This window comes from Centruroides sculpturatus, unplaced genomic scaffold, assembly GCF_000671375.1.
Source record: "Centruroides sculpturatus isolate CEXI.00-Female unplaced genomic scaffold, Cexi_2.0 scaffold404, whole genome shotgun sequence".
Taxonomy (NCBI): domain Eukaryota; kingdom Metazoa; phylum Arthropoda; class Arachnida; order Scorpiones; family Buthidae; genus Centruroides; species Centruroides sculpturatus.
The window spans coordinates 171,247-240,760 of record NW_019384604.1 but is presented as its reverse complement, the minus strand read 5'-3'; the positions used below and the strand labels follow the sequence as shown (position 1 = coordinate 240,760).

At 34.8% G+C, this 69,514-nt stretch overlaps 4 protein-coding genes across 5 annotated transcripts; all 4 read right to left on the bottom strand.

Annotated features, from left to right (window-relative positions):
• Nucleotides 1-1,753: 1,753 nt before the first annotated feature.
• Nucleotides 1,754-8,401, bottom strand: LOC111625129 (dual oxidase-like). Its single transcript, XM_023368170.1, has 6 exons — nucleotides 8,123-8,401; nucleotides 5,808-5,968; nucleotides 5,621-5,741; nucleotides 3,980-4,209; nucleotides 3,721-3,885; nucleotides 1,754-1,780 (listed from the first exon to the last, which is right to left on the bottom strand). The coding sequence occupies exons 2-6, from the start codon at nucleotides 5,928-5,930 to the stop codon at nucleotides 1,754-1,756; spliced, it is 666 nt and encodes a 221-aa protein (XP_023223938.1). The 5' UTR covers nucleotides 5,931-5,968; nucleotides 8,123-8,401.
• Nucleotides 8,402-10,316: 1,915 nt separating this feature from the next.
• LOC111625119 (dual oxidase-like) lies at nucleotides 10,317-29,711 on the bottom strand. Its single transcript, XM_023368156.1, has 22 exons — nucleotides 29,557-29,711; nucleotides 27,900-27,986; nucleotides 27,384-27,545; nucleotides 27,129-27,316; nucleotides 23,591-23,795; nucleotides 23,357-23,523; nucleotides 23,225-23,285; nucleotides 23,051-23,147; nucleotides 22,909-22,987; nucleotides 22,734-22,830; nucleotides 22,489-22,661; nucleotides 22,242-22,423; nucleotides 21,683-21,801; nucleotides 21,487-21,624; nucleotides 21,317-21,418; nucleotides 21,044-21,249; nucleotides 19,589-19,774; nucleotides 19,294-19,516; nucleotides 17,504-17,776; nucleotides 13,824-13,866; nucleotides 10,649-10,812; nucleotides 10,317-10,573 (listed from the first exon to the last, which is right to left on the bottom strand). The coding sequence occupies exons 1-22, from the start codon at nucleotides 29,609-29,611 to the stop codon at nucleotides 10,335-10,337; spliced, it is 3,246 nt and encodes a 1,081-aa protein (XP_023223924.1). The 5' UTR covers nucleotides 29,612-29,711; the 3' UTR covers nucleotides 10,317-10,334.
• A 4,358-nt stretch (nucleotides 29,712-34,069) lies between these two features.
• LOC111625118 (alpha-2 adrenergic receptor-like) lies at nucleotides 34,070-52,730 on the bottom strand. 2 transcript variants are annotated; one of them, XM_023368155.1, is made up of 5 exons: nucleotides 52,709-52,730; nucleotides 46,985-47,921; nucleotides 44,738-44,855; nucleotides 34,721-34,798; nucleotides 34,070-34,653 (listed from the first exon to the last, which is right to left on the bottom strand). In XM_023368155.1, exons 2-5 carry the CDS (start codon nucleotides 47,792-47,794, stop codon nucleotides 34,094-34,096), a joined length of 1,566 nt encoding a protein of 521 aa, XP_023223923.1. In that variant the 5' UTR covers nucleotides 47,795-47,921; nucleotides 52,709-52,730; the 3' UTR covers nucleotides 34,070-34,093. The 2 variants fall into 2 exon arrangements, with proteins under 2 accessions (XP_023223923.1, XP_023223922.1); XM_023368154.1 differs by lacking the exon at nucleotides 52,709-52,730 and adding an exon at nucleotides 48,379-48,489.
• Nucleotides 52,731-63,530: 10,800 nt separating this feature from the next.
• LOC111625132 (formimidoyltransferase-cyclodeaminase-like) lies at nucleotides 63,531-67,309 on the bottom strand. The gene is made up of 3 exons (XM_023368174.1): nucleotides 67,153-67,309; nucleotides 65,905-66,000; nucleotides 63,531-63,911 (listed from the first exon to the last, which is right to left on the bottom strand). Exons 1-3 carry the CDS (start codon nucleotides 67,276-67,278, stop codon nucleotides 63,825-63,827), a joined length of 309 nt encoding a protein of 102 aa, XP_023223942.1. The 5' UTR covers nucleotides 67,279-67,309; the 3' UTR covers nucleotides 63,531-63,824.
• Nucleotides 67,310-69,514: the final 2,205 nt, after the last annotated feature.

Here is a 69,514-nt window from a genome sequence, read left to right as displayed (position 1 = left end):
TGTAAAAAAAAAAATAAGAATTAATTATTAAATATTCACTATTAAATATATTAAAATGTTAATTTCATGCTATAATGCATTCCTTAGCAGAAATAAATAAATAAATTTTATATTAATGTAGTTTATAAGTTTAATGAAATACTTAATATCCTTTTAAGTAAATAAAAGTAATTAAATATTTCAATGAATAATATTTAAGTAAAAAGAATAATTATTATTAATTCACAAAATTAATAAAATAAACTTATTTTTTAGTTTATTAAAACTATTAAATGCTGAAATAATTCTAAATAAATTGAAGTCTCAATTCATATAAAATAGAACAGCAATAAAACAAAAACATATTAAATATACACACGATAAAAGATAAAATGAATTAAATAAGTCTTCAGTTAATAATATAATAAATATTATATGTCGATTTTGTGAAATTTTATAAAAACTAATCTTAGTTTATTTAACATGAAAGATAAAAGAATTCACTTTTTGAGCTTTAAATTTATTAACTTTCTTTATTGAATTTTCTATAATATTTCAAGTTATTTATGTAAAATTAGACTAGAAAATAATTTTATCATTAAATTAGAAAAAAAAAATCAAATATAAATAATAAAAGTGTAACGTACAGTTAAGTTTACACTTAATCTTACAATATAAAAAATTCAATTAAATTCATTAAACTTCCTAAATTAATTTTAAATAACATTACGATATCTGAATGCATTATCTAGTTTTTAGTTAGCCTTATTTATTAGACGAAGTTTCTTATTTAAGAGATATCACATAATTAAATTAAATTTAATTAGTATTTCGGGCGTATTATATAATAGCTGATAATAAAGTAGAATAGAATATTGTCTACACTAAATTTATCTGTCAAAACATTTTTAAGTCAAAATACGAATAAGCATTCCAAGAGAATAAAATTCAGAGTATTTTAAAAAACACGGAATTATATAAAAGCGAAGTCAGACATCGCTTTCTTACCTGTCTGTGTCGATCGCTGCTGGATGCAACAATTGATTCTCAACCAAATAAAATATCATGGGAGAGAAAGTAACTTTACTGGCAATTTTTCAAATGATCAGGCATTTAGACATGATGTTTCCATAGCAACGATGACGCTAGAGGAGAAAAAGTTACTTGGACTCATCATAAAAACCAACAGTTTATATTGAATAACACTACAATATTTAATAAATAGTAATGTTTATTATCGAGTTTGTTACTGTTAATAAATGTAATGAATTCATTTAAATTAAAAAAAAAAATTTACAGTTAACATTTTCTCCTCTTAATTTAGACACAATATCACATAATTTTAATATATTTAGATATATTTATATGAGAACAATAATTTTGATTAATCGGATTCACTAAACATAAATTACTTTTTTACTTTATTTCCTACTGATTTATACAGAGTAATTTTACGTATTCTTGTCTCGGCACAAAATAAATTTAAATTTATATATAAATTTTAGTTTGTTTCTTTAAAACTTTATATATATATATATATTTATATTTATTATACTTTTAAAGCAATATTTAACTTATTCTTTATATTTTATGAAATATTTATATTTCCTATTTTTTTTTTTAACAAAACCGTTTAAAAGCACAAGAAAATTTAAAATATTTTATGTTAAAATTACAGAATGCTCTTCAAAAAATTTACAATAAAAATGGCAGGCAGTGAAGAGAGTTAGAAGAGCAACTCTACTTAGATATAATGATTGACTATAATAGCCCATTATGTTATTTCCATTTGCCATCCGATCTGTCGGTAGAATAGATGGCAATAAACTCATTTAACTCTGTTTACTATGTAGTTTCTTCCTTCCCCTTAAACTTTTCTGATGAAAGAAATAGATATTACTTTATAAAATACTGTCTGATTGAAATTATATAATTTGCTTTAGTATTAAAATAACATAATTGAATTCATAATTTTCAATAAAAAATTTTTTTTATTGATGTTCTAAACTGTTTTATTACCTTTGTTAATTTTCAATGTATTATATAATGTAACATAACATAATTCAATATAATTGTAATTCTAATTTATGAAATTTTATATATTTTTCTGTTTGTAAATTAAAAAAGAAAACAGAATTTTAACTGTTTTTTTTTCTAAAATCTTTACAATTTCTGGTATTATTAATACATTAATATTATTTGGTTGACTCTAATACATAAAAATAATACAATAGAATTTTATTTTAATGCGTAAAATACATGGAAAATATTAGGATTGAAGATTTTAAAACATTCAGAAATAGATTTAGAATTATTATTAGACACAAATAAAGTAATTTTAAAAAATTTATAACGCGAAGAAAGAAAAGAAAGATCCATTATATGTAATCACTGATTATTCATCATACAGGCTTATACACTATTCAACTAGTGTAATATATGTTAGGTGTTTTTTTCCTATAGAATATCTGTTGTACAAAGAAAATATTTTATTAAATCTATTATGTTTTTTGTATGGTTAAATTATTAATTAATGAATAATCGATTATCAAATTAGAAAAATGAACTAAATTAAATTCAAACGTAATCTAATAAAAATAAAGACTTATAATTTAAGATTATACGGATAACTATCAACAAATGTATTTACTTAATATATAATTTTGTTTTATTAGGATTATCGATCAGAAGAATACTCATTTCAAAACACAATTTTATCAGAATATCAAAATTATAACAATGATAAAAAAGAAATAAAAATAGAAAAAAATAGCTTCTAAATGTAATTGAGAATATTAGAAGAAATTTATCGTTTCATTAATGAAAATCTATTAAAAAAAACGAGCAATTGTTTATTATGACATCGTCACAATGCCAGGCTGCAATTTTATAATCATATTTTTAATTTATTTCATTAAAAATATATGCTCTCCACCTCAAATTAGTAGTGGTTTGTCCCTTTACAGTACATCATTAATAATAGAGTCGTGTCGGTCATCTATCTAACTCCTTTCGGGAGAAATTTTTGAATTGAGAAATAACGTAGCTTCCAGTTTTCATAGGAAGTTCATATATAGTTATCTTGTGATACATTGGAATTAAATGTAGATTACTATTACTCTCCCGGCTTTTCTAAGAGAAAGTGATAACGATTTGGAGAAACGAAATTTGTCATGATAATTTGTATATAAGGACTATTAAATTGCTATTATATAGTATTAAATTTTGGTGGTTAAAGGGTGAAGGGATGAAGAGATAGTGGGTTTCACGTATGATATCTCGAGAGGGATGGGACTTAATTAAGATTTTACTCGTTATTAGCATCACAATTTTTTTATAAAGTTCATTTCTACTCTCAAAACTAAACGTTTTACCGTTTTATAATAATAAATTAATAATCAAAAAGTAAATTTTTAAATAAAATCTTTTAACAGCCGAGAAAGTTACGCAACTCTTTGCCGGATTTTTTTCATTAGAATAAGTGCTAGTTTACTTCGTGGTCATTTAAATAAAATCTTTTAACATCCGGAAAAGTTACGCAACTCTTTGCCGGATTTTTTTCATTAGAATAAGTGCTAGTTTACTTCGTGGTCAGATAGATAATGAATTTAGCGTAAATTAGAATGTTTAAAACTTAAATGTGTAAAAATTATGTACAAATTTATTTTCTACAATTATAAAATTGATACAGCCAATTTATCAATAAAATTAGCGCTTTAAAATAATTATATCAATATTTACCTTTTTACAAGCCACGCCTGAATATTTATTAGTCGAGGTACCGAAAACTAAATCGTTTAATATGGAAGCGTATGGAGTCACTCCAATTCCTCCACCGATCATTATCGCAACTTCGAATTTGTACCAGTCTTGGTTGCCTCCTCCGTAAGGACCTTCCAAACGTAGCTGTAATTAATTCGATACGACATAAGATTAAATGTAAGCCACTTTGTGAAAATATAAATTACTGCACGTTCGTGACGCTCATGTTTATACAAACCTTTGGAAGAGGCGCATCGCTTAAATTGCTGGGATCTAGATAATTCCTAAGCTTCCAAGTCCAAGGTCCTTGAGCTTTTACGTGGACGGACAAATAATTTTCGTGTGGAGCAGAAGTCAAAGTTAAGGAATGATATTCATTCGGACTGAAAGAAGTACAGCAAAGCCTCACCCACTGACCCGATAAATAACGAAAGTTGGGTGGTCTTGCGAACTTTAATCTGGTTACATCTGAAATATATTTTCGTTTAGATATTCATACAAGATTCTTTGCTCTGCCCTGTTAAGAGTGAGTCAAATTTTTTTCAACACATTATATAAAATACAGTATATATTTATCATCATCATTATTATTATTATTAACTACTCAATCATTGTTTGTGTAGGGAAAAAAATGTGGGTTTAAATAAGATTAAGAACTAATCTTATTTAAACCCATTTATTTCCTAATGGTTGATAATTAAGAAAAATTCTTAATTATCAACCATTAGGAAATTCTTAATTACGATCGTATTAATAACTTATACTACTAAACTCACCTGATTATATTTGCCGAGTTTTTTTCTTTATTCCAAACATTTTCAGCCTATTTGGATAGGCCATCTTCAGGCTTTCACATTCATCGTTCTAATGGAACAATTTGTTCGAATTTCATTTGAATTTGAACTTTTAACAACTTATGTATATACAGGAGTAAATAAATAGCTAACAATAATATCAAAACGTGTTGTAACTGAACAAAAACACGAAAAACATAAATTAAAAATAAACGAAAATAAAAAATACACTCTCAAATCGCGTTGCAATTTAACAATGAAATAAAAACAGAAATTATATCAACTTTAAATGAGTCTAAACTACAAATTCCTATAAACTCCACATAAAAAAAAATAATCGACGACCAAAACCAAGAAAATGGAAAAAATAGAAATTCAAAAAAGTAAAAAAAGCAACAGAAGCCTAAACACAAAAGAAAAAAACCCACAACCAACGACTGGAAAACACAAAATTGAAAAAAGCAAGCGCGATAAAAAGCCAGAAGATTTTTTTATCTGGAGTTTATAGGAATTTGTAGTTTAGACTCATTTAAAGTTGATATAATTTCTGTTTTTATTTCATTGTTAAATTGCAACGCGATTTGAGAGTGTATTTTTTATTTTCATTTATTTTTAATTTATGTTTTTCGTGTTTTTGTTAAGTTACAACACGTTTTGATATTATTGTTAGCTATTTATTTACTCCTGTATATACATAAGTTGTTAAAAGTTCAAATTCAAATGAAATTCGAACAAAATGTTCCATTAGAACGATGAATGTGAAAGCCTGAAGATGGCTTATCCAAATAAGCTGAAAACGTTTGGAATAAAGAAAAAACTCGGCAAATATAATCGGGTATGTTTAGTAGTATAAGTAACTAATATTGATGAGAAGAAGATAGTAGATCGTATTAAAAAATACATGTGTTCCCTTCCCAATAAGTTCCATTTTCAAACAGCTATTTGTTTACAGCATATCTGTTCAAAAATAGTTTATTTTTGTATTTGCTATAAAGAGAGGATAATGAATTTCAATAGAAATCTAATAACACGTCGATTACTTTAACGATAAGTTAATAATTTCATTAATATTTATAACGAGTTACCTGAAGGCAGCAGTTCTGTCTCTAAGATGTCCAATTCCATGTATTTTGTATACAAACTTACGATTTTATCAATAGTGAAGATTATCGCCGGTCCAATTACAAACATCCAAAAACGTGGCGACTGAAAAATGTGTAAATAAGATACATTTATAAAATAATTAAATTTTTTTCGAATAATAATACTCACGCCAGTGATCCTCGCCAATCCGTGAATTAAACATAGGACGAAGAAAATAATGTACAGACTGTGGGTTGACCAAAAATAAGAATATGCTTTTTGCCTGATGTAAGGATGCGAGAAAACAAACATTATACATACAATAGCGAACAAAAGAATGCCGGTTATACCTGTAATTTATATTTTAAAAGATGTTAAATGAAATTCTCTTAGAATGCTACCGTCTAAATAATAATACACTCGACCCTTAGTATTTGTGGAATTCCGAGCGCGGTTCCCTCCACCCACAGCAGCTAACCAAAAAAGCATTAAAAAGTAAACAATAAAATAGTAAATTTTTAAATAATTTCTGTATTTTAAAAATAATTTTCCGTAAAAATAATTAACTAAACTGTAATATTTTTATTTCATATTTTAAATATAGGCTTAAAAAAAAAACTCTTTTTGCTCTGTGGGCACTAAGAAGGTCTCTTTAGCAAGCCCATTATGGGTTTGGCCAGGCCCACAATGGAGAGGCTGAGTAGTGAAGGACAGGGCTAGACATATCCGGAAAGACCACTAAGTGAAAAATTACGTGTGTGTGTGTGTGTGTGTTGGGGTCTATTTCGTTTACTATCTCAGGATGGGATAATGATTAAAAAACAAAATTTGGCATGGTAAATTTCGTATAAGGGGCATTGATGCTAATAAATTTTGGTGATTAAAGGTTAAGGGAGCTAGAAGAGGTCACGTGTCGTAGGTCCAGTGGGTCGACTTAATGAAGATTTTACTCGTTATTAGAATTTAAAATTTTTATAAGCTTATGTCTACCGCAAAATTAAGTTTTTTGCCATTTTATAATAATTAATATTATAAAAGTTTTTTTAAAAAAATCTCATAACAGATGATGCCACAGAAAATTTTAATTTTGGCAAGTAATTCCTAATGTTTTTCGCGGAGGAAGTTACACAAGTCGTTGCAGCACTTTTAATTATCTTCTGGAAAAACCACAGATACAAAGAGTTGAGTGTAATTGTAATTACTATTAATTATCCTATTCAATTCAAACACTATAAATGATATTGACTATGGCGAAATTAGTCTAAGCCTTAACTGTTTTTTGTAATGTGCAAACGAAAGGATAAGTAGCAAATTATATTCGTGAAGACCAGAATTACTTTTGTAATTTTATATGTTTAACTTTATATCACGATGTCCTTTAATGTTAGGCCCACCAGTGGCCTAATGGATAAAACCATTAAACACTAGTAGTTGGTCACGGATTCACGCCTCACCAAAGGGCTGGCCATACGGAATTTTTTGGGTTTTCTTTATGTATATAACACCTAAATAGGGGCTATTTTCCCTTAGAAAGTCCTCCCGGGAGGCATCCTCCTCGGCAGATCGCCCATGTCGTAAATAAACCAAACCAAACTTTTAATTTTAAATAAATATTTTTGTATTAAGATTAACTTGATAAATACATTTGAAATATATATATAGCTAGGCCTAAAATTTAGGCTAGTAAAGCGAAACAAATATTTACTCAAAAATATCTAATTACGGAATATGTTTCAAAAATCAAAAGAAAATTCTTCTTTCAGAAATAGCTAATCAGTTCCTGTACGGTCCTATACGGGATGACTTCTGGCTCAGAATGCATGCCATTCACGGATGGTCCTGCGAATGGCACACACCCTAAATCAGGAACCATCGGACGAGAGTTCAGAATAAAAAAAAACCGCAAAAAATAAAAGAACGGTTCCATGAGATTGGGCGTAAGTGAAACACAAAAATCATAGTGAAGATTAAGAAAAATAAACGACAGTAAAACGGAGAAAAGAGTGCCAATTGGAACACCAAACAAAAGATGCGGCAGACCGATCTATGACGCAGCGCCAGGTCATATAATAACTTTCTATCTTGATTCAGTGATAATTTACCCAAGTGAAATTCCATTTTACTAACCAATAAAGAATCAAAAGAACAATCTAATGCAAAACATTGCTAATGGTTTTAGCAACTTTCATTCGGGCAGTTATTTATACAATCGAATATTTAAGTTAATCACATTAATTCTTAGTTGTCATATGTATCGTTTCTGTCTGATGGAAGCGCTGAATCGCTTGTCGCTGACTTTATGACGGAGTGTCCGGTAGTCTTTTAAAGTACTGTACTGTATTTAAAAAAACAAAAGGTGTGAAATCACTTCCAAATAACTAGCTTTAACGAAAACTTTCGATTTACGATTTCGTCCGTTCCCAACGTGCAGATCAGAATGAAACCCGTACTAATCTGGTCTTAAGTTTCACGACAGATAAAAAAAAAATCAGATTAAAAATTACCGAACGTTTACCAAACCGGAAAGTGGTGACGGAAAAGTCAACGAAAGATGTATTTATAAATTCGGATGTAACCAATTTTTCATCCGCATACAGTAATAAGGAATTTAACGTCACAGGTTTAGAAATTCTCTCGTGTGTTTTCGGCAACGACCTGCTAGTCACGCTGATATCACGCACAACACGCGAATCACTTCCGTGGTATCAGTCGTTCCCGGCCACGATGGGTAATTGGCTTTAGACGAGATTCACCAAAGTCCAAAGATTTTCGAACAATCATGGATAATTATTAGTTGTACCAAGAATAAAGATCTTACCTGTTATTGTTTGAAACAACCAAAAGGCGATGGTCGGTTTAAAGTCGGAACTGAAATCGAACAAAAAAGTTAATTGTCTGGATGGAAACCAAAAATTAGAAGATAACAATTTTTCGTAGGAAAGAAAAGTCGCTAAAATATTAATAGAACTAAATCGCGTTACATTTTTTTTCTCTTTCCACACTGCGGGCACTAAGATAGTCTCTTTTAGCAAGCCCATTATGGATTCGCCCAGACCCACAATGGGGCGGCCGGGTGTTGAGGGACGGGGCCTGACATATCCGGACGGACCACCCCCTCGAAAAATTTCTGGAAATTTTTCGACCCGTCAAAAATTTAGAAAATTCTTTAAATGCTACAATATAAATGTGACTGTACAGTATATCTGTATATAAATAAATAAATAGTAGTATAAAATATTGCTGTTTAGTTTTAGTTTACATTTTTCTAAAACAGAACTTTGCTTTTAGTCACCACATATGCATACCGGCATATGTGGTGACTAAAAGCAAAGTTTTTGCTTTAGAAAAAGAACGTTGTTTAAATCGTTTGGTTCTCAGGAAGAAACTGGATTTCGCCATTATTTCGATCACCGACAATGAATTAATGTTACAGATAATTTCAATATAATAAATACGATGGACACTTACTGGAAATGCATTTCCTTGGTGAGACATTTCAAATGCTCCAACGGCTGCGTAGACACGTGGTAAAAATTAATGCAATGTCCGACGGTGTGAGCCACTGCAATACAGAATTCTTGTTACAAACGTATTTTAATTGCCATTCGAAACAATATTGAAATTCGACAGTTTGTTTTTGTTTAAGGAGACAAGCGAATGATGGTCGAAAGGGAAAATTATCGCAGCTACCGAAAAAGTGAAATTTCAATTACAGGAATTCCTAAACTGCAGTTTTGAAATAACGCGATATCTACCGAGAATTGGGTTATTACAATATTGTAAAACTCTTTTGTAATATTTTGTTACACATAGGCCTACATATATATAGTGTTTTAAATCAGATCAAAAATTAATGCTTTCTTTATATAGCCTAAATAAAAATATTTGTAATTAAATGCCATTTTTCTTTCCTTAGGAACGCTGGAACAAAGATTGGAAACAAGGAGTTTGATATAGGGAAAATACTCTTTCTAATGGTTCCAAACAGAAAATCTTCGTAAATGACACATTTGGAGATTTGCCCTTCAAGATTGGTACAAATCAACCATGAGGCATTTTTATCTAAGGATATCTATACAAATCGAAAAGATCAAGACTTCTTACTTTACACAGGTGATAATAAACACGAATAATTAACAGCCACACCAATAGATAATAACTGCTTATTTTGTGCACACGGGAATTTAGGCACTTCTAATATTTGGGAACTTATATTTATTTTGTACCTGTTCAGTTCCTCCTTAGTATTGTTTTAGAGTATATCTACAGTATATCGTAAAAAATTAATAAACTACGTTATGAAAGAATATTTTATTTTTAAAACTCCATCCTTTTAAAAATCCCGAGCACGGATATGGCTTCTCACATAGTTTCCGCTTTTTAATCGCCTTTGTTATGTGACCCTCAATCGATTTATCTATAATTAGTAGCGATCATTAGATAAATATTTTAAACATATTTTAAAATATAATGAGTCATATAAAAAGGAATAAGCCAACAAAATCTTATTTTGAAAAGTAGTCAACGAGCAAAATTGTCGGAAATTCCTGTTGTAGAGTAACTTCGGATGACATAACTGCTATTTATAGTAATGTCTTAATGGGCAGTGTGTTCGAAGTATGTACAGACTTATATTTACGAACACGAATCCCACATATAAATTTAATTTAATTTAAAATACAACTATTTATTCCTAGATATTAAGCAGCAAAAATGTTACTCACCGGTGAAAACGAATCCAGTGACGGCGATTATCTTGTGAGCCCGAACATGAGAGTCTAGCGGAACATATTGATGAATGGCCAATTCTCTGAGTTTTGTAATTAAGTTTCTACTCATGGTTAACGGCAGCAGAGAGTAACAGAAGGACAGAGCAGCAGCAGATCCGCGTGTAAACGCTATTCCGACTCCCATGACGTGCCTCAAATCCGTGTGTTCGGCCAAATAAGTGTAATCTGCGAAGAAAAAAACGTTGGCACAATATACCTGGGAGAAAGAAAAACAGGAAGAAAGGAAAACGGGTTACTTACGAGCGAATCTTTCCAGGAAAAGGACAAGAGTGACCACATAGAATAGAAAGAGGTAAAACAGGTGTTGTCGATATTCTTCCAGAAAGGTCGCCAAGTCGTTCCATTTTCTTCTCAACCAACCGTATTTGGGTTCCGGCGATCGAGTCACTCGGAAGCTCGTTGTTCTTCACAGTCATATACAAAAATCAAATTTGCAAAGCTCGATCATATATTACAGTATAATCTTCGCGCATTTAATATTTTGTCGAAAAATAGGCGCGACCGATAAGCAATATCTTTCGTGGATTAACCAGGTACTCAAGTGCAGAAATTCTGTCATAGACTGGCAATTTACGTCATAAAAATGACATTAGAAAACTGCGAAACATCAAGTTATCAAAGAAAAATAGGACCTAAACCGATGTTACCAAAAATAAATTTTTATTTAAAAATTTGCGAAAATTTTCGTTTGTTCTTTACCAAACTTCTTCGGGCAGTTAAAATATCCTTGGAGCTCTCCAACAAATCTTTATATTAAGTTATAATTTTCTGTCTTTTGCAATAGCGCGAATCCTTTTAATTGTACGATTTCATTTTGAATAAATATTAATATAGCCTATTATTAAAATAAGTAACATAATTTTTTACATAAGAAAGTTTACAGATAGACACGAAAAAATCCTCCACATAAGCACTTAGATCGTTAGTTTTCCGATTGCGGTGTCTCATGGTTTTTGTTTCAAGATATCCAGTGACTACCTTATAGAGCACAGGTTCTCAAACTTATTTCGACCAAAGCCCACTTTGAGATTAAAAAAAAATCTAGTGCCTCCATACTTTTTAACTTATTTTTTTACATTACCATCTGTTGCGTATCTTAAAAACAGTTATTGCAAATATAATGTTTAAGCATGCATTACAGTAGAACCTCGATTATCCGACCTAATTGGGGACTGGGGTTGGTCGGATAATTGAAAAGTCGGATAACCGAAAAGTATGAAAAAATCCATTACAGTAGAGCCTCGATTATCCGACCCAATTGGGGACTGGGGTTGGTCGGATAATTGAAAAGTCGGATAACCGAAAAGTATGAAAAAATCCATTATTAGCGTAGTATATTATTATATCCCATGTAATTAGAATATTAGTATATTAGTATATCATTATTAACCTACTTCGCGTTGAAATTTTCATCGATGTTAAGTCTAACAAAAATTTTTTAAAATAATAATCGTCGCTATTGTATCGTTAAAAATTAGAAAATTAAGCTTCGTTTAAATACTGGCTCCCTTTCATGGTCGAATGAGTGTTGCCAGCTAAAACACGTAAAAATAATATTAAAGTAGCCAAGACATAGCCAAATATTGTAGCGCCACATCACTAGCGGACATTTGAAATTTGCCGACTAGGACGGTCGGTTAACCGAGGGGTCGGTTGATCGGGGGTCGGATAATCGAGGCTCTACTGTATTATATGGATAGGATTGATAGGGTATGACCCATATTCTATTTCTGAAATCAAAGAATGTTTCAATGAGAAGAAATAAAAGTCATATTTAATCACCGAGCCTTCTACTGCCCCCTGAAAGCCTCTAGCGCCCACAAGGGGGCGTTATCGCCCACTTTGAGAAAGGTTGTTATAGAGTTTAATGCATTATCGAGATATCCACAATTCAAGCTTCAAAATACCAACTCTAGAAGTTGAGAAGTTGTAGTGAAGTTGTTTATAACTCTTGTTTGTAAAGTTGATAAGTTGTTTTACGGCATATTTTTGTTTCTATTTCATTTCTGCAAGTAGCCTTGAATTATGACCGAGTTCCATTCCGAATCCCCCATCGTATGCCGAGCATAAAAATAATGCTAACGAGCAATTATTTATTGTGACATGGTCTCAATGCCGGGCTGCAAATTTTAATCATATTTTTAATTTATTTAATTTAAAATATATTTTCTCCATCTTAAGTATTAGTAGTAGCTTGCCCCTGTACATCATACTTTTCCTTTAACAATAGAGCCGTGCAGGTCATCCATTAACTGTTTTCAGGGGAAAAGTTTTGAATTGAAACAACATGACTTCCGTTGCAAATGGAAGTTCAAATTTAGTTAATCGGCCCTCCTGTCCCTAAGGTTTCTACATCTGTTCTCTGATTTTATTTATCTAACTCCGTTCTCGAGATTAAGGAAAGACAGACGGATGGACGACTATCTACAGAAATTTATACGTCTACGATGTTTTCAAATTGCAGCCCAAAAAAAGGGTACGATAATGAAGGCCTTGTGTAAGCAGATACGTATAATACAGCTTGTCTTGTAATCAGAAGCTAACTCAATTTTATACGTACTGTACTATTAAGTAACTATACAAAATTAAATTATTAATACAGACTGTGTTTTACTTAATTAACACAAAAATTCTAGGAAAGATATAAGGCAGCCGTCTCGTTTAAACTACTAAAATCCGAGATATTATCACGATTTTTATAAGCTTTACGTATCGTGGATATGACATCAAATTGACGTCATTTTTCTGCACGCTAGACGCTAACAAAAAATAAACATCGATTCCTTAATCGATACGTAAAGCTTTGGATAGAGTAGTAGTAAGGCGCTAGATAACCCAGGTATGCTCATTCGCCATGTTGGTCCTTAGAAAGCAGACGACTCTCGTAGAAGTTCAATAGAAGAGACACGAAAATAATCATAAATTCAACTGTATCTTAAGATTTTGCAAGGTCGAAATGATAAACTTTGCCAAAATTTAGTGCAACTAGTTATAAAATACAGCTAAATTTAAAAATCTTGGAATATGACGTCAAAAGGACCAATATGGCTGCACACGTGACGGAAGAGTATGAGCATACCTGGGTAATCTAGCGCCTTAAGTAGTAGGAAGTCAAATTGACGTCATTTTGTTGCACGCAAGACGCACCACGCAAGAACTTAAATCAAGCTTTATATTCAACGCCCCATTTCTAATTCTTGTTGGTAGAATTCGTTTTGCCAGATAAAAAGAGAAGAATTTTAAAATTTTCGACTCAATTCTTTCGCGGATTCCGTCGACTTCGACAGAAAAAAAAGCGTCGCTCTCTACTTCCACAAGTAAGTACTCGGTTAAATTTTAGTTTGTTGGAAACTGTTAGAAATTAAGAAACTTTCAGCGCAAGAAGAGAATCGTCAGCGTAAAAAACGGAACTTACCTGTCCAAGTTCCTCGTCGTAGTTAAAAAGTTCTGTTTCGCTCCTGACAAATAAATAAATAAATAAATAAATCTGAAGACATTAATATAAAGAAAAATAGATCTACGTCACTCCAAAAGAGTTTACCGTGTTCCACTCCCTTTCCCTACTCCGACTTTTTATACTCTACGTAAGGAATGACCCCCCACCCAAAGGTCATTTGCGGCCAAAGTTCCCACGTCTATCGCCCGCCGAGGATGGGAGAATTTCTAAAGTATTCTGTCGATAGGCTACTGTTGATTTTCGCTTTCCATAATCGACCGAAAAGATATGGAACGTGAAAATATACTTCTAAAGCGTTGTCTTACTTGCGGAAACAGCAGAATTTTTTTAAAAGCAAAAAAGTCCAAAAAAAAACGAGTTGAAAGGAACGAAAGTCTACTGTCGATAGAAAATGGTAGTAATATTCGCAGTTACACACACCATGAATCTGTAGGCTGCATGGCGTGAACCAAACTCCAGTGTTATCTACATTGGAAAGCTTTTAAATATCCACGAATATTTATCTTTCAAAACGAGAAGGAATAAAACGCGAAATGTTTTCGGATCTTCAAACAATTTGCTCTCGAACTGCACTCGGGTGTAGATTAACAAGGCAGTAAGTAAGGGCACTACTGAACCATAAAAACTATAGCTCTAGTGTAACTAAAGAAAATACAAATCTAACTAGAAAATGCTTATCAATGGAAAGCATTAACACCTACTCAGAAACTATCAAATCATTATTATTTACAAAGAAAACGTTTCTTGCTTCTCAGTCTACAAATGCATCGATAAAACAATCATGAGAAAGCCTGTGACATATTTTATGTTCGATCGAATCAGGTCAAACATGCAGCCATAAGATTGTTTTAAACAAATAAATTTTACAATTTTTAATTTTGAAAGCTTCTTTTTGCGGTTGCAGCTTATTAACAGGAAGTGTCAATAACAACATGAGCGCATACAAATTTGGAAATACATCTTGTAGGTTATTCAAATGCAGCATCTCCGATAGGTTCTGGAAACCGCTATTGTTAAGCGAAACGACGTATAACGAAACCAATTTTACCATAAGCTAAATGATATAAACAGAGTTAAGTTCCTGTGGTATTTTTCAAATCACAAAATTATCACTAAATTTCAAAATAAAGACCCAAACCTCCTCTAAGATGAAAGAACTATACAAATTACACTTAAGAACAATTAATGAAAAAAATAAAATAATTATTTATCCAATTTTGGGAGTCAATGAATGATGGCAGTTGTAGTGATGGTGGGTGGTATGGTTAAATCCTCATCAGTAGAGATGGGTAAAGACGAATGATAAATATTTGCAAAGGGAAAATTGTAGGAAAACCTACCAACAAACACGCTAAAAAACAAATAATTAGCAATTGCAACGAATTATAAAGACGACGCTGTATAAATTCAAAATGGATAAAACAAAGTTCGTCTACTGTTTAAATTGACATTAAATGATGTCTGAAGTGTTGTTAACGTGGATATAACCCGTTATTTGAAAAAAGTGAAAGTATAATGAATGCAAATATTAATCAGATTTCAAGAAAAGAGTTCGATCAATATTCTTATTGAATCGCATTTGCAACCCCCAGCATTTATTTTCCATCTCGTAGAATTAATTTGAGGAATGTTCGTGTTTATAAAGAAAATTAAACAACAATAATTTATTGTAAATGACTACAAATGTATTGTAAACAACAATCCAAAAAGTGCAACTCCTGCATCAAATGTGACAGAAGAATTTCGATGCAGTGCTCACGTTGTTTGCTTAAAAATAGCACATCATGCCATGTGCATATCATTACAACAAAATGAAATGTTTTTATGGATTTTAGCAATATGCTATCTGTATCACTGCAGATCACATTGTCATTACTTTTGGAGTAAAGTTCTTCTAAAGCGTTAATACTTTTTCAAGCTGAAATTTTACTACTTTTATGCATTTTGTTTGTACTACCCGTTTTATATCACTAAACTGTCTTCTCAGTTTAGTGATATAACGTGTTTTGATAACATTGCTAGTATGCTATGATGCTCAAGCAATTCGTATAGTCTCTGAGCCTCTGATAATTCCAAAAAATACTCAAAAAATTATCTGAAATATATAAATTTGTAAGCATGTGCAGTAGAACATACTACTAAGATGGCACGCACGGGAAACATACAGTATACTGCAGAAGGATTATTATTCAAAACACCAGACACACTCTTCATAATTCTGTCGTTGTTATAGCCTATACAGTATTGTAGGGGTATGTTATATTTTTGTTTTTCATTTGTTAAAATATTTTAAACGCAAATCATTTTCATTACTGAATTGTGGGCGTTAGTAAAGGATTGAAATGTAAATTAATTAAATGGACTTGAGGCAATTAAAAATAAAATATCCTTTGAATAAACTTTAGCGTGGGGGAGGGACTCGTTAATACAGTACTGATTGTAAGCTCTTTGGTTATGTACGCGATTTCCAGAAGATGACGTTAAAAATTTAATGCATATTCTATTAGAAAATTCTTTTCCAAAAATTCTCGAAAATGGAAACAGATAAGACCAAATCGAATTCTTTAACTTTCTGTGAGTCGTAGAAAATTTGCGGAAAGTTTCCGTTTCCGAGAATTTTTGTGAAAAAAATTTTCCCGTAGAAAAAGCATTAAATTTTTAACTCCATCTGCTGGAGATCGTGGACATTACCAAAGGTTACAATCAGCCTTAAGAAGAAAAAGAAAGAACAAAAGAAAGAATTAGGAAAGAATTAAACACACACAAAAAATATTAAACAATAACAGAATCAATACGCTTTTCAACAAAAGCCTTTTTGTTTCTTATATTATTTGCTTGCTATCCAACAAACTTTTACAATAGCAGACGAAAGAAGTGCGAAACAGTGACCTGGATAACAATTAACATTGCTTGAAAACATCGAAAATCCTATTTTATTACACAGCAGTTTTTTTAATTCGACTGTTAATAATTTTGTGTAATCTTATGGCCCCTTTTACAATAAGGTCCGCCTGCTTAGAAGACATTGCATCCTCTAAAGTTGCCCCTGACTGTACTAGCTTCCGTCTGGAAATTCCGACGACTCCAAACCGAACAGAAATTCGGAATAATATTAGCATTCTTCCGAATTTCTGCCCACCACAAAACCAACATTCTAAATTCTTCGAAAACAGGATCGACAATTTTTCTGTTTTCCTCAGATAGGAAGTAGATTTTTAAGACGGGAATTTTTCAGAAACCATCAATAATCGAACCTAAAGTCTAGTTAACATCATAGGTATCTGTGTCTTCCTAAATTCATTCATGAAACAACCATCGGTGAAGTCACAATTAATTAAAATTCCGATCTCGATTTACTGAGAATGGAATTTTGACAATGAAAGTGCCGAATAAACATGACCGACCTTACACAACGCACACTTATGGTATCTTTTTTTTACTTTTAAGTAATGTTTGTAACGTTATATTTAATATTTTTCCGACATCTCCAGAAAAAATCACGCATCACGAAGAATATGATAGGAGCGTTGTCTTTCTACTAATCAGTTCAGTTAACGTAACTTACGTTAACAACTGATTAGCTCGTCTAGTCATAATTGCAAAAGAAGCGAGTGGTTTTCTTGATCGTTATTAATTACCTTTAAAATCCAAGCCGATATCCACTAGATGCGCCGTGTGCTCTTTCATTATGTTAGAAAAGTCTTCGTAACTAAGTTCTTCCTTGTCTCTCAAGCCGGCCGCAGCAAAGACGCAGTCGATGGCGTCTGTCACCGGCCTCTCGGTCAAAGACGAGGTCTTGGCCATGTCCACCAAAGACCTCAGCATCTTGCTCAGCTCATCTCTTCCTACAACCCCTACGCCATCGTTGTCACACATGTCGAAGATTATCCGCAGTTTATCTTCGGTCTTTCCTGAAAATAATCCAAAGGTGAGCTACTATCCAGGTCTCCCAGAAAAATTTTTATCGAAACTAGAAAGAAGCGTGCAAATGTTGCCGATCTGAAGCTGGCAAAGCGAGAAGTAAACACCTCTCCCAATAAGCCTCCGATAGAAGCCAGAAAACAGAGTTAACTTATATAAAAATTTTAATTTCTGCTTTAAATCGGTAGCCAAGAGAAAGCGTGAAGGTTGTGCGGGGACAGATAAACAGGGAAGACTCGATAAAACCACGCAAATGATTGGCAGATCATGTACTGTACGTAAAAGGTAAACGTATCACTATATTAGAAAACTTAATTATCCATCGCTTTTTAAATTAAGGGCTAAAAGGAGGAAAGAATCGAGCACGAGATAAGCCAAAGTGATAGACAAATAACTATCTTGGAATTTTGACGCCATTCCGATGGTATCAATACTGTCCGATAGTACCAATTCGTCTGTCGAACGAAGAACGATCACTTTTAATGAGCAGTTAGTCTCCTAAGACACGTAACTCAAAAATTGTTATGTTAACATCGTTATTAAGTGAATTTTGATGCAATTAAAATAATTATATTATTTATTATATACATTTAAAACGATACTTTCTGTGGCTTGATGGTGCAATTTGTATGCACACGATACTATTAGCTTGCTATTTCCGCAAAGAGAATCTAGGTTTAATGTACTATGTACTATGAATTAGAGATTTCTCGAAATATTTTATCAAGTTAGTTCAACAACATTTTGAAATTACAATCATGACGGAGAGTTACACGACTTTTTCAGAAACAAAATATTTTACAGAAAATATATGTACTGTACGTGCAAAGAGATTATAAAATTAAAGGAAACGAAAAGGAAGGAAGTCTTTTAAAAAAATTTCCGGAAGTTAATACATGATAAATAAAAAATTTCAAACCCTTATGGATAAAGATAAAGCAAACATCATTTATCTTTCCACAATGTTTATCCACCAGTATTTGAATGTGATATAATTTTTTTAAAAGATTCCTCAAAGCTATAATTTAAAAGACGGTTTTAATTATCCTAACTACACTTGATTTTCATGATTAACTCAGGTCTACCATTTTATTATAAGCTTTCAGTTGAATAGAAACTTAAACTAGTTAGTAACTACAATAAGTAGAGGTGATATAAGTTGCTTTCTTTTTGTGTTATATGATGACATGAAGTATTTCCTGTTCCTCTAAAATCTTAATAGAGTTAGATCAGTCACGAATTAATCGTTGCGGAATTCTAAAGTAATTTTCTATTATTTCGTTCAAATATACTGTACTTGTAAAGGAAGGAAAATCTTCCACCATGTTTGCCGAGATCAGTGCACTAATCGCCCGAAGTAACACTAATGCCAGATTACGTGTGATCTTAAAGTGGTGGGTGTTTCTGGTGGTTAGAGATCGGAAAGATTCGAATGAGAAGCGAAAAACGAATAACACCTGGATTTTTAAACACAAAATTTCGGCAGGGAACGAGAAACTCTACTCACCTCTAGAAAAGGAGGCGACGGTGTCCAGAAATTCGCGGAAACTGATTCTCCCGTCTTTGTTTTTGTCGACGCAGTTGAACATGCGTCTGACGAAAAGCGAGTCGTGTCTCATTCCCAGGGCTTCGGCGAATTCCCTCTTGGACAGGGATGTGGTCATTCCGGCCGCCGCGTCTTCGTCCAAACCGTCAAAATCGGTGGTATCATCGGATTTTATTCCGAAGGTCTGAAGATAAACATTCCATTATAAATTCGGGGACGAAAGAAAAAGAAGACGACGGGAGGCTGCTTTCCTCACCAGAGCATAGGCCTCTCTGAAGAAACGCTCCAGGCGACTCTGCCTCTTCTCTTTCGTCTCCGAGTTTTTCAGCATGGTTTCTCTGTTAGTGGGGATCAGTTCCAACGTCTTCTTCCGATCGGTCAGAAAGTTCTCCAGTTTATCCAGAAACTTTCTTCTAGTCTGCGCCTTGTCGAACTGCAGAACCTGTCCCAAATAACAAGACCATTTAAACCTTTCTCCTTCCATTTTTTTTTTTCGCGAATAAATCTTTCTTATTTTATAGGTGATGTTTTTCGAAAATCCGCCTATTTCTTTTACTTTCGGGCAGTCAAGTTCGCACTCTCCCGGCCAGAAATTAGATTATTAAGGCCAGATAGGAGATCTAGAAGAGAATTCTACGAACAAAAAGACGACGCCAATTCTATTATAGAACTGAACAGCTTTCTTCAGAGGCGGGTCACTTTCAGTATGCCGACCTATACAATAAATTAGCGACCTACAACATCTATAGAAATCGATGAACGACCCATCCTATCGAAAGGACTCAACTACGTCTTTTCATTTCCGGAAGATATTTCTTTCTCTTCCGACGGTAGGTCGAGTCCTTCCTCCAAGAGGGAACGTTTAGTTGCGGAAGACCTAATTTTTCGTCACTTGAATTATCTATTTGAAAATCGTGCATTGTGAAGGGAGGGAGAGAAAAAAAGAATGTTTTATTCCCTCACGTTTTATCACAATAATTATCCGAAAAGCATGTGTTTATTTATTTATTTTGTAGTTTATTATATGCCAGTTCTATTTAGCCTACGGTAGTAAGTATCTTCAATACATACTTAAACTCAAATCTCTACAAATAATATCTTGCTGCAGTCTAAAGAAAACATTTTCTGGTGATTATATTTATCTCCGCGTTTTCACCTATCTGACCGACACACAAGGAAACGAAACTTTCTATCAAATATCGCTAACTTCTTTATTATTTTTTTACCAGGCGGTAATTTCCTGTCGGGTAAGGAATTTTCCAATAAAAAAAATCTTATCGATATGAATATCAATCAGAAGGGTCGTTATTATCGTTTCGCATCAGGTGTTACCGCGACTAGACTTTGGTGGAGACGATTTGCACCAGTTGCCGGTCCGACTTTGTATACAACTCTGGACCTTTTTGTAATTTGAGCCAAGGGTTTAGCGGTAGGTGACTCCGGCAAAGCTTTCCGGCTCGTCCGAGTTGGAGCCGGGCTTGTCTTAGCTAAGAGCATTTGGTTTCGACCATAAACAGGAAGTTGTACAGAACGATGGAAGAGTCATTGGCCGTCGTTTCCGAATGGAATGACACTAAGCGTTTTGACGCGAAAAGAAAATTTCTTTTATATTAACGATAGAGCAGATCCCGTCGGAGATTATTTCATCGAAGGCAAATGCCTTAGACCGACGCATCAGTCGGACAATACCGAAAGCGATGAGTGGAGTTACCAAGTCGTGGTCCGCGGGCGATCTGATCAGTACGGTGGGCTTCTTTCGGGCGTCTTTGCTGACTTCGACCACTACCGATCCGACCGAGGCCAGGCCGATTCTCCTGAGAATCTCTCCCTTGCGATCGACTGTGGAAACGGAATCGTCGGGACCGAGCTTGACCTTGACGTAGCGCTTATGGTTGCGGTGTAGCCACTCCTTTACCTCTGAAAGGCAAAGAACTCATCGATTATCGTCCATTACTCGATTCCGGTATGATAGAGAAGTACTCACGCAATTTGTCACAAGTTTTGCCCGCCTCGTCCCTCTTCAGCTTTATCTTCCTTCTCCTCTTGTTCTGTAGTTTGATTACGCCGTAACCCAGACCAGCGCAGACTGAAACCATCGTTAATCAAATTAAAATAATAAAAAGCCAGAGAACGAGGCATGAGAGAAAGACTTACTGATAGGAACGAAGGTAAGTGCCAAGCACGAGTATATGTAAGCCACTTCATTTCCGTGGAAGTAATCGTATCCTTCGATTGCCGAACAGGGCTCCAGCATCGACCCGTTCAGTTGAACCTTCTGAGGACACGGATCGCCTGAGACAGAAAAAAAGTGTTATGGCTCGGCCTTTGTCGACAGATGACAGTTTCTCACCTTCTTTCCACGAAAACATGTTCTTCTGAACGTGACCGGCACCGATGGAAGTCGATTCGATGACCACATCGTAAATTGTAGTTTTCTTGATTCGCTTTATTTCTTCTTTGGTGAAAAAACTGGAAAGAAGAATCTCTATATTACTAAGAACTCCCGTCGTCGACAAATCTAATTAAACTAACTGTTTCGGAAATCCTTATCCTATGCTTTTGACATTCTGTTAAGAATGTGTTTTTCTTAAGTGGTGGAATGAGACTATAAGAACCGATTATATTTGCTAATTCGATACACAGTATCAAGAGTTTTCCTACAGATAAGTAGATAGTAGTTTGCAATTCTATAGGACTATATTAAAATCGAATGAAATAAAATATTCGAGACTAAAAATGTCTCTCTCTAGTGGTTAACAAAACGCTACGCGATTAGTCGGCCAATTTCTTACTTTCAACGTTTTGTGAAGAAGAAATTATTTTCCAAAACTAGAAAAATCACCGAAATTCGAACATCTTTCGATGGAATCTCGTATTTTGAGGGTGGAAAGGGAATTAAAAAGTCTTACCCGTTGCCAGTATTCTCGAACCAGAAACGATCCGAGTCTCGCAAACGTCGAAACTGTTCTTTGATGATGGTGCGAAAGAGAATCCCGGGTCTTCCGTCCACTTCAGTTTCCAACATCCCTCCGACATACAGATCCAAGTCGTCGGGACTTTCGCCGTATTTATCCTTCAGGATTTTCACCATCTGAAAAAAAAACTCTTTCTAGTCCGAATCCGGCTATCCATTAAGATTCCCACCAAAATAATTACCTCGGGCTTTTTCGAAAAGAGTTGAGGGTTAATGTCTGACCAGTTCGTTATTCGAGGCAAGTGGAAACTGGAACGGACCGTGTTGTAGTCGGGCAGACCGTTGTCTCGACCTCTCATAATGTTAAGTGCAGCCAGATCCCTACGAGAGAATTCCATGGGCCCGAAGAGTTGATCTGTAAAGAGAATAAAACTGATCAACTTGCGCGGAAAAAACAGCAAAACACAGTTTTTGGGGGGACTTTTACCTCTGACATCGTCACAGAGAACGTTATCTTCTCTTTCTGCTATCTGAGAAGCTAAACCCATTATTAGTTCTTCGATTCCCGATTCCAGTAGCACTTCCTATGCGTTCAAACAAAAGATATTAATTAAAAACTAGAAAAATATACGATAAAGAATAGTTGAAAAAAAATGACTTACTTCCGAATTCCACCAAGTAGCGCATAGTCTCACGGCCGGGTATCCGTTGGCAGTTGATTTGAAATTGCAGGCTTTATCTCTGTGCGAATTAAATATATGAGCGATATGACATGTGACCGATATTTGACGTAATATATCTTACCTGCGATATATTCCGGGGGGTATCATAGTGTGGCCGAAGCGGAAGGCGGCGGACTGGAACACGTGGTTTACTCCGGGATGAATATCCGGGTTGTATCCTGAGTTTAAAAAATTCAAATGATTGTTTTTGCGGTTTGGTTTAAAACGTTCGTTCAGACAATAAAACGATAAATACCTGAATACGCTTCCATCTCTTCTCCTAGCAACATGGGTAGATATTCGTACATAATTATGTTCTGAAAAATTCGGATATTTTACAAATAGGAATGAAATAATTTAACTTAACAAGGAAGAACACAACTAAAACCTGAAGGGTTGCGACGACCCAGCTTCTAGACTTCTGGAAAACCTCTTCGTCCGACCAGCGTGGATTCTGACGTTGGAAACGACGAGCCAAAACGTTGTGCCAACGAAAAAAGAGAACGGCGAATGCCAAGAGAGACGGATTCTGATTGGTCCTGGGATCGCCCAACACTTAAAACGGTGGTTTGAATGAGAAAGATGTGTCGCGTATAGGATAAAAGAGAAAGCGTTTGCTTACCGAACATTCTTTCGGGATCGAGCATTCCCAGATACCGAGAGGTGGGATAGTTGATCAGAGGAACCCTATCTTTATTCCTAGCGGGAAAGAGACCCGAAGAATCCGTTCGCAGAGTCCCGTTACGAAAACTTCTCATGTGATCGACCCAAGCTTCACTGGTACTATACACGAAACTTCCATCTATCCAACTAGTCACCAGATTCATCTGCAAATTAGGCCGCAATTATTTCTTACACCGAGAATCGAGTAAGAATTTTAAGCCTAGTTCATAATGACAAAAATTCCAGCTGAAAACTCGAAGGAAAATCGAGTGGAGTATTATTTAATGGATAAAAATCGAGAGCAGGCTGAAACAGAGTCGATATCTGACACAAAATGAGTTTAAAGGAATTTCATTCTCGGGAAATATCGCGACGTCAACAAGTCGATAAATTAATATACTGTACTGTACTGTACTGTACTGTACTGTACTGTACATGGATGTTCATATATTAAATTTCCGAAAAGCTCGCTAAAAAAGAAATCAAACAGTACTAGGACTGATTAAAAATTATTCGACCTAAGGTCAGGAAAAAAACACCTACGTATCCGTTAGATTCAAACACTAATCCCCTTAATCCCCTCTGAATCCTGATATCTCTTCCTTGTAAGTGGAATCTTGAGTTGGGAAAGAGCCAAAAGTCGGCCGGAGCCATGTCTGGAGAGTAAGGAAGCTGCTGAGCAATACAGTGTTCGCAAGGAATGTCTGGATGAGATAGGATATGTGGGCCGGAACATTGACATGATAATGAACCAGTCACCAGACTACCAGAGCTGTGGTCTCTTGCACCTTACCCTTACAGCATCTTATACGTAACATAAAACAGTCTGTCAGTACTCTTTTGTCACAGTCTGTAAATGAGGGGCGTACTCATAAACTAGGCCCTGATGTCGAAAAAAACGATCAACGTGACCTTCACATTACTGCGTGACTGACGTACAGTACCTGCTTCGGCCTGGAGATCACGGCATTTTCCACCGAGGTGATTGTGCTTTTGTCTCAGGTACCTGCAGACCCAGGTCTCACTTCTGGTTACAATTTTTATGATCAGGATCCATCACGTTTTGCCATTTTCACTTAATCACTAATGCGACGATAACAACGTAAACACGCACTTATCAGGCTGCCTGACAGTGGCTGCAGGGTAGGACCGGCTCGCCAAAATTCACAAACACGCAGTAGGGTCCAAGGTCACATGACGACATAGTCTCCTTAGCTTGTAAATACTGTACTTACAAAGAAAAAAATGAAGGTCGGATACTTTTTGATCAGACCTTGTATATGTAATATATAGCCCTAAATACATGTAGCAAAATTCCATAAAATAAGACTTGAATCGGCTAATATAGAATTAATTTATAGTTTATCAATTTTTTATATAATTTTTCACCGAGCTATTTAACGCACATGGCAAAATTTAAAGCTTGAGGATTACGTTTAAAATAGATAGGGCATTCTGTATTGTTATATTTCAGGAAATATTAAATTTTTTTCATTTACATAAAAGTACGAAAGTAACGTTTTCTCACGAATACAAGACAAATGATATTTTAACAACAATTTTAATAAATTTACATTCGCCTATATTATATTCATTTCGACAATCATATAATATATAAATATCACCGGCAAATGCAGTTAAATAACCCTCGAATTTTTCTCCCATTAAGCTATTAATATAAATAAAAAAACAAGGAAGGGTCCAAAAGTAATCTCGGGCAAAAATTTCTATCGGTAACATTTCACTTAATTTATCATACCGGTATATAATAATCAAAATAAGATCTAAAGGAAGTTCAACTGTTTTTCATCGGTACTTGTCGTTGCTAATTTATTTATCATTCATTACATTATGATTAATTAAATAATTAAATCAAAAACCTTCACAATAAGCTTATCATTTAATTAAAAGAATGGTCGTAAATAAAATCTATAACGTTGACCAATGCTTACATTCCTTTATATTTTAAAAATCCTATGGTATTCAAATAATTAACTAATCTTACTTTCATTAGCTTCTCCAAGATCACAATTACTGTACTAACTTTTTTTTCCAGATTTGTGGAAATAGTGTTGTAGTCACCTCGCGAGGATGGGAAACGAACGAATTTAAAGCAAAGTGTATAACCTAAGTTTCAACAACATCAGACTACAGAGGAGACCAAGGAAGAGATGAAGAGATCAGATCAAGGAAGACATAATAAAAAGGGAAGAGGACTGGGAATGGGTTTTGTTAGAGGAGACCGAAGAATGATAGGAAGGAATGGAGATGATTTGCCGTTTTGACCCAGTAAAAGTATGTTGGTACAGGCAAAGCATGATGATGATGCCGTAGTCACTACCTGCATCATTTCGCATTTCGCAACATCTATTAATTCTATAATATCGACAGAAAACAAATCAGATAATAACGCGGAACCTCGGATAATCGAAGTTTTACTGTTTTTCCAAATCCTCCATCCATGAAAATTCGAATCTTATTTACATATAACATTACAGTCAGATTCGTTTAACTCTTGAATTGAAAAAATGTTGAAATCAGGCACAATGTACTGTACAGTACATACAACTTTTATTTTCCGATATCCAGTTCTTCCAATAATAAGATTACCTTGAAAATTTAAGATTCGAATCTTAATCTTGGAGCAAGCCAGTCTGTTTGACCTCTATGAGTAAGTCAAATTATCTCGTTGTAGCCAGAGCAATGTGTAAAAGCAATTCATTTTCTAGAAAATTCAACCAACTCTCAAAAGAAACGACAGTATTAATTATCATTATAGACAATTCGGACGGAGATGGTTTAAGTAATATACGTAAGAAATAGATACGATGTACTGTACTGTACGTCAACGAAGTATTAACTTATTTTTAACACGTAGAACAATATACAGGGTGAACTTTAGAAAAGAGTAACTAAAGGATACTTCAGTTAAATTTCAATTAAATAACTTATCAGAATAAATATGAAGTCGTCAGGCAGAAAATTAATCCAGATCACTTTCGTCTATTGTAACGGTTGTTCTTAATTAAATACAGCAATTAGTTGGAAGACATCGAAGTCCATTATATTTCGAAATTTTAAGTTTTCATTTACGTTTAACACCAAACGAATGAAATACTTTTAAAAAATGCGAAGCGTTACGAAGATTCGAAGTAAAATGTATAACGAAAGTTCATTATTTTTGAACAGAATGTGGCTATATCCAATCTAGGCTTTCCTCTTCCTGAAATGACTACTATAAATCATTGGGCTCGATTTCGCGTCGACTTTCCTCCTCACCTGACCGGTTACGTTAGGCAACGTACTTGAGACTGCCGGAGGACACCATTCGACCTTCACAGGACGACGACCGTCTCCTAAAGAAAACTTTCGCCCGGCCGTCCTTCAAACGTAGAAAGTTTATCACGGCATTAAAGAGGCACAGGGACATCGATCCGGGTAAAAGTCTATTAATTAAGATGGGGGAGTTCAGAAGGAATTGGAAAAAAAATACGCACCTGTTGTCGAGGATTGTTAGGAGACTGTCCAGTCTCGGGGTCATACAAGGACCTATAGAAAGGCATGGCTCGGTCGCCCGAACACTTCCTGTCGTAGGTCCTGTCGCACTTCTCTACCGGAACCGAGTGCATCTCTATAGGACATCCGGGTTCGCTGGCCATCAAGATTTCCGACGACACCACCTGACCTACATCACACACACACCAATTACCAGTGCCGGGACCGGAGAAGAAGTAAAAGGCTAAGGCGCTTACCGAAAAAGGCAAAGAAGGCTGTCAGATTGCGGACCGAGGGCAAACCGTCCTCTCCTTTCATCAGGCGTCCGCTGATCCAACGAGGATTAGGTCTGTTTCTTCCTGCCATCTGATATACTCCGTCGGCGTAGGAGGGTGGCGTCCTTCTGCTCAGCCGACTCTCTTCAACCCATACAAATAATAAATTGACCTCTCATTACCATCACGGATCATCACGCGCCACGCGCCGCTCGTTCCCGCCGGTAGCGTTACGCCCGTAGTCCCGTCTGTAGACGGCCACTCGATGGCATCCGAGTGGAGCGTTAATCTCGTTGTCGACGAAAGATCAGGAAAGGCGAGGATATTCTCTCGACCAACGGAAACGAAAGAACAAAGGTCGAAAGGTCCAGGCCACTTCCGGAAACGGAAATCATACCGTTTCTTCCCACAGACCGAGACGGGTGAAAAGGGCAATCATGCGCGTCCGAGGATTCCGGCAAGTAATCAGCGGCAGCAGCAGCGCCAAATCCAACCTACCTGCAGTTCCCCAGTCGGGATGGGCCAGGTTGTTGTACCACCCGTCATATCTGCGCTTCTCCCAGTTCGCATGGGTAGAGCTCCGACCTGCAAGAACGCCTTCTTTAAGATCCGTCGAACACACATTAAATTTAAAAAGGGCATTTCTACCTGCGACACCTGTGACATCTTTCGGAGTATATTTCTACCTTCGTCCTGGCATCGAAGGTAGAAATATACTCCGAAATTTTCCTAGATCATAAAAAATGGGAGAATTAGGGGAATACACGAAGAACCCGAAGCACGGCTAAAATTCGATTGCAAGCGCATCGAACGAACCAAAAGATTTTCGAGAGGATTTCTCCGAAAAGAGGAGGAAGAGGAGGAAACAGTTAGACAATCTTTAAGCGTTCGATTTTTCCGGACGTCCTTTCCATCTCGGTGTCTCGATAAAACCATTTTTAAAATATTTATATAAGTTATTTTTAAACGGGTCCTAATCGTTTCGATGTAAAATGACATTCCCAAGTTACGGGAAATGTCATCCCCTTGCCATGTCAACAACGATTTGTGTGTGTAGTAGAAAGTGTCCATCTCGGTGGCTCCCACACACATTTTTTTACCATAATTTTCAAAGTAACTTGGCTTTTTCCGTCAGGAATTGAAGTTTCGCGACATCGAAGTCTGCGTTTTTAGTCGATCTGTTGCACATTTAACAAATTGTTCGTGTGATTCAGTTTATGGGTCAACTTTTCTTATGGTTATTGGCTTTCATAAAATGCACGTTTTAATAGGTAGAAGCTTTTTTATCAATTTGCTTATATCGTTTTTTCCTCTTCCATTTTTCTGGCTTCCTAAACTTTGCTCCTCCTGCGTCTTTTCCTCACACCATTAGATCCACTACCACTTATTTCGCGTGCAAAATTGACAAAACTCTGCCAGTTTTGCAATTTAATTTTCTAGATTTTCCCGGCGTTTTTAATAGAAATTTCGCCATAAAGTGCAGTTAAGTTCCGAGGGATTAGTCGCCACGCGTTCCTGAGGTCCATTTCGCGTTACCACGTAACGCGAAATGGGAGCGTTTAAAGAGACGTGTATTTCGTAAATTTAAATTTAAATCTCGGGATGAAGTCCGTCCGTACGAACTCAGCCGAAGAATTTGGAAACTTTACGGTCGGCGCCCCGTTCACCCCCTCCAGAAACGGGTGTGCGGGTGGTTGGGACCGGTATGGACGCGACCTTCGTTCCTACAAAGTGGTCGACCTCTTTTCCGAGAGTCGGACCTCGGCGACCGGCGTCGACCAAAGAGGTTAAAAGACCGGTCGCGTCGGTGCGTCGCTCGCTGCGAAACGACGGCGCGCCGCCCGCCGTTGCACTAAAAAATCGGTAATTTTCTTTTCGCCCCGAGCCCCGGCCCAGTTGACCGAAATGGCTTTGGCCGCCGACCGATCTCAGCCGATCTCGACAGCAGCGCCGTACCGTCCCCCTGCATTTTTCCAGCCGCGCTGCTTCGGCGTCGCGCCGAGAACGGGAAGAGTAGGAAGAGAGAAGTTCGACGAACCGGACCCGGGGTCGGTCGATCGCCGTGTTCATCGAACCCGGGAAACGGCACGGCGGAGAATCGGCGCGAATCATCAGCGGCGCGTCGGGGGCGTGGGCGCGGAGGAAAAAGGCTTACCCGTCGACAGGCAGACCAAACACAACACCATAATGGTCCAAGCGTCTGTCTTCATTCCGATCGTCTTCGTCAGGCGTCGAGCTTCGCTCCTGGTCTTGCGGTTCCCGGCTGGCCCGACCGGGCTTTGGCGGCCGTCGAATCCGGTCGCGACGCCCGACCGCGTGACGTCGCAGTCACGCGCCGACCGGGTAAACTTTTAATTGGCGAATGAGATTTGCTGGCGGAGCGCCGTCGATCGACGCTCGAATGCGCGGCGGCATCTCCGTTCTTTACGGTTTTTCCGTCGTTTTCCAAGCATTTGCCTCTCCATATGTCAATTCTTCCCTCGCAAATGAGCGTCGAAGGTGAAATCCGACTCCCTCTCATTATATCGTGATTTTTAATCGAATCGGAACTTTTCTCTTTCGGTCCCGAGCTTTAAAACAGAGTTTTCCAGTTTCGACGTCGAGTGGCGCCAAAATCGTCATCTTTTGTCGATGTGTCTATCGTCGTAGAACGAAGGAATTCAATAAAAAGCTTTTCATTAAGAAACGGAAGAATTGAGATGGTTTTAAATTTCAATATTTCACTTTGAGAATTGAGATGGTTTTAAGTTTCAATTTTTACAAGAGCTTTGCAATTAATCGCGAATTAATTTCAAAACTCAAAGTAAACGTTGTCAGAATTACTTCAGAAATTGCACGAACAAAAAGTGAAATCGTAGAAACGATCGAACCGCTGCAATAATGAATGTCAAGATTACATCAACGACTTATAACTACTAGACTCCGAATCGGATAAAAGTTAACGTAGAAACTAACGCTGCCGTCTGAAGCCAAAGAAACTAGGCGCTGCCTTAGGCTGTCATGGAGGTCCAAAAAGCTAACATATCGTGTACAGAATGTTGTGCTGACTTATGGTAATTATTTCTGGCGCATTTGTTATTTATTTAGTCTCGAGGATGCGGGAATTGCGACAGGAGTGCCACTGAGTTGCCGTGCAGTTAATTGTACAGCAAGATATAGCCTAAAAAGAGATCCGGTATCACGTTTCACCTGTATGTGATATATATATATATAGCCTATATATGCCTAGTTGCTCTGATAGGCTACTATATCGTCGGTTGGCGATCAAAATCTCGTGTAACTCCTGAAGGAAGTCATTTTCTGGAGAAGCATTAAACTTTTTTCAGGAGTCCTTTATTACCTTATGTTGATTATTTTTATTTATTTATGTATTTAAGTAAGTTTAACTAGGAACCTGCGAGAGTTTTATAGTTAACAGGGAAACGTGTTTCGTTATCCAATAATTCTGTAATTTAAATATGAGCAAATATTGGAGTTACGAGGTTTTGATCGCCGACTTATGATATGGAATCTTTTTTTTTTTGTACGTAAAACGATGACACGACGGGTGTTTCCTAAAAGCACTACTTCGTTCGGTAGTTGAGAGCGATACGCCGCCGTGACAAATGGAAATCGAACAATAGTAGTGTTCTTTGTAACGACACTTTAAACCTGACTGTTTCTACACACAGAACGGATACACCTATTTTCATAAAACATCGGAGTCGTTATTCTCGATGGCAATTTATAATCACGTTTTGTTCCGAATTATGGATTTTATCATTATAATTAACCAGAAACTTATAAATATATTTTATACATTATCACAATTTTTACATACACATCTTAGAAATGATTAATGAACATGGGTTAAACGCTCTTAACGAAAGCGTGACAATATTTGTCTTATTTTATTTAAATGTTTATAATAGTTTGGGCAAACTTATCTTTTCTATCTTGCATAATATCTCGTATTTGTGAAAACTTATCATTTTAATTTACATTTAAAATCAAGTACGACAGTTAATAATAGCTCGATAAAAATAACGAAACGATACCGCCAGATTTTTAATTTGGCTGTAATGTGGCAATTAAGTATAAAGATATTACATAATTTGGACTAAAGGTAAGCAATTATGTTGCTATCTTTTTGTACTAAATATAATACAGTAATTAAAAATAAATTAATTAATTTAGAATATTCTACAAGAATAAATCGATCCGTATTTTCACGATAAACAGAATTGAAGGTTCGAGTACCGTTTCGGATCGACTTTTTCTTCCAGAATATTCCAAATTAATTAATTTATTTTTATATATTTTTAAATTTAATAAAAGATGGCAATTTAACCGCTTATCTTTAGTTCAAATTACATTATATGTTTATCATTAATTAACCATATTATAATCCAATCAAAAATCCAGTGATATTGTTGATTGGCAATCTTATTTTTGGAGTTTGTAGACGTGATAATTCCTAGAAAATAACGGTGTTTGAACCGGTTAAATATTGAAATTTATCCAGTGATAAGTTATTGTTTAATTGTTGTGATTTTATTATGAAATCGTTTCACTCATTATTGCAATGTTTTTCAACCTTTTTCTAATAGTGGCACCCTAACTTGGTATTTTTTTCGTATGGCATACGTACTTCTTCATTTACTTTAATACATATTATAAATAATAAGATTAAATTGTGTAGCCTACAGTATTTTCAATAAAACGATTACAAAGGTATTAAATAATTTAGAGTTGTATTTACATATCAATATAAAATAACTTTTAAAAAGACATGTACAGCTTTCTGGTGGTTGCTCATCATCATATTTCGCAGAATCTTGCACTTCTGAAGTGTCATTCGGCACTCTAATGGCCGCTTCATTCCGGTTAAAAATCTCTCCCTTTCTACGATTTCGCTTCTCAACGTGCAACTTTTGCAAAAATATTTCACTGCCATCGCTGTATGTCTTTTGAAATTTGTTTATTTCCCATGTGAGATGGAGAGTTTTTTACATCTCATCTTTTTACGAATATAATTTAAAGATCATTATATTACAAAATAATTTTTGATGGCCATCTTCAGTATATCAATAATTAGCATAAACGCAAAATTAAAGTAACGATTTTTCTAACAAGTAAGCACACAATTATTTATAATTATTATAAATTCCATAGTTTGCAAATGCAGTATAGTCCTTTTATTAGACCTTAACGTAAAATACTGCAACGAAGTGTAAATATTTCCACTTCTGTCACCAATTGAGAAAAGTGATAATATTCCACGAGATACCAAAGGAGAGTTCGTCGTCGCTATTTATAAAACGAAAAAGACGGCAAATCGAAGGAAGGTTCACCAGTGGCCAAACGGTTCCGTTTCCTAAACACTAGGAATTCGGTTGGGGATTCACGCCTCGCTAGGGAGGGCTGGCCACGTGGAATTTTCCGGATTTTTTCCACGCCTCTAACGCCCGAATAGGGGTCAGTTACCCTTAAAAGACTCCCAGAAGACATTATTTTCTGCTCCCGGCGGATACCCAAGCAGTAAGCTTTGGAAGCTTCGGCTGGCTCATCGGATATTAATGTCGCTCTATCGGAGGAATAAAGCCGAAAAGATTAATACCCACTGCCGGCCCGAGCAAATTCAACGCCCTAGGCAAATGACTTTGACGTCGCCCCATTTAAAAAAAATTCGCAACGATATAAAACATCAATGTAAAATAGAGTACTTGATTTTTATTCAATATGAGCACACAATATCGCAATCGTGAGACTACGGCGCTACTTTCAAAAAGGCGACTCGCGGGTCAACACGTGAGAAAGGATTGTGATAAAAAACATTTATTTTTTCATTATTTATTGTAATTTATGCATGTACTTTTGCCATGCCGCTCCCGAATTCAAGCGCCCTAGGCCATCGCCTAGTTCGACTATATGAACGGGCCGGCGCTGCTAATTCCCCATATGAGGTGAGAAAGACGAAGAAGAATGGAAGGAAGAGATTCCGACCGAACCTTTTTAATATTAGATGCAACGACAATTTTCAGAACACGGAAAAAGGTTTCATGGGAAAACGATGATGTCAAAGAAATGAGGATATTCCATTCGTGAGACTTCAAGCTCGGCTCCCGTGTTTGTTGACAGATAGAAGCGTGGTTAGGCGGAAACGATCGTCTAGATTCGATTCCGTCGTTGGTCTGTTCGAATACGATTTTTTAACAGATGGAGGCGTTCTGGCGGAAAGCCTTCACAGGGAGTGGCTTGCCATCAATTGGCTTGAAGCTTTCTGGAGAGGATGGAAAACTTTTGCGTCATCTACAAAAAGGAAAATTCCGCGCCGAAACGAAGAAGACTTCGAAAGGTCGATCCGAAAATCGGAAACGACCTTGCCACTTTTTTTCATTTAAAGGCCCTAACCCGGAATCGCGCGCAATTTTCAACGCTCTTTTGACTTTCCATCCTCTCCTTACTCGGCTTGGCGCCTGCTTTTAACATTAATGTTTTTCTCTCATCACCTTGGGGTTTTAATACTGTTCATTAGATAACACTATGGGAAAGCACTAACTTTACGTTCACACGTGAAGCGGAAGCTGGAACACGGTCTAATCCGATAAAGGGAATACTCCGACGCGAACGAGTGAAAGAAATCTGTCTATAAAAATCCCATTTCAGAAAAGAAGAGATTACGAGTATACTGTGGATAAAAGACAATTTTATTATTCTTTGATCCGGTTATTTTTTCCATCCGAATTGTCGGAGTTTTTTGCGGAAATTCCTTCGTCAGAGTTCCGAGAAAGAGCCTCTTGTAGGACGTTTTCTTTTTTGGGGATGGGATAAGCAGTCCATCTCCTCTTCTTTCGGCGAAGACTGATTCTCGACGTCCAGATTCCGGCCTTCTCGGGAAATAAAACGTCCAATCGGTCCACCGATGCGAACTTTTGGGTCACCGTCGGAGAAGCTCGGTGTGCACGGTAGCGGGAGCGAAACTGAGTCCGTCGGAAACACCCGGGGGACCCGGAAGGTGTGGCGGCGGCCGAAGACCTCTCGCTGGAACTCCGCTCCTCGCCGCTTCGAAGTTCTTCTACACGATCGCTCGTCGGATTTCCGGAAATCCCGACTGGGACGACGGCTTTAGTCTCGAGTGAAGTAGGAGGATGAGGCATACCTCCTGAAGAATCCGGATGACAGGGCCTGACCGATAGAAGAGGCAGACTTGCCCAGGCGGTGTCGGACAGAAGCGTTTTTTTGGCAGCGGGAACAGCCAATCTTGTTCTCCCTGTTGAAATAGTAGTCGAAATTTAAAATCGACTCTAAAAAAAGAAAAAAAGAAGAAAGCACTTTACCTGTAGCCGGAGTACATGGGGCAGAAAAAGCTGTTCCGGAACGTCCCGCTCTGCCGGAAATGCCACCACCCGCTCGCCCTGTCCAACCAAAGTAAAAAAAAAAAAAATTAGAAAAATTTTACTTTTCGTGTTGTCATCGTCGTCCATCCAACATAGAAATTTACGATCTCGGACTCTCGGAGGAACTTGAGAGTCAATTATCTATCGCTATTACAATGCTTCGGGAGACAGTTTAGCTAGTGTTAATGAGCGCGTTTTCATGTCGCCAATGACACTGTTCGTTTCATATAAAACGAACTGCCATTGGCTTGCTTACTTAGCTGCAACCCAACATACTACATTTTTGAAAGGGATACCATAACTTACAACGCATCGATCTTTCTTGAGACTAACGGATTAATCCAATACTAAAATGAAAAGTTTCATGTGATTATCGGAGAATTTAAATATTGAAAGAAACGATTTTGGAAAGAAAGTCCTTAAAAATTTTTTTAAATGTTCGGGTAATGAAAGATAATTTGTTATTTATTCCAAGCTTGCAATAGCTTTCTAAAATAGTTTCATAACGAAATGGGAGAATATTGTGTTAATAAAAATGTTTTTCTTAAATATATTCGTTAAAACTGTTAATAAATACTTTATTGTTATTTTTTCAGCTAATCGTATAACTAATTTTTCGTTTCTTTAAAATTATTAGTTTTCTTAATAGAGAGTCACGGCAGTGACTCCTCGCCAAGGAAAAAAGTCACGGACTGACTATATAACATAGGAATCACGGTTGTCGTTTTCGGGGTTCGATTTCTTTGCCCCCCAAACACCTAACGTATTTCTGAATATCTCGTTCGAAAGATAATTGTTTTCTTAAGTAGTATGCAAAATTTAATAATTTTCTATAAAGGGGTTAATATAAACAATTAAACAAATATAAGCAATTGAAAAGTGAAAAAATCGCGAAAAAAAGCTGTATTTTCTTTTCTTGATCCGGCACTGCATACGCTCTTAGAGGGGGGAAAGAAACTATTAGGATCAGAAAGCTCAAATTTTAAATTAAAATTTTTCCAGCTATCAGTGAAGTGCTGACAAAACTTCCGAACGATAGGTCAAAGTTCACGAGGGTTTCTATAGAGCTATTTTACTTTTATTGCTTGATTTTATGCTTGTAAAAAAATTGCACTCAAAATGTTATCCAGGATAACAGGAGCTCAAATTTATGGAAATGAAAACTTTTTATAACGATTTTACTAAAGGTGTATTGAAAGCATTCGGTCGGTGCTGTTGCTGAGCGCCGACCGAAGTACTGTACGTCATCGTCTTAGATCTCGATATATTAATAATAATACAATCATTAACCAAAAACAATTGATATCCAAACAATAATATTCAAGATATAAAAATTACATCAAGTAAAACAGATGACAATCAAATTTTTCCAAGAGTTTTTTCTTTGGTAAAGATAAGTTTGGCGTTGAGAAGCTGTACCTACTAGATTTTTACATATATTAATATTCCTTTATGTTTTAATTTCGCTTTGAAGCGTCAAGCTTTATGATATAAAAGTCCTCTTAGTGCCCACAGGGTATAATTAAAAAGTTAGAGCTACAAGTTTATACATCTGTCTACATTGGTAATTGATAATTTGAATTTCATATATTTCAAGTAAGATGATTAAAAGCTTCATAAACTGTGATTTTCAGTTTTAAGGAATGTTTAAATACTTTTTCATTAATATTCTAGTCTATTAAAAGATATTTACAATAGACTTTAACAATGACACTTTATTATTGTAAACTAAACAAAGATTTTAATTGTGAAGCAAAAGTCAGCATCCATAGAACACGACAATGAATCGCAAGAAGATCTTCATAACTGTGATTTTATCATTCCTTATAACAGCAAGCATTTTATGGATGTTCCGTAAAAATTTGAAAATCCGAGGATTTCGTGCCTGCTTCAAGCATAAATTATCCTCTACTGTCTACAAATCTTGTTTGAAGGTAACAAATGGCCAACACAAATGTGAAAAATGGTATCATTTTGGTAAATGCGATCTTCTGGAAGAAACGATGAAATCACTGAATAAAGCCATGGCTTTCGAGTGGATGATGATGAATTTTTCACGGATGAAATCTTTTCTTCGAGAACTATTCCTGAAAGCTAAGAGTTATTGGCATCGAGAAGTTGCTCCCTACGACATTGTTATCAAGTTCTATATATTATTATATTCATTTGATTACGATTTAATATTACAACAAAGAATTTTCATGTTTTTATTGATACGGAGTATGATTTCCGTGTATAATATCTTACAACTATTTATTGTTTAATCAACAATTCACAAGCTTTCGAAATGGCCAAGACATCAATAAAAATCGCCAATATTAAATATACAATATCGGATTTTAATATTTAAAATTTTGTGAACTAATTTGTCTTTATACAAAATTCTGCAACAAATAAAGCAATTGTTTTCTTACGTCAACAAAATAGAAAGTGTTATTTTATTCGTTAGCTCCCTGGAGCAAGTAGAGTCGGTGCACCTCCTTGTTCCTCGGAAGAGGTCTCGCGAAATTTATTTTGAACATTTAATTTAAAAACATATATCTAATTATTTCGATTTAAAACCTTACTTAATAGCAGTTTATTTGAGATTCAACGTATTTCAACAATAAGATAGTCAATTTAATAAATACAAGTATAATAATAAAACAAAATATAATTCTTTAAGTACGGAGTACCTAATAATATTTACTACATATTATATAAACTGTATTGACAAAATGTATGCAAGTTTAGTTTCATAAAAAAAAAACTTTAAAATTGTTATTTTTTTTTTTCGCTTTTTCGTTTGCAAATCAGTCAATCACTCACCAGATCAAGTTGACAAGATATTGCTTTCTCAATTGATATATTAGCCAGAGCTAAGACGATGTTGTGGCATGCTGCTTCTTAAATATTAAATAAGTTTTGATTAATTTTAATTTTGAAAAGCTTCGTTCTGCTATCGCTGTCGTCGCAGGTAAAGTTAAATAAAAAAAAAAGGCATGCTGCAATAATGTCGGAGAAGCAACTTGAGGCTACGGTGTGAATTAAAAGTAGTCCAGAAACTTTGCTATGGAAGTAATTCTTTTTACCTGAATATTAAAACACATTTTAAATCGAAGCACTTGAGGTCCAAAACTAAGCGAAATGTCGGAGGGATATGCCGATTGTAACAATTCTGATCCTTCCAGCATATTTTTATCAGATGACGCGACAAGATATGCAGGTGATAAGCGCTTAAAAAGTGTACATAATTGTCGAACGGATTGAAATCTAATAGTTAATTGATTAATTATTAAATCCAAACATTTTTTTATAAATGTTTTTTTCGCCGTTTCCGACTTGGCGCCCTCATGATTCGCGCGCCAGGAGCAGTTTGTTTCAACTGCTCCATGATAGCTACGCCTCTGATCAAGACCCAAGACGATGACATAGTGTACAGTTCGGTCGGCACTCGGAGACACCACTGCCGCCGACCGAACGCTTTCGATACGCCACTAGTAAAATCGTTATAAATGTTTAATTTGCATAAATTTGAACTTTTGTTATTCTTGATACCATTTTGAATGCAATTGTATTATTACAAGAATAAAATTAAGCGATAAAAGTAAAATAGCGCTATGTAAAACCCTCGTGAACTTTGGCCTAGCGACCTCTTTTCATTTCTTTTCCGGAAGTTTCGCCAGCACCAATCGACCCAAACTATGGTGAAACCCCTTTATTGCGACCGAGAAAAAGCTCTCTTTTAGAGAGAGTTTTACTGCATATAATTATATATATATATGTATATTAACTCTCTGCATAATATGCCTGGAAAGAAATCTGGTTTTAAGCTCTAATTTCAATAAATGATGTAAAATGTCCGTCTATTAATTGTTATAATTTTGCACCGATTAGAAAATATTCGATAAATAAATAAAATATAACAAATTAATATAAAATAAAGACAAAGACAATTGGTCTTAAGCAATTATATGGGCTATTTTATTTTAGATTTATTTTTTCAAATAATTTTCAAAAATGTTTTAAATCGAACAAACAAGAGATTAAAAATTTCTCTTAGAAATTTGTTGTTAGAAAAAAATCCATTAACAAATTACGTATCTTTCACGGCTGCTCTGAGAGTTTATTTAAAAAGCTACTTTTATATTAATCACAATAAATAAATAAAACTGTGTGTGACACCATCTGTTATGATATTTTATTTAAAAAATAAAAAATATTTTTTATTTTTTATTATTACAAAATGGCAAAAAGCTTAATTTTGAGGGTAGGGATGGGTTCTATAAAATATTGTAAATGCTAATAACGAGTAAAATCGTTATTAAGTCCGACCCCACTCTAGATATGACACACGACTCTTCCTTGGCAGATAGTTTGGCGTAAGAGTGCGACTATTGCAGACGCGAGCGAGCGAGAATATGTGGCGAGAAGAGTTGGTGACGTTTCTCGTTCTCGTTAGGTACTACAGTACGACTACACCACCACCAGTGAACGGGAGAAAGTAGCGTGTTGATGATGAAGTCACATGTTTAAGTCGAACTAGTCGTGAATTATTGCACTATATATGAGTAAAAATCAAAATGGTTGGACTACGACACTTACTACTAGCAAAGAAAAATTTTTGTTATTGGGATTATTTCTTAATGAATGCATAAAAAAAAAACAAAATTACGTTGTTCCTCCTCTGGAAACAGCGAAAGAATAAAGAACTTTATTATAATTTGTTAATAAAACAGAATTTATATGGCTTTATGAATATCTATAGTTTAAAAAAATTCTTTTTATAGCTTATATACAGTAGACGATAAATATGAGAAGCCATCTTCTACTCGTGCCAAGGCCTATGCGCAATATTCAGCGAGAAGAGGCGAGACGCAATAAATATCAAACCCTGTCAAATATTTATGAGAACCAGAAATTCGTTCTCGCCGACGAGATTTCTCGCTTCTCGCTTGTGCATAATTTTCCTTGGCGAGAACTATATCGCTCGCTACTATATTTGCGTCTGCATAGTCACACCCTAAGGTGAATGTTCGGCATTCAAAGAATAGCGAATATTCACTGTAGTATCGACAATTGAGGTAAAAAAGGAACTTATCACGAAGCACGAAAGCGGTACACATGCGATGGATCTGTTTAAGATGTCGAATTCGACTGTGCGTGACCAGTAAATGCAATTTTTATTTTATTATACAGTATTTAAGTACTTTATTTATTGTTTTTGTTTTAATTTATTATTTAGGGCATTTTATATGTTAAATTACGCGTATTTGCTGTTTTGAGTTTATGGCAATGGGTATTATTTAGGATCGAGTAATGGATTAATTCACTTTCCACTATTTTTAATAGGGGATATTGTTGCTCCTCCTGTTTTTTCGCTTTAGATAATCATGTTTCTGGTTTTGTTTCCTTGTTTTCACAATATCTTAGACGAAGTTAAAGAAAAAGCTAGTTATATTTCGTCTTATATTGTATGATTGTATACTGTACTGTACAGTACAGTACGGTACTTGGAATTACTGATACAGTCAATTAAAAAAAAGGGCGAACAAATAAACGAGCACTTATTTATTGTGGCATCGTCACAATGCCGGGTTGCAATTTTTAATCATATTTTTAATTTATTTCATTTAAAATATATGCTCTCCACCTCAAATTAGTAGTATGCCCGTGTACAGTACATCATACTTTTTCTGTTAGCAACATAGCTGGTCATCTATCTAACTCCTTTCAGAGGAAAATTTTTGAATTGAAATAACGTTAATATATTAATAGTTAATCGAGGCCTCCTACGTCTATTCTTTCTATATCTGGTCACGACTTTCATCTAATTCCGTTTTCTCGAGATTAATGAAGGACAGCCAGGTAGACAAACGAATGGACGTCAGTGGAAATTTATAGGTCTACAATATTTTCAAATTGCAGCACAAAAAGATTAAAGAAAAAGAAAAAACTATCGTAGAGATATACCAACAAAAAAGAGAAATCTCAAAAATTGCAAGGATAGACAGATGGGAGGATTTGCTTCGTTCCCTATGGAATCGACTAAATTTAAGTCGAACAAAGTTCCAACGTATCGTCCAGAATACTTTTCCTTAAATTATTAGTAATTTAAAATTCTCAAATGGAGTTGGTTATTGGGCTGCGATTTGAAAAAACTGTAGACCTATAAATTCCCATTTTCATCCGCCTGTCCGTCTGTCAGTTCTCCCTTAATCTCGAGAACGAGTTAGATAGATGAAAGTCAAGATCAGATATGAAAAATCTTACGGGCAGAAGATACCAATTAACTATATAAGAATTTCCGATGCAAACAAGAAGTCACGTTATTTCAATCCAAATATTTTCTCCCGAAAGGAGTTAGACAGATGAGCGACACGACTCTATTGCTAGCAGGAAAATGTTGTATACAGGGACAATGAGACGACGGCAGGAATTTACTAACGTTTTTCAATTTAGGAGGCGGAGGGCGGAACTCCACAAAGGCGTTTTCCATTAGCGAAGCCATCTGAGGCCTATGGAGAGAGCCTCGTTCATTCGAAATTTCATCCACAAAGGTTGTGTACGTAGGTCTATATAGATATGTGTTACTTAATTGACGTCACCGTTTCAAAATAATTTCCCTCGGTCGACACGGGATGCATATTTCTTATTAAAATTCCTCACCAGACTCATTACGCTATTTATAATTAAAATTTACTGGACCTAATTAATTATGAACTGTGTCAATTTGCTGTAATTGACAAGTTCGTAATTATTACGGACTGTGTCAAATATTTATTTTCTTAACTCTGAAATGTAACGTAAATATGGTTACGGGTCAATAAAGATTTGTATTTGTGTTGTAAGGTGACAGATTTCGACAAATGAAAGCATTTCCGTCTTTTCACTTTCGCCACTCTTCCCTAATGTAACGGCTCGGTTTCTTTGCACGGCTTTAGGATCATTCGAAAGCCTCGTAATATTATTAAATCACTTCATTAATAACATTTTATCATTTGGAGGTGGGTGGAGATGATCATCCATAATCCGAGCCAGAACGGTCCGGAATGAACCGGAAGTTAACTGCGATGACCTATCTGGTGTCCGGGATTCTTAGCCACCAGCAGAAGGCGGCAGCTTGGGCATAAAGATCAACACTAAATCGAGAGGCGACCATCCCACACATTAAGAGTAAACACAACCCCCACAGGGGCGTGTCTTCAGCCATTTCTCAGTAGACAGATAGTTGTCGCTACTAAATATCATTTCATTTGGTTTATGAACTCGTAAATGACATAGATTTGAAAATTGATCAAGTGAACGGGGCGACTCCCGTATTAATTAAGTGTAATGTCATTTATTAGATATTTCCGTCATCAAATCGCCAATTCAATTTTAACAGCAAAGAATTGGGAATCCGATGTGAAAAATAAAATTATTTTCGTTGTTTATAAATGAAAACGGTAAAAGAAAGAGCTTTAAGTATTTTGGAATTTTAAGAGTAAATTTATTATTAAACAGTAAATACATTCGTTTTATGTAGACTCCAATCTCGCAGGAGATTAGCCTTAAAAGAGGAACGGTATAGAAGACAGAGAATCTAAATAAAAAATTTTAATTGTTTTATAAATGGTATAACATTGATTCCTTAAAGGATCGAACACCAATGTAGGTTCTATGTAAAAGTTGCATAAATTGGTTTATTAAGGTTACAGACGATTTCATTAATGCTATACTTTAATTTAGAACCGTATATGATATTTCTGTTTTAATGTAGTGTACAGCACACAGCGAGGAAAGAAACTGTAACGTATGTATGCTAAAGACAAATAAAAAAAACATATAAAAATAAAAAAAAACAAATATAAAGCAAGCAAGATACTTGCACCGGGTTATATTTGTATTGACATGTTTTATCATATGTATGCACTGTATCGTACAGTACATAATTTCTGAAACCTCAGCATCGTTAAACTTAGCAGGACCTTCTACTGTATACGTGAAGCATGCGTTCATTTTATTTAATTAGTATAGATTTTATGGGTGCTTTGCTAGGACTGCTGTAGGGAATTTCTAACACCTCCTAGGTGTTCTAGACTAAAAATGGCTTATTAAAATTAAGTAGGAAATACAAAGGTTTAACGAGTAAGATCTATTGGTTGTATCTTAGCGTAGTTTGATTCGTGGTTCATTCCGTGGCTTCGAGAATAAGGACATTTCTGGAAAAACTGGGCTTTTAACAAAAATGCGCTTTTGTTGGGGGATCTAGCAATTAATTCAATGTTGGCAAGGTCAAGTTTAAATCATTCCAAATCGTTTGTCTAAGCATTTATTGTTTTTTCGAAATGACTAATTGTAGCTAAAGCATTTTTTGAAGATACTTGATGATTTCTAATCGAAAGAAGCTGAATCCAAACTGTCCCATCATTATGCTATTAACACTAATAGGAAGATTTTATTAGTCTTCGTATAATCGTATTTATGAAAAATTAAAACATATAGGTTATATTGAAAATAACTACAAATTTACACGGTAAAACAAGATGAACACTAGAAATTAAATAATTTAGTCGTTACACATCAGAGAAACAAAAAAAGTATTTTTTATTTGTTATAATACACTACCTCGCTATAATAAAGCCCACGTCCAGTATGTCTAACATCGTTAATAAATACTGCTAATGACATGACAAAATTTTTAATTCTTTCGCTTCAATTTTTAACAGTCACGAACCTTAGCAAGTAACTTACGTTTAAAAGTTTCTACCTCATTCCAAAAGAAACAAAAATCCAGCCACCTCTATATATTCCCACTCTTTCGACCTTTAACCATCAAAATTTACTAGCATCAATCCCCCTAATACACAAACCTCTCTGCAAAATTTCAGAAATTTTCAACAAAAGACACAGCAGTTATCAAGCTCCAAAGTGGATAAACAAAGTCTTGGCCCCCCACATACAGGAAAAACAACCTTTTTTTTTTTTCTCTCGACTTTTCAAGGTCCACTGAGTCCAAAAGTGTAAATGATTTTCTTTCAAGAAGGACAAAACATTCGATTTATATCAACTAACTAATTAATTAATTCGCTACATTCATAGACTTTAAACAGATTACTTTTTACTTATACTAGCTTCCTTCCTTTATCATCATGAAACTAAATAATAAACAAGTGTAACTCCAACTGTATTATAAAACGTTATGGCTTCCAAATATTACATACAACTTAAAGAAGTATCCTCTCGTCGCACAAGGATTTAGCTATTTCAATATAACGACTGTTCAAACAAATCTATTCTTACAGAAATACAATTGTTTTATATAAGAGTAATTGTAATTCGCAAATACAAAGGAAAAAAAAACCTGTCCTGACTCCTGGTTGTGGGAGTCCTTAATTTGGCTTCGACTCCTAGGTTTATTTCAATTTCTACCTCTTCCAACTCTTTTGGCCTTTTATCCTGTGGGGCCTTCGAGAGCTTGACAGGAGAATAGTAGTTGAGTCGGCCCATTCTTGTCACTTTTCCAACAAATGAAATTCGTAGAATGTTTCTTTATTAATAAAACACAATCCTATAAATTTTACTTTTTTGTTAGTAAAATTAACATCAATTTATACGAATAGGAGTCACTATGGGCCCTTCAGTTTCCGTGCACGGGAAAAAATTCCCAGTTCTCTCCTCTTTTTCGACGTCCCTGACCCTCGGTCGTCGTTAAAACTCAGTTTTCTAACCGGAAGTCTACACGGAAATATTATTCAAATTAGGTTCGGGCGTCGTTCAAAGTGCCAAAAGAAAGTTACTAGACCGTAACACGAACTCTTATCCGGGTCGAAACAGAACTTGGGCCGAATAATTGCGATAGAAAAAACAGTTCGGTCGGAAACAACGCCGGTATCACTTAATTAAGTTACTTTTAAAGAAGAGTCGTCCGATTGCTCCCCCCAAACCGGCTATAGCGGGTCATTCTGGTGACGCAAAAGGAAAAAAACCACTTACCGTTATCCACTGGGACGTATTCGCACATGATTTCGCGGTATCCCTGTCTAAAAGAGGGACTGCGGAGGGCATAGATGACAGGGTTGCAGGCGGAATTCAAGTAACCACACCAATAAGCCTATGGAGAAAAATACTATTTAGTAATTTACATTTAATTACATTTCCCGATGTTAGCTGAGGAATAAAAGTCTCCGAAGTCCGCTTGGCAAAATAATTAGGAAAATAACGGAGAAATTTCCCGTGGGATGCCGATAGAGGCGGGTTACCTTTCTCTAGCCAGCTTCCAACGCGAGCTTACTCTCGAGAGAGCGGGAACGTCATCCGTTTTCCCGCCTCCATGTTTAGTTACGCCTCTAATAAATCAAATAGGTTCTCCTGATGAAATTTTCCTCTTAGTTTTATGCGTAACGCCACCAATTTTCCTCATTTCGACTGTTTTTTTAACACGTTAAAGAATAGCTCGATTGAAATTCCATTATTTGTGTTAAACCAGAATCCGGAATCGGTCCGAAAACGCGCGTGTCTCTATCGTGTTCCTACCCTAACGTTTTTACCGGAAGTCGACGCATAGGTTAATTAAGGCGCGCCTGACACGTTGCCAGTCTCTCTGAAGGAAACGTTAGTGGTTTCGTATTAAGAGCATACTAATCGAAGAGGTGGCTATAATTTAAGGTGTTAGTCTATCGAACTGCATTTTTTTTCTAGGCGAGAAAGAATAAAATCCTTTTAATTAAGTAGGCTATATCTTAGAATTCGCTAATTGTAACAGAAAGAGAATTTTAAAGTATCTTCGGTGGAAGCCGGGTATATTTTTGGACACTGTGGAATACTTGGCCATCAATAGAGAAGTTCGTGGAAATTTTAATGTAGAAAATCTGAACGGAGTGCCAAATTAGTTCGAATTAATTACTCGAATATGTTTTGACTTAATATAAACTGTGTTTTTATCAAAAAAGATCAACCACGCGGTTAAGCGATTAACTCTTGAGTGCTGAGAAAGCGTTTCGCTCCACCGGTTACATTCTTTCTGTGTTTAATCGGTTAACGCAGTGGTTTTCAACCAGGGTGCTGCAACGACACTTCAGGGGTGCCGCGAAATGGACTGATGGAAGAAGGCAACGCAACACTTGGATGATCAACCGAGAAGTGCCTCTCGGAGAACTTCCGGAAAATAATTGCTACTTAGGTGTTAGACAAGTGAAGAAATGCCAAAAAATTCCATGTGGCCAGCCTGTTGATGAGGAAAGAACTCGCGACCGACTACCAGTGTGAAGTGGTTTTATACATTTGACCACTAGCGGGCTTTGATGCCGCGAAATATAGCGTTGAGTAGTGCCACACACTTCTGAACTGTGTTACTAAAGTACTAAAAGCGCAATAGCTGTACATTAATATAAGAAGTATGGTTGTTACAACAAAAGTTATCAGTTGTGTTTTCATTATTACAAAAGTGCCGAAAAATGCTGGTTTAACGCGCCCCTCTAAATGGCATTGTACGAAAACCAAATTTTCCCACCTACTTGGAAAAGTCGTGGAGTCGAACGGTCCTTCTGTTAAAAGAACGCTCCTACTAGAGAAATTCGAATGACAGGATGGCCGAGGTGTTCTGGGGACCCGGAATCGAATCCGGACAAGCAACACTAGAAATTTTTTGTGGGCGGTCTGTCTCCGATATGTTAGGTCCCATCATTCGCTACCAGATCGCCCTCATTGTAGTCCTGGCTGAACTCACAACGTATATGAAAAAAGACCCTCTTCGGAAATAGTCAGAAATGGTAAACAAAGGAAATTCTATATAACTTGAAAACCAGATCTTTAAGCAAAAGAATACTCATACATCGTACGAAATATAATAATTTTCCGTGATTCCTTCTTTTATAATCGTGAATTATTCTACAAGTTCCTCGACTTTCGCTGACAAGAGCGCTCCGTTATTTCTTCTGCTCTATGTACAGTACTACACTTATCAAGGGCCGGCTGGATGGATGAAGCGAAAAACGATCAAAAATATTCAAAAGAAAGAAAAGAAAACTAAAAAAGATAAGCCAAATACAATAAAGCCCGTAAATTTACTCTAAAGTTAAATAAAGTAAATTTAAGTTAAAGTTGTTACTCAAAAAAATATAGTCTAAACAACTTTAAAGCAAATAATACACGTCTGCGTTAGACTCTATTTGCAACCGATCTGGAAGTATTTGCATAGAAGATATATGACATAATCATTTATACATGGCGGAATATACTCACCACTGGGTTAATGATGCTGGGCATCTTCGATTTGTCTTTCAAGATAGAAACGGCGCTGGAATATACGATAAAAGGAGTCCAACATAGCAAGAAGCAAGCCAGAACTAATACCAAGGTCACAGTTATTTTTTTCTGTTGAGAAACGGATTCGTCCAAGTCCACGTTCGACGTTTTTCGAATTCTCTGTAGATGCCGATTGATTTCTCGGAATATGTGGAAGTAACAGAAGGACATGACGCACAGAGGCACAATATAATTGGTGGTGTTTATGAAAATAGAATGCGAATACTGCAACCAGCTGTTAGGCAAACTGGGTCCACACTGGGAGGATCCCTTCTTGTAAACGATGGTGTTCCATCCGAGCAATGGCGACATTCCGCACAGAACGGACCAAATCCAAATGGCTGCTATCATGGTCAGTATCTTCTCGGGAGTCATGGTGCGACTGAACGGACGCGTTATGGACACGTACTTATGTACGCTTATGCACATCAACGTCTGAATGGAACATATCAAGAAGACGGCCATGGAAAAGCCGCTGATCTGGCAAAATACTCGGCCGAAAATCCAGTCTCCCCTGATCAAGGTTATTAGGGAGACGGGCATGTTAAAGACTGCCACCAAGATGTCGGCCACAGCCAGGTTGACCAGAAACATGTTGGTTCTGGTTCTCATGCCTCTGTGCCTGACTACGGTCAAGATCACCATGACGTTACCCGCCACGGTTAGAACCATGACGATCAAAATTACTCCGACCATAACACCCACCACCGGTGCTCCGTAATCGTGATAGGTGGAACTGTCGTTCATTCCGTGTACGAAGCGTTGAATTCGTCCGGGGTTCGGTTAAAACAGGTTTTTCTTCTGTCTTCTAATCGCATCCCAATCACACGCAGTTGGCGATCTCCCATCGACCAATAAGTTTTCACTTCCGCCACTGAAAGAAAATTCAAATATTTAACTGTAAACTGTAAGCGGAGGAATTAAAAGTTAACTGTTTCGACACAAAAGAGACTGGAAGCGTATATCGACGGAACACAAGGGTCCGAGTCGTCCGTCCGAAAACGTTCGATTAGACGATAGAGGAGAGAGAAATGGGTGTCGTCAGCACGGACTTCATTCTATTGGCCGAGGCAATTAGCCAAAGTAATCTCGTCCAATTCTCCCCGCCATAAATTTCCTTCCGCTTCTAATTATTTCCCGGCCAGACGCCACGCGGCGCGAACAATCAAAGGCGGAGCGATTTGTCGCCGAGAGAGAATCGCGCGAGCCCTGATTTATTTATAGAACGGAAGAGGACTGTTTCTCGATCGAACCGAGTCTCCTCCTTTTTCCACATCGTCGAAGACCGGCCGAAGATGAGTTTGTTGGGAAGACAGAACAAAAGTACTCACCTCTTCCGAATCCTTTCTCTGTCTCGCGGCCACCGCCCGCGCGGCTTCCGTCGCGCAGGCGCGTCCGCGAGATGGGAACGCTTCCGCCGTCGACGGGTGGATCCGTTTCCGAAGAAACGACCGAAATTTGTTTTCGGAGTTTATTTTTAGTTCGTTCGACGAAAGAAAAATATTCGTCCGCCTCCCGTATTTATTTATTTTCTTTCCAATCATTTTTATCGAGAGGACCGCGAACGAACGAGCGTCGATTTGGTCGTTCGTCACGCGACGCTTTCTCCTTTCGTGTCACTCGAATAATTTTCTCTGAGACGATGGAAAATTTCGAAGAAAAAATATCATAATTTTAAGAGGTGAGAACAAACAAGGAACATGTTCGAAGCGTAGGAGGAGGAGAAGACTCATTTTTTAAACAGGATTGGAAGAAACGATAAAGTCGAGGCAGGACGAGAGGACTTTAAAAGTTTCTAACTCGATTCAAGCAATTTTATATCGCTCCTTTCTTCCTTCGAACTAGGAAGATCCGTAGTTTGAATTTCCTGGACCAAATCGTTTTATTCACGTCGGTGGCAACTGCTTCTTGACCGACGAAAATCGAGATGTAGAACTTCCTTCCTTTGTAAAGAATTCTCGAGGAATAAAACTCCGTCCGCCATTAAAGTTTGGGTTTCGAGTAGGGACAACATACATCTAACACAGTGGTTCTCAAAGTGTGGTCCGTGAAATACTGGTGTCCGCAGTTGATCTACTCATAGTTATTTTTCCAAAATGCAATTCTATAGAACGTAGTCTAGAAAAGAACATTTTCATGCATCCCATCTCTGACATTGGATTAACGGATAGACAAAATATTTTTGCATACAGTCTATCATCATCTAAAGTGATAGGGGAGACCGGGGCAACTTCGGCATGGGGGGCAAGTTTGTCAAGCGCTTTTTTTAAAAAACAAATTAAAAGGAGACTTTGGTTATAGGTTAGGCAGTTGAGTTTTATTGGTGGCTTGTTGAGTGTAGTGTTTTTATTGTTCTCCAACAAGCGTAGTTGAATTATCAAGCAAATTTTCATTTTCGTTCAATTCCATATAATATTTTTTTTCCATTTATATTGAATTGGCAGGTTTTGTTATAATTCCATGATAACGAAAGTTACTTTTCCTGTTAGAAGGATGTAACTTCAACTTATTCACGTGGCCAGATCGTGGCTTGGCATTCTGTTCTCAGGGTTGTACTTAATGTTTCGAAATCATGACTAGCGGGGTAAGATCGGCAACATAAAGCCACATTAGAAGCAAAGGATAAAAATCAAACAGATGATAAATGAAAACATGTTTGCATTTGTTATTCATGTATATATGTCTTTGAACTTGCATTTCGTTGTAATAATATTAAATGGGTGTTGGATTTGTATTTCTTTGTTTTAATAGTGAATTCCAACTTATACATTGTTAATAACATAATTTTATATACGTGCCTATCTTGCCCCATTACTGTTGCCCCTATACCAGGGGCAACTTTAATAAAAATAATTAAAATAATTACAACTTTACAAAAAGAGAGAAGTTGCCGATCTTGCCCCTATACCCGGGGCAACTTCGTCAATTTCTCTCTTCTTGTAAAGTTGTAATTATTTTAATTATTTTTATTTCCAAACTGATTTTAACCAGTTCTATAGTAAGGTAACATTCCAATAGACAATATGCAAAGCTTTTTTTTTTCAGTTTACAGCAGTATTTATTACACAAAATTTAAGTAAAGCTTAACATGCCGATCTTGCCCCGGTCTCTCCTATATTTACAGAATGAAAAGTGGACGAGGGCATAAATGATCCGCGGATCGGAAGCCTAACTTTGAGAACCATCGAATTTCGTCGAAGGTTGTTTCTCGCTTATTTCAGCAGATGGTTTGGAGGAACGCAAATCTTCTTAAATTTATCACTTTGTAAAGTCAAATTGCAATTTTCTACTTTTATTAATTCAAGTGCGTGTTGCTAATTCGGCTGTAAAATTTCCAAACAAATACGGACTTCATCCAATTCTCTCGTAAGAATTCCGGCGAAAATCCAAGGGAGACGAGTGACACCCTTTCTTAAATTCCTCGTTCTATTTTTAGACGCTTCTTTTCCCCGTTTTTTAAAATATTTTCAAAAATAGAGCGGAATGTTTTCTGCCTATCGCCATTAAGGAACGTGGAGAAAAATCTACCGAAGGACCCACGGGAATGGTCGAATTAACAGAGAATTCTGGAGCCGTGGGTGACGCCATTGAAATAGACCTGCAGGTGTTTGTACCGACTAAAAAATAACGTCCGATAGTAAAACCGTTTCATACATAATTTCTCTTGGGCTGTTTTACACTTTTAATAAAACCCAAATGATTTAGAAATGAGCAATGTTGAAATTAATTGTTGAACACCGTACAATTTTTCCGTCAAATTTCGCTGACTTTAAGCGCGTTGTTTCGGTTGTAATATTAATTATTAATTTCTGTTAATATTATTAATCGAAATTATTTATTTAACAGTACGCTGTCGCTATGTATAGATCGATAGCATATTAATTAAGTGACGTCATGTTAATTAACGTGTGCATCGAGGGTTTAAAAATTTGTTAAGAACATTAACTCAAAAACGCAAATTATGTTAATACTCGCTGTTTAAACTCTTTAAATGTGATTATAAACTCATTAAATGAAACTCCTTGAAATTGAAGAAGCTACACTAGTGTTTAAATTCGTGGGGGAAGGTTTAGGATGGAGAAAATGTCAGCATTATTATTATAATTTTGTTATCTAGTAATAGTAATTAATGATATTTAAGCCAGATACGGTAAAATTTCGATACGAAAAGAATCTAAAACATTATACCAGTTAGAAAATTCTTCCCTAATTCAATGTATCCCGAAATTAATGCATTAAACATTTATAGTTTTCGATGAAATTATTTCGGACACGACAGATATATTAATGTTATTGTAACCTCGCTTATTACTTATTACATTAGCACTATCAAGTAGTCTTGATTTAATAAAATCAAGACTACTAACACCATAATTTTTATATAATACAGCCAATTCTTCCACTACCGGTACATTTTTCAATGAGTGACAGTTTAGGAGTACCGTATATTGTTTCTCCCTTAAATTGTATAATGTTTTTTCACTTGGTAAGTTCAATCTATGATAGTTTCTGCTGAGAAATAAACAGACTGTCGTGTCTTATATTCTTTAATTTATTATACTAATACACTGATGCATCTTTTAAATTCCTTTCATGGGGCCGTTCAAGTATTTTATCAACAAAAATTGCCCTTTTGGATCACCCTCCCTCTAATCGTGTCATCAGGCCAGAAGTCAAAACCACACTTTAGTTTAACATTCGCAAATACACACGGATTATTGTCAGACAATTCTTTGATGACTGGGAGAAAATAGACAGCAAGAGCAATTTTACATCATCAAAAACCCGCCCTCCTCTCATCGTCAGCTAAAAACCAATTTCCTCTACCCATAAACTAATGGCGTAATACTAGAATGATTTCTTTTATTTTAGCTGCCATTTCATTGATTTTAATTCGCAATAATTTTCTATTAGCTTGTCTTTTCCTTAATTTTACAAATAATTTTTTTGTTACTTTCTAAAAGTAGAAAGTTTTTACTCAATATTCTTTATCATTTTTTCCCCCAAAGCAATGTACTTAATTATTTACTTCTTTATTACTATTAACATATTGTTGAAACACGAAGACGTCTGACATCTTAACTTATATAATTTATGCCATAAATTTGAGTTCTGTCATTGCGCAACTCATCAATTCCTTTTGCTTTTATTCTTCTATAATAAGTGTATGTCTTTATTAGATTTTCTGTTATCTATAAGAACAGAGGCGAATTAGGCAACAATCGGATAGGCTAACTACATTATTATAAACCATTCGTTCAACTTTAGTTATTCCTATTCCTAAAAGTCATGTCCTATTGTAGTAAATTAGCTGTCATATGTACTGTACTGTACTATATACATACAAGATCCCATTAAAAATTCGGTGCGTAACCAGTGAGATTACAATCAGCCTTAAAGCCATCTACATCCATAGATAAGTTATGATTACCCAGTATATATAGACCTATGCATCGAAGGTGACTAATATGCCTAATATCCAGAAAAGATCAACCTTTTATGGATGAGGGCTGCAAGGGAACTTCGTAGACTTCCGGCAGGCCATATACAGTTTTTCTTATGCAGGCTTTTAAGTCTGTCGAGTAGCAATGTACTGCATAAGAGCCATTAGCCTACACTAGTTACTAAAATAAATGCTAATGATATGAAAACTAGTAATACCTGTGTATAGTTTATTCTCATCTTTTAGTTTGAATGTACTATACAGTACTTCGTCACGTATATCGGTTTAATCGGGGTTGCATAATGGTATGTACTGGACGAGACAGAAAACAGGAAAATAAAATGACGTTACCAAAGTTCCGGGGGCGCACATTAGGACTCGCGGGCCGAGGGTTGCTCACGACTGAATTAAGCTATGTGTTCTAACAGTTTTAAATATAGATGACCTGTAATTATTCAATATATCATATAATTAAAACGATAAGATGCACAATAGAATAAAGATTGTCATAATGAATTTTATATCGTTAAAAAACAAAGTTAGTAATTTGTAAAATATAGATTCTTAAATGCATGGAGGTTTAAGAAAAATACTTTAGTGTATACTTTATGCATACAATATAAAAAATGCTTTATGTTTTATACTGTATGTCTTTATGTAAGTTTTATTCATCATCACTTCTATGTATAGTTACAATATTTAAAATTATTTTGTAGAATTCTACAATCGTTATCGTAATATTATTGATTAAAAATCTAATCTATTTATGCGTAAAATTAATAAATAGGCCTATATAAATATTTTGAAACGTTATCCATACAATATAAAAAATGCTTTATGTTTTATACTGTATGTCTTTATGTAAGTTTTATTCATCATCACTGTATAGTTACAATATTTAAAATTATTTTGTAGAATTCTACAATCGTTATCGTAATATTACTGATTAAAAATCTAATCTATTTATGCGTAAAATTAATAAATAGGCCTATATAAATATTTTGAAACGTTATCCTTCGAATTTAAACGACATTGGAGACATATTTAAGTCTATCACCCGCGGCATCGCCATAGGTCGATGGACTCACTTTGTCAAAGCATTTTATATAAATACAACTAATTTTTTATCCAACCGTATTATATATTAGTTATCCTCATCAGCATTCTATCTATAACACAAATTTCCTTCATTCCGAACCGGATTTAGACACCGACAAAATAAACACCCGATTAGATGGCGTAATTCATAAAAAAGAATATATTCTATAAAAACTCAGAGTGATCGTAATCGACCTTCAGGCGAAGCCGGCACCCCGACTGTCACCTGTCAAAAAATTGAGAAGAACGTTTTGCAACCCCTTTAAAAACCAAAATTCGTTAGAACGAGTAGGTAATATGCATATGAAGTAACGCCAACTTTCTTCCTAGCGACTAAATTTTGAACTAAATTTTTTTTCTCGAAAATCGAAACCGCATACTCAGGACAGAACGAATATCAAATTTAATTGTAATTTGCTCAATAGTTCCTTTCCATAAAGCTCTGAATACCTACGCTTTATCACCATCTATATAGCCTATAGTAATTAAAATTAAAATAATCTAATTTAACTTTTAAGGACTCGTGTTTTGTATTAAAATAAATTGCATTCTTCCGAGTCAATTTTTAAAAATATAAGGGCAGCAAACAACTTGATTTTCTCCGGAAAGTATTTTTTAATGTACCGTTAATACAGCATACTTTGTTTTTATATTTTCGGATTCGGATAATTGGATTAACATGTAAAGAATGAAATTACAGAGTACCAGCAGTATTGTACACGTACTGCATTTATTTATTCATCAATGTGGAGTAGCATTCTACTGTCACAGCAAATACGTGTCACTGATCGTGCAGTTCGTGCATGACGTAAGAGAATTGCAGTGTGACGTCAGTGGGAGAAGAGAAAGGAGGACAAGTGGTGGTTCGGATAACATTCGGTTAATCGGAGTTCTCCTGTAATTACACAATTGTCACGAAAAACTTTCTAGTTTAGGAGAGATCTTCGATCTTACTAAGGAAGAAAGGCGTCGTTGGACGGATAAAACTGTCGAAGGTATTAACCTTTTGTTTAGTCGAATGAAATGTCTTCCCGGTATTTTAGTAGAAAAGTATTTTTGAATTATCGAAACAAAATCTCTTTCGGTCGACCGCCGACTCTGCTCTAATAAATATAGAAAATGACGAATACTATCGCTATTTTTAACAAGGTTGAAGATTTTTTCATAAAGAATTTAATTTATTACCACTTCATTTAAAATGTAGCAATTTGCTGTAATTTAATGTTTCCAAGTTCAAATTCTCGAATGTTTTAGTAGAGAAACCGTATGTTAGACAATATCTCGAATCTAAACGGCTCCTTGCCGAAATTATTAGCCTGCTTAGATTTGAAGTTTAACTAAAGTGTACTGTGCAGTACATTAATTTTAATTCGGAGAACCAAAATTAAGGCGGCAACACTTACTATTTTATGTAACTAAAAGATGAAACTGTTAAAATTGGCGTAGAACGTCTGGTTACGTAATCGATTTTAATTATAATTTACCGCGTGAATTTTAATACGTTGGCGACAATTGCGTGACAAATCGGAAATGTCGAATTTAACTTAAAATTGAAAATACAATTCGAGTTCAAAGTTTATTTTTTAATCTAAACGTTTGAAAATTATTATAAATACTTGGCGATGACAATATAAAACAGACTGAAAGGACACCGCGGCCGAAAGTTATTTATAGCACCTCGTTTTCTCAAAGCAAAATAGAGAGAAAAGGAAACAGACGGAAAAAAATCCAATTATTCCATGTGCACGTTTAGTTTTAGTCAAGTTTAGTGTGATTAGACGGCTTAATATTGTTGTATAATTGCACGAGGCCAATAACGTAGCTATGGGCGGCGAGGGCGACACGTTTGGTCTAATGCAACGGAAAGGAAACTTCTGTTTTTGGTCGGGAGTAAAGGAATACAAGATGCCAGACATTATTTTTGTACGGAAACACTACTTATTGTCGGAAATTTCCAGCAATGATAAGGACTGTTCCCTTCTTGACTATCATACCTATTTATATAGCGCTTAGTTGTGCCTAATTAATAACACATTGCCCTATTTTTTTACAGGTTTTTCCCCATGGCTTATACGTATTTCTTCAGTTTTTGTCTAAGCACGTGTATTATGTTGCATTTTATACCACCGCGGGGGAAATTCCTAGTTACACTACTGCACAAGGCAGAAGACGGGAAAATGATGTTTTTATAGGTTATCGAAACTCAGAGGGCCGCGAGTTGCTTACGACTGATCTATAGTATAAAGATTCGCAATATTTAAACAATTATCTCAATTTCTCGTTGTTTACAAGAAGTTGTTCGGTCTCTGTACGAGTGTTTTCATTCACAAATAGTAAAGTTATTTTTCCCGTTAGAGTTCGGTGACTTTTATATAAACAGATAATATGCGTGCAATGTTGAGTCGTTACTTGTTTGGAACAATTTACAACGTGACGTGAAGCACCTGTACGATCCAGTTTTATTTAGGATTCAGATTTAACCATTTTAATGTAAGAATTGGATGCCATCTCGCAAACCGAACTTAATTAATCTTCTACTTTTAGATTCCACGTAGAAAATTTTTGTTGGTCTAAGCCGGAGAGCTCACTAAAATTCCGTGATAAGTGATCTGGCATCTTAAATGCCACTTTAAATGGCATCCGAGGTTATGTCAACGCCCACTGAGGTGACATAACTCGTCATGTCAGTGTCAAACGATTGCAGTAAGCTTCACTTTAGTCAGCTGTTACTAGAAATTTAGTTCAAAAGAAAACTGTTTTTAATTTTCGTTTACCACAAATAGCAAACTTAGTTCATTGTAAACACGAAAGACGATCCAGATTTCAACATACAATTTGCTGGATTAATTGACATTTTCTCGCCAACAAGGATGCACCCAAAAAGACGTTTTTGGGTTCATCCTTGCTTCCAAACTAGTATCACATCTAGTATAATTAATTAATATTCACTAAGTCCAAAGCATCATAATCGGAAGCAGCCATGATTAATGAATTGCTACTAGATGATTCCGGTTTGCTTTGAATCGCACGTGATTCAAAGCAAATCGGAATGATCTGGTGTTCTGCCAGTAACATACAAGTTACTGCCAGAACACTTGTCACGTTACTTTTAGTGTGCGCTCCGCCTAACATAATAATCGAGGAAAATAAAACATTTTTGTCTGGCGAATTGCAGTTTACATTATAGATCGAAATATGATTCTTTGTAATTTAAAAAAATATACCAACCGATTAACCCGAAACTATCGTTTACAGTCGCATGCAGATGAGGGGATCCCACCTTGTGAGCCCAGCTCATATTTTTGTTTATAATGTAGACAAATATTAGTTTTGGAATTTGAAGTTTTTTTACTTTTATCCCCTACGGTTTCTGAATACTTTGGAATATATTTGACAAAAATTCATTAATTATACTGGTTCCTATAAAAAAAAATAATAAAAATATCTGATGCTTCGCAATGGATTGTTGCTCCCGTGTGAATACTATACTTTGATTTGATGAATTGTAATCCTGATTATAGCAGTAACTATAAAGTGTATTTATTAAATGAGAAGCCGGAGATTATTCATTATTATAATTCAACCAAAGCACAACTATGTTCTAATACATTTGTCAAGTGTATCAACACTTGACAAATGTATTAGAACATAGGGCCTATAGCTGTTGGCGTGGTCTCTTATAATTCATATGTGCTTTATTGCGAGGCAAACGAAACTTGGGCCAAGAAATATCTAAAATGTGAATCGGGTCGAAAAGTTTTTTGAAGAGTCTAGCAAATTATTATGCCAGATCAACACGAAATATAGAACTGAACATTCCCAAGGTTTACGTAACAGTTCAGTATCAGAACTAAAAGTATTTGGCTTCGAATGCAATCAAGTGGGAGCAATTTCAAGAGGGACAGTTCAAACGGAACCAAATGGAAGAGCAACAAGGAATGCACTAAAAGTATTCTTAAAACAAGGAGATGCTTTCTATGTCCAAGATCAGAAGACAGAAAATATATGAAATCTTGTACAAAGTGCGTGAAATCATTTGTCCTAGATATACATCGAAAGAGGAACATGTACTGAGTGCAATTAATTTAAATTTATAATGCTTATTTTCAGCAATAAAAATTGTTTTGAGTTCTAAAAGTTATTTTTAAAATCCAAAGTTATAGAAACAAACATATCAATAAAAAAATATATCATCTTGGTGTCAACTTCTAACCCCCTCATTTACAATTCTTACATTTTATTTAGAGTTACGGTTACTTACTGACTCCTCATCTGGGTTTTCATGGTGCACTTTTAGCATCTGGATGTGACTGTTAAGGAGGCAGGAGAAGCGTCTTCCTGTGGGCGTGCATCGCATCGTAGATCCTTGATACTGCAGTGAAGTCTGAGATAATTAAGTACAAATACTGGAAAGTATTACTTTTTTCATTTATATCTAAATTCCGAGCATTTGTTCTTCGTTACAGATCTTGTTAATGCTAGTTGAACGCATACATTTTCGGGAATGTGGAAAACGAAACTCCGCGCCAATTTACGATTTACGTGCACTCGCGATAATAAATTTTAAGGGAGAAAGAGATCTTTCATAAAGAAAAATGTTAAAAACACCTTCAGGAAATTTACCCATTACCCGGAATTCTGGTCACTTAAGTAATTATCGATAAAACACGCAAACGTTTAAATCGGATCTATAGGATTTTGGAGATCGGATCGAAAACGGTCCCATTCTTTCAGATCTCTCTCAAACAACTCAATGGTATTTTGTCTCGGACACGATCCTTTATCTTCCGTTCCTAGTGTAATATCGTACTTCTTCTTTTGTATCGCTTATGAGTTTACTTTCAGGCAAAACATTAAAATTTTTATGATAAAATTGTGTAAGTGAAGTAGATTACTTCTGAATTCGTAAATTAAATATAAACCTCCGAACCATATTCTTCTGACGCTTTACTCTCCTATATTGGAGTTCCCCTCCTCCTGTGTCCATCAGTGCCATCACCGATCGCGACTTCAGAATAAGTTAAATAACAAAATTCTAAGGACGGCCGTTTATTCCTCTATTACTATAAATCTATGATGTAACTCCGCCTTATGCATGATTGTAGAATTATTGGGGTAAAGCAACGATCTGCCAAGGGAGAATGCATACCGCGGGGACTTTCTATGAGAAACTGGCTCCTATTTATTTGTAGAAGTGTGAAGAAAACCCAAAAAAGGCGCGTGGCCAACTCTGGGTGAAGCTCGAACCCACAAAACTAGGCAATTAGTGGGCTGGCAAAACGGCTCCCCACTGTACACTGAATCAATGACTCAGTGTACAGTGGGATATACTTGAGTCACTAAATTTGGTTGACATTATTTTATAAAATGGTCGCATTTTATAAGATAATGTTTAAACCAAAACCTAAATTTCGCATGCATTACTATTGTAAATTGTACATGTCAACTTTAAAGTTTGGCATTAGATAATCTACGAGTATTAGGCGATGATGCAAATTTACGAAAGTTAAATATCACAAAAGGCAGTATCGAAGTTGCTGGACAAGAAAAGCGTGTTTGTACCCTAAGACTGACTGTAACCTCTAGTTATGCACGCGATCTGCAATAGACGACGTCAAAAAATGTAATGCTTTTTCTATGGGAAAAATCCTTTTCCAAAAATTCTTGAAAACGGAGCAGGTACGAGCCAAAGTCTTTTGAATCCATTTTAATTCTTCTATTAACACACGTTTCAGAATTTTGAAAATAGAATACATTAACTTTTTTTACGAACTTTCTACAAATTTTAAAATGTTTTAGAAAATTAATGAATTAGATTACCGATGAGTAAATGTTTGTAGTTATTTATCTCAGAAAAACCCTTAAGTGAAAAATCCTGACTCAATTATCGAAAGGTACACGGGGTTGTTACCGACGCCTGTAAAAGCAAAATAAATCTTTTCGAGAGATTTAAATGATCGAATTGAGATTCATCTTCCAGACGATAAAAGCAGGTAGACTAATGCACGCCAGACCCAGTTCATTAACCGCCTCGTTTCTTTAAACGGTACGAACCAGTTAAAGAAACGAGGTCCGCATTACGCGCCGATTTTGGAAAATGACGTGGCTGCAGAGGGAGGATTAACCAAGGATTTATTTCGGGGTCTATTATCCTCCTCGGAGATTAACAATACCAATCATATAAAACAATTTTATAAAAAACACAGAAAGAATTATTGTTTATATATACTGTATGTACTGTACTGTACGTATGCACATCAGTGGCGTGCCGTGATATTTGATGATAAGGAAGCTGCGTTTCTGTAAAAAGCCGACTTCCAGGGACGATCAGTTAATTCTTTAAATATATTTTTAATAGATTATTTATCTGATGTAATTAATAAATAGTTATCAATAAAGTTCAATATAATTACCTCTGTTATTAGATTCAATAGTTTGTGTATCGCACGTCGTTGTGTTCCTGCGTGGCGATTTTTAATCCAAGATCATCCTTTTGATTTTAGATAGTTAAGGCATACAAATTAATTTAAATAAGTGGTAGACAAGTTTTAAGTAATTTGAAAAACTTATAATGAGAGCAAAGTGGAGAAAGAAGAGAATGAGGAGGTTAAAGAGGAAGCGAAGGAAGATGAGGGAAAGTTCAAGTAAGAAGGAAAAAAGGGTACAGTTATCTGAAGATCCAAGAAGTCTGTTCTGGCTTTCCCCTTAAGATGCAATTGGATGTATGAACTGTACCAAAATTTCTTAGTTATTCTAAGAAATGTTTCTCATTGTAATAAGTTTATTTCATTGTAATAAATTCCCTATGCCCTCTAAATGCCGATTCTTGCTTTGATATAACATCTATTAATAAATCTATTAAATATATCTATTATCCGTAACTATCTCGTTATAATTTTTAATATTTATTTTATATTATTTACTGTTAAATTCTATTCCGCTTTGATTTCCAAATTGCTTCAAATACGAAAGAATCGACGATTTTTCGTGTCTTTTGCCAGCTAAATTGTCAAAGACATTCTTATTCCACACACTAATTTCATTTGAAAATAGTAGACAAACCAACAAAACAATTTTTGCATTTTTATGCATTTACACAGCCATTTTATCGTGAAAATGTCGAACAAATTTTTTCATTGAAGCGTTTATATTTAACTTAGGCATTGGCCTTTCTCTTTTAATGATGTTTTCTTTTTCATTATATTATCTTGAGCCAAAACTTTTATAAAATAAATTTTCAATATCGCAATTACATTCCGAATCGCTAGCCACGATATAAGGGCTAAAATTAAAAATAAAATTATAAAAACTTACTTGGTGAAATAAAATGTGTGGATATACATATTTGGTACAAAACATTCTTCAATTGTATGAATATACTTTTAAAGAAAATTATAATTAAATATAACTTTGTAATGAAACGTACATGAAAATAACATAAAATATTCTTTACTCTTTAAATCTTAACCACTTAGTCAAATAGCTCCCTACGAGTGGAATCAGAGACGGTCCTGCTAGGTGTGCGGTGTGTACTGTACATGCACGCGGGCTGCCAAATCCCGAGGGTGCCGATACCCTCGGGATTTGGCAATGTCAAATGTTTCTTTTGTCGCATCACTAATATACCTCAAAAGACGCGACAGGGTTCTTGTAAATTTTAAACGTTTCTCACCATAGCTGTAAAAGTCTAAATATGTTAAACTTAATAGATTGTCCGTCGTTTGTTTTCTAACTAATTCGTTTTAGGACCAGGGGTTGTCCACGGAAATTTCCAAAATTTACAACTTTTCGGTCACTCTCGTCGAACTGGAAAAATTTCTGTCTTTATTACATCTAATACAGTATTTCGAAGAAATCAGTCCCCACTGTACTCGGCTATAGATTGGTTCGGTTAAGCTTTTGTTTAAGTAATATTCCGGCTCTTTCGTCAGGGTTTTGTTTATGTCCCCAATTCCCTAATCGCTTAATTATTTAACTACTTCTTAAGTAGAAATAAGTCGAAACCAGTTACTTTGTACTCGAATATTTGTAGTCTCGGGAAAAAGTGGAAAGACAAATTTTTATGACAAACGGATACATAAATCGTAAATTTAAGGAAAATAAATTCTAGAGCTTTTTCTGTACCTGGTGCATCTCTCTCATTCATTAAATTTAGTTGTAAATGACGCTGTCGAAGTAACGGTTAATTTTTTAACATTATACAAGAATTGTACACGTTTTTTTCTGCATTCCCTTAAAGATGGGATATATTCCAATTCCAATCCAGATAGAGGAGTGTTATTGCTATTCGCTTTTCACTCCTGAAGAAACAGTGAGGAAGAGTCGGTCTTATAGAAGACGACCAATCCGAGGAAGACAGGAGAGGGGTTACGAAGTAACCAAAGCCGGTCTTATAAGAGACGACCCCCGCGAGAAAGGGAGACAGAATGCCTTCCGGGAGGACTTAGAGGAAAAGCTGGCCCCTATTCAGGCGTCATTGGCAGATGGGATATATGAAATCGTAATATCACTGGTTTAACATTGAAATCCGTGAGTAATATAAAATCGGAGAGAGGAATAAAAATATCAAATATTTTAATGGATTTTTTTAAAACTCTTGTCACTGTACAGAAAACTATCATAAAAACATATAGGTAAATTCTTATTGAAAATTCTTGTCACTGTACAGAAAACTATCATAAAAACATATAGGTAAATTCTTATTGGTTGGGTTAAGTTATAAATCTACTCGTGATTCACGTAATTGGGCGAGGGCGGCCAAATATCTAGCGGACAGGCGGCTAACGGCCCAGAACCGGTCGTGGATAGAATTGAATGTGGTGTACAGTACGTGTAGCATCCACCCCGAGGTCCTAGGCTTCCATCAGCTAAACCGGGTGAGGTTGGTGCTCTATAAAGCGCATGCGCGAATTTTGCTTTTTTGATGCTGACGATAAAGCGCTTCCACTCCGCCACTAATATTCGAATATACAATAGCAATCTTATCTTTTTTTTCACGTGTAGTATAGAAATTTGTAATAAGATACATAATGTGGTTATAATAAAATGTTGTGCGATTATTTTCATATAATTAAAATTAATATGTATTTATTGTTTAGAAAAGGCGCATACACCGCTTCCAATGACGGTACGCCACTGATGCACACACATATATATTGATATATATACATATATTAACTGACTAATTGCAGTTGTCACCTCCCTCAGATAAGAAAGTTACCCAGGAGAATGTTTTCTGCAAGAAAACTTAACTCACCTGCAGACCAATCTAGATCAGCGTTTCTTAAGACTTTTAGAATTATCGCTCCCTTTTAATGCATCTATTTGTTTCAAAATAATTTTTGTCCCTCTTATTTTCCTACGTTCTACTGCTCCTTGAGTTTTCTATCGTCCTTAAGTAGCGGTAGCGCCAACTTTGAGAATCACTGATCTAGATTATAATGTTCCCCATTGTATTCACGTTAGTCACTCCAAGATAGCCAAGGGTAGTTGTTCTTACGTAAGATTCAAATAGTTTTGTGAAACTGTCGGTTGTGAAACTATTCTTACCAACGAAATATACAACAAATATTTCTGATTATTATTTTCTTTAAATGGTCTTAAACATATTATGACTTGATTTTTGCCAGTGTATATTTACTTCGTATTAACTCTGATATTTTGTTAATGAACTTTATCATCATCAATTTCAGAAATAATAATGCAAATACTTCGCAATTATATATATATTATAATATTATACTATATTTAAATTTACGGGCTTATCACACAAGAGACAACTATTATACTAAGTTACACAATAGCACATACAATTTGACCATTTTTATTTATTAACATATCCATAACATAAAAATGATCTAAATTGTATGTACTATTATAAGTTAGTATAATAGTGTCTCATATGTGTAATAAGCCCTTAAATTTAAATACAATATGATAGTGTAATATATATAAAATAGATATATTTGGGCAAGAAGTGGTTTAATAAAGTTACATCAATTATTATTAATGGGAAAATGGCATAACAGATACTTTTATCTTCATTCAATCCATCTCCCTAGGTAAATTAAATTCATCTTTAGTCTAACAAATGTATTTTATAATATCTGAACTTTAATTTTTCCAACAGAAAATTAGATCCACATCGTGCCATTTGGACACAAATTTACATCGAATAAGCCGCGATTTTGCGTCGGAATTTAATCCTAATTTTACACTTTAAATTTATTTCAGGTATTAAGCCTTTCTTTCTTGTAGTAACTTCAGAACTTCGTTGCAGTTCTTCTCCGCCAGATAGCGATGTTGCTCTATTTCTTGTAATACCTGTTTCCATTAGGAAAAAAGAAAAGCAGTTATAGATTCTGAAATAAAAACATTTTCATTAAAAAATTAAACAAAGATATTGAAAACCTAATCGAAAAGTAACTCCTTTATATAACATCATTAATTAAAATGGCAATTTTACTCACAGCCAAGGTAAAAAAAAAAATTATAGTAGGCTCCTATACATAAATATACAGTATATTGCAGTGGTATATTGGATCTATAAGTTTGTAAACTAAAAAATAAAGATCATTCAGAGAATGAAGTTCACTCTGTTTTGGGTCATAGAACAGCTGCCATCACAAATTGCGTTATGACTTTTTTCGGGTTTTGTTTGATGAAACACGGCAAACAACATATGGACCATCTCCCAGGAGGTTGTTCTATGGGTAATTGACCAGTTCAGGTATTCAGATGAAGAACAATGCCTTTTGTTTAGGCTCAAACCTACTACCAGTGTTCAGTGGTTTTACCTACATGGTAACTGTTAGGAATGGCATTTTTTGGAACTTACAAAAAATAAAGAACGTCAGATAAAACAAACAATTAATGGACAAAACAAACGTTATTATATTAACGGACAATGGTTCAACAATTGGTAATCAGTAATGATATAGGGATGGGTGTACAGGTAGCTGTTACCAGTAGCTGCTACTATTGACAGGAGTGATGGATTACCGGTATAATGGATTAACAGAGTACTACTGTATATTAACACCGTAACAAGTATATATACCAAATAAATTGTAAAAAAAAAAAAACATTATATATGTAATATTTTTCTTTCCTTTTCTTTAACTATAACTTCACTCATCCAAACAATCCCTTAAATAATTAATTTGAATAAGTGAGAGTATATTATGTCATTTTTTTTTTTTTATTTGGTAGAACAAATAAGTTGTTGGTAATTAATTTTTGATTGATTTGAAACCAGCAATTGCCAACTGGTGGTGTGGACCACTGATGGTCTGTGAGAAAATTTTGGCAGTCTGTGGAGAAATTTGAACATTGAGCAATTCAAGGTTATGCAAAATATTATGAAAGAAATGCATAATGCTTGGTTGCTTTTTCTCATTCATTGGGGGTTTTTATTTGAATCTTAAACCAAACATGAAATGACTGTTATGAATAAATAATATCAATAAATCAATAAATAATATGATTGCAATTGCCTTCCTTCATGGAAGAGAGCAAAGAATCCATAAACTTACTTGAAAAAGTAGCAACAAACTTCACACTACCTTCTTACAGTTAAACAATTGAATTTCATATTAATAAAGTAAAATGGAACGTTTATGATCATTATTATAAAGATGTTTGTATAGTTTAAAAAAAAAAATTTATGATAGTGGTCTGAGGGATTTAAAATTGTGAGTTTAAAGGTCTGTGAGGCTAGAAAGGTTAATGACTGCTGTTCTAAACAATCTCTGGTTATTGGCATTTTGCATTTAAATCATTAAACATATAATACAGTAGAGCCTCAATTATCCGACATAATTGGGGACTGGGGTTGGTCGGATAATTGAAAAGGCGGATAACCGAAAAATATGAAAAAATCTATTATTTGTGTAGTATATTATTATATCCCATGTAATTAGTATATTAGTATATCACTATTAACCTACTTTGCGTTGAATTTTCATCGATGTTAAGTTTAACAAAAATTTTTTAAAATAATAATCATCGCTATTGTATCGTTAAAAATTAGAAAGTTAAGCCTTGTTTAAATACTGGCTCCCTTTCATGGTCGATCCAGCTAAAACACATAAAAATAATATTAAAGTAGCCAAGATATAGCTAAATATTGTAGTGCCACATCAATAGTGGACATTTGAAATTTGCCGACTAGGACGGTCGGTTAACCAAGGGGTCGGTTGATAGGGGGTCGGATAATCGAGGCTCTACTGTATATTAAATTACATAGAAATAAATGATATTAACAAGATTTGACATCTTTTTGGATACTTAAATTAATATAAATAGATACTTTTACCTCATTTTTATATTTTTCATCTTTGATTCCTTCTGTATTGATGGTTACATTCCAATAAGCACCAAGCACACCTGTTTCTAAGCATTTCACACCAACCTGTATAAATTATAAAATTTTTTATCATAAAAATATAAAAATAGCCAATTTGACAAAAATGTTTTTTTTTCATTATTAAACAACTTTGATATTTCTACAATTCCACTAATTTACAGGAATATCAAAATTACCAATACTTTAAAATAATTTTAATTTACACAGCAGAATACATTTTAATAGAAGAAAAAAAGAACATTTATAAAATCGAGAAAAACCTGATCTTTATAAATGATTTAAATGAAATAAAAAAATTATAATTTAACAAACTTTAAATTCTCAAATATTTACCTAAAAAGCTCTTTATTCAATATTTTATGAACACAAGGAAGCAAGAGCAAGGATGAAATATTGGATAATTAATCCAATGTTATGTCATCTCATATTCATAAAATATTAGTTAAAGATGACATGTTCAGTCTGAAACCAGCAAAGATGACCTCATTCAATTTAATCATTGTGAGAAAATCCTTCTGAAGAAATAAGAAATATCTTGAATTTTTTTTAATTGTTTACAAGTAAACGATTCATAACTTGGCTGGAGTATTTTTAAATAAAATCTCTCAATTATAAAAAATGCTTATGAGTATAATATATTCATTTGAGATTTCCACTTTTTATATTTTTACTAATAACTTTGAAAATACCAGAAGTTTCATAAGATTTTCTTAGAACAACAATTATCAAATGAACGTAACCTCAAATATTCATTCATTCATTCACTGTTTTAGAAGGTTGAAATATATAAAATAAATCTGTTCTCAAGAATAACACCACCTTTTCTATTTAATGAATAAAGGTCATCATCATATACTACAAACATTATTATAAAAAGATTATGTGGATTATTGCTTAAATTCCTACATAAGAAGTACTGACATTATATCAATATTAATAGATTTTTAAATTTATGCCCATTATAAATTGAAAGAAATTCATAATGTATTCACGGTAATTAATTGATCAGCATTAATAGGATTAGATTAACATAAAAATATCACAAAATTTTAAAAATTACTTCAGACTATTAAGACTATTTCAGAATTTAAACTATTTAGAGAAGTTAATTGCTTGAAAGACTTTTCAAGCAATCAACCTTTGAAGATTAGAAATACATACAAACTACATTAATTATATTATTACTTTAAGACAAACCTGAAGATCAGATTTTGTACCAATATTTGCAACAACAGCTAATTCCTTTGTTGCTTCCCACACTTTGCTCACAGCTCTAGCAAGATTCATGGGAACAGCAATAGCTTTCTTTAATCCTGCCTCCATTGCAGCATCTCTCCTATAAACATAAAAAACATTTAATTTTTAAAAATCTATTTTACCATCATTAATAGAATAATAACTATCATTCAAAATATTATTATTAAAAAAAATATATTTTTATAAAATTCTTTATAAAATTTACTGATATTTAATGTTTACATTAACAGCTAATCAGAATCTATAATAAATATTCAATTAGAATAGCATAATATCTGTAAGATGTCAGTCAAAAAAAGCACCAAAATAAAAGTTTTTTTATTACTTGGTGTCTTCAGTTTAAAATAAATAAGGCAACAGAATAACTTTGAAATTTATTCTAAAATGTATTCTGTTATCTTATTCATTCTATACTGAAGACATCCAAATAATAACTCTTACTTGTTTTTTGAGCTAATTTGTTTGTATTGTTATTGTGTTGTTCTCATTTAATATTTATATCTAGTATTTTGACAGCTAGAGGATTACAATTATTTGAAGTTAATATAGAGGTCTGATCAAAAAATTTACAGATTTTTTCTTCATTATTTATAATTTTCTATAAATAAATTAATTGATATTTTTCCCTTAAAAATAAACACGACTGTCATTTTTTTCTCCAGATCACAGAATATTTTTCATATTCATCTTTTGTATAGACTTCCTTTCTCACTTATCTTTTTATTCTTCTGTCTAACAACTGAAAATGCCAATCCTTTAATTTTTTAGCATAGAAAAAAGAAAAGTTAGGTGAAGATAAATCTATAGTATATTAGGGTTGTGGAGTGACTGCCAGAAATTATCAGAAACTGAATAGTGAATGCAGTTTGTACAGTACATCACCATCATGTAGAACCCAGAAACTGTACTCTGGTCACTTATCTTTAAGAAGAATTATTTCAGATAAGAGACAAATGCTATCTTCTGGAGTAATTGTAATATGAATGCCTGCTCTTGGTATCAGCAACTTTACAGTTGCTGATGTCAGTTGCAAAGATTCATAGCATAAACACAGACAAACCCAAATGTTATACATGTTTGGGTTTGTCTGTACAGTACTTTGTTTGCATACATTCACTTATGAAGATTCATAAATTTGAAATAGAAATTTTTAAGAAAAAAAAAATCTGTCACAATTTACTCTAAATTCTCCAAAAGACCCATTTTTGGATAAAGTGGCCTTTTACTTTTTAATCAGTACAGTTCACAAAATATTGTGTAATTGGAACCTTCTAGAAAAGCACCAAATCAAATCTAGCTCTATATGAATTACGAAATTAATAAAAGAACTTTTGTGAATTTAATTAAGAAAAAGCATAATTGTATTAGGACAGGGATGGCAAACCTTTTTGTGTTTGCATACCATATTGTAAGCATACTTAGCTTCAAAAATGTTTGTGTGTGCCAAAGTTTCAGACTTCGAATAACAATATTTAAAAAAATTAAACGAATACGCTTTAATTAGAATAACTGTAAAAAAGCTGATTGAAAAAAGGATGATCAGGTGATAAACCAAAAAGATGATTGAAAGAGACAGAAATTGTATGATACATTACATGCCAGATGATTTTGCCTTACGTGCCACTTTGGGCATGCATGCCATAGGTTCACCACCCCTGTATTAAGTCATGAAAATAATAATGACAACAGAAAAAGGCTTTCAATTCATTTCTGCTAATCTGATATCTTGAATAAGTTAACAAAATATAAGAGTAGTTATGATTATCACATAACAATAAAATGGAATTTCTTTTCTTTTCAGATTATCAGAAAAAAATAACTTTCAGATACAAAAGTTAAAACCAGTAGGAACTGTACGTCCTAATAATGAGCACTAGTAATCAGGAGCTTTTAGAGCTACAACAAAGTAATTGAAAGAATTAAGGAGCATAAACATAGTATCTGTTATGAAGATACACCTCATTCCCTACTCCATATAGTTTTGGACAAAAAAATGGATATATTGTAAAATAAGACAAAAATTATTAGAAAAAGCTTTGAACCTGGTATCACTAAAAATGTGAACGATGCCAAATTCACCACTGTCATATGCATGGAGGAAGCTTATCTCCATGACTGTTTAGAAAATATTTTTTTAGAACTGTATTTGGCACCATTTATTTATTCATTTTATTGGGCTGCAATTTTAAAAAGTTGTAGACCTATACATTCCCACTGTCATCTGTCCATTTGTGTCTTTCCTTAATCTTGAGAATGGAATTAGATAGATGAAAGAAAAGACCAGATATGGAAATCTTACAGG

Excerpts from the sequence above, each read along its gene's own strand:
- LOC111625129 (XM_023368170.1), bottom strand. The coding sequence starts at position 5,930 with ATGTTTGTTTTCTCGCATCCTTACATCAGGCAAAAAGCATATTCTTAT. Across the intron at positions 5,742-5,807 it reads GATTGGCGAGGATCACTGGC|TCGCCACGTTTTTGGATGTT; the intron begins GTGAGTATTATT and ends CACATTTTTCAG. Across the intron at positions 3,886-3,979 it reads GCGATGCGCCTCTTCCAAAG|CTACGTTTGGAAGGTCCTTA; the intron begins GTTTGTATAAAC and ends AATTAATTACAG.
- LOC111625119 (XM_023368156.1), bottom strand. The coding sequence starts at position 29,611 with ATGAAGACAGACGCTTGGACCATTATGGTGTTGTGTTTGGTCTGCCTG. Across the intron at positions 21,802-22,241 it reads TTCGAGAATACTGGCAACGG|TTTTTTCACCAAAGAAGAAA; the intron begins GTAAGACTTTTT and ends TCTTCTTTCCAG. Across the intron at positions 21,419-21,486 it reads ACTTACCTTCGTTCCTATCA|TCTGCGCTGGTCTGGGTTAC; the intron begins GTAAGTCTTTCT and ends CGATGGTTTCAG.
- LOC111625118 (XM_023368155.1), bottom strand. The coding sequence starts at position 47,794 with ATGAACGACAGTTCCACCTATCACGATTACGGAGCACCGGTGGTGGGT. Across the intron at positions 34,799-44,737 it reads ATACGTCCCAGTGGATAACG|GGCGAGCGGGTGGTGGCATT; the intron begins GTAAGTGGTTTT and ends TTGGTTGGACAG. Across the intron at positions 34,654-34,720 it reads CCCATGTACTCCGGCTACAG|GGAGAACAAGATTGGCTGTT; the intron begins GTAAAGTGCTTT and ends CTATTTCAACAG.
- LOC111625132 (XM_023368174.1), bottom strand. The coding sequence starts at position 67,278 with ATGGAGGCAGGATTAAAGAAAGCTATTGCTGTTCCCATGAATCTTGCT. Across the intron at positions 66,001-67,152 it reads GTACAAAATCTGATCTTCAG|GTTGGTGTGAAATGCTTAGA; the intron begins GTTTGTCTTAAA and ends TAATTTATACAG. Across the intron at positions 63,912-65,904 it reads ATGAAAAATATAAAAATGAG|GTATTACAAGAAATAGAGCA; the intron begins GTAAAAGTATCT and ends TAATGGAAACAG.